The 72,089-nt window shown below is 43.2% G+C and overlaps 1 protein-coding gene across 6 annotated transcripts; it reads left to right on the forward strand.

Annotated features, from left to right (window-relative positions):
• Nucleotides 1-19,682: 19,682 nt before the first annotated feature.
• TFAP2B (transcription factor AP-2 beta) lies at nucleotides 19,683-49,414 on the forward strand. 6 transcript variants are annotated; one of them, XM_084890594.1, is made up of 10 exons: nucleotides 19,683-20,071; nucleotides 23,207-23,233; nucleotides 24,562-25,020; nucleotides 29,768-29,828; nucleotides 37,258-37,477; nucleotides 39,322-39,440; nucleotides 41,765-41,906; nucleotides 44,826-45,085; nucleotides 46,184-46,246; nucleotides 47,387-49,414. In XM_084890594.1, exons 1-9 carry the CDS (start codon nucleotides 19,991-19,993, stop codon nucleotides 46,243-46,245), a joined length of 1,431 nt encoding a protein of 476 aa, XP_084746720.1. In that variant the 5' UTR covers nucleotides 19,683-19,990; the 3' UTR covers nucleotide 46,246; nucleotides 47,387-49,414. The 6 variants fall into 6 exon arrangements, with proteins under 6 accessions (XP_084746720.1, XP_084746723.1, XP_084746721.1 ...); XM_084890597.1 differs by lacking the exon at nucleotides 46,184-46,246; XM_084890595.1 differs by having other exon boundaries at nucleotides 44,826-49,414.
• Nucleotides 49,415-72,089: the final 22,675 nt, after the last annotated feature.

Below are 72,089 nucleotides of genomic sequence, written 5' to 3' on the forward strand. Positions count from 1 at the left end.
CATCGTTAGGCAACACAGCTGTCCTCCCACAGTCTCCGGGTTTCAGGAGAGATGTCTTGTTTTCTTGCCGCATGTCTTCAGCCCCGATTACTCCATTAACCGTTCCATAATGTCTCCTCCTGTATAGAGTGTTTACACTCCCTGGTTTGCCTGGACCATTGATGTGGTTTCTCCAAAAGATTGCAATGTTATTCTTCAGATCTTTCCTCATGTGCCTGCTGCTCTAACCTGTACAAGTAAATAACAAATGGAAAGGTGTCATTACTACACCTTACTTGCGAGCCGCAAAATTATATGGTTTGCTCATAAAAACCCTTTGGTAAAAGAGGCTTTTATGATTCTAAGTTGAAAATTTTGAGGGGATTTCCATGTAACGTCAGGTAAGATTCCATCGTACTAATTAGAACATTTCAGCTGCATGTGATATCTTTATTTTTAAAAACACGTACATTTTTACTCCTGTGAACATTTCCACCTAACCATCCCACCATCTGTCAGTGATGGGGAATGATTAGTGCAGGTGTAATATTTGTAGAAGGTTGATAGGTAATAAAAAAAAAAAAAAAAAAAAAAAATCTGGTCCTCACTCCCCCATTATCAGTTTGCCATACTTCAAGCAAATCTGTCATGTGTATACACAAATTTATATAGCAATAAAGTCCCAATCTATAGAGAATTCTTCACTTCTCAAAATACATTATCAATTTTCTTTTTTACAAATGATCTCTTTAAGTATTTTTAAAATATTGGCTTTATTTCACAAACACAAAAAATAGCAATTTTAATAACCTATTTATTGAAGGCTCATTTTATTAGCTAAATAAGAACATGAAAGAAATAGGTGCCTTGCATGTATCTATTTTATGCATATTTTTATTTGTCATAAATATGCCTTATATTTTTTTTCTTCCTACAGTGAAATAGACTTAACTTCTCAGTTATATTTCTATGCTCCTTTTTGAAAAAGAACCAAATTATTGTCTAGTTTCAAAATTCCCCATTCAGTTAATCAATAAATGTTTATTGAAGATTTACTATGTTCCAAGACACTGGGGATATACCAGCAAAAAAATTTTTAAAGCCTGATGATTCTATCCTCATGGCTTACATTCTAACTTGTGTTATGTAGTGGAAGAAAAGAAAAAGATCTAGGAAATAAAAGATTTGGGTTCTAATCCTTATTTTCCAATTTAAACATTTCACTTTTCCTAGCTTTACAGCTGTTCTTCCTATTATATTATTGTTTATAGGATATCTTTTTAAAGGTTTTTTTTTATTGATTTCAGAAAGAGGAAGGGAGAAAGAGAGAGAGAGAGAGAGAGGGAGAGAGAGAGAGAGAGAATGAATCATCAATGATGAAAGAGAATGAAAGCGAATCATCAATCAGCTGCTTCTCTCTTATATAAAAGAAATCCAGAGGGAGGCAGCCTGGCATTGCTGTAGTGATTCCAGTTGTCAATGGCTCAGGCTCTTTCCATTCTTTAGCTGCTCTTTCCATTCTTTAGCTCCACCATCAAAACCCTGGCTTCCCTCTTTAAGATTCAAATCGTGGTTCATGGTGACTGCCATGATACCCACAATGCAGGCAAGAGGAAGAGGGAAGAGACTTGGGAAAGTCTAAAGGTGCCTTTCCCAGTTGCATATGCTCTCTTTGAGCACCCTTCCTGAAGTCTCCCACTACACTGCCCTGAGGGCTCCCTGGCCATATGACTCTTTGACCATCAGAGGCTGGGAAAGACAGCCTTTTAGCAAGGCCTATAAAACTGAGCCCACTAAGGCCACAAAGTAACTGAGTTTCAAAGTCTGAATATAAAGTCTTTACAGACGAAACTGGTTTGGCTCAGTGGATAGAGCGTTGGCCTGCGGACTGAAAGGTCCCTGGTTCAATTCCGGTCAAGGGTATGTACCTTGGTTGCAGGCACATCCTCAGTAGGGGGTGTGCAAGAGGCAGCTGGTCGATGATTCTCTCTCATCAATGTTTCTAACTCTCTATCCCTCTCTCTTCAACTCTGTAAAAAATCAATAAAAGATATTTAAAAAATAAAATAAAGTCTTTACAAATGAAAACAGAACAAAGTGAAAAATATTGAGAGTGATAGTTGAGGTAGGTAAAGACCAAGATTGTCTATGTTGCTCAGGATTTGACAGGAAATCAAACGAAGGACCAGCTGCCAAAACTGAGCCTAGTATTCTGCCTTAGAGATTGCTGAAATGTGTTAATTCACACTCACTCAGATTCTCCAAATATTAACATTCTACCTCTTGCCTCATATACATCTGAAATGCTTGAATGTGTGTTTCCTAAATGCCAAGACATTCTCTTATATAGCCACACATGATTTTCAAAATCAAGAACTTAGTATTGAGAGAATACTACTTATAATCCATCATTTTATAAAGGTTTTGGAAATCATACCAATGACATCTTTTATAGCAAAAGAAAATACCAGGTCATGCATTGCATTCAGTTGGCATATCTCTTTAATCTCCTTTAACACAGAACAGTTTCTCAGTCTTTCTTTTATGATACGAGCAATTATTTTGTATCTATTACCGAAATTGCATTTCTCAAGTGTTTCTCCTCATGATGGGAAAAGAGTGGCTTTAGAGAGGAGATACCTGGCAGACATTATTTGAGCCAAGCCATCGATCAGTATCACCAACCATGACACCGATTGCCATCATTTGCCTTCCGACATGGTACAATGAGAACATATCATTTCTATACTATTCCTGCCAAGTCTAATTTAATTCTTTTACTTCTTGTAATATGAAAAAACATTCAAAATCAGACTTACATCTATTTGTTTTAATTACATGATGAACCATGTGTGTTTATAATCACAAGTACTGAGGTCAACCACCTTATTTGTTCAAGATCTAAATAGTTTGCAAAAGATGATGTGTGCTCTAGAATACCAAGTACATTTTTTTAAACTCATGATCACATCTGGATTTCCATACCTTCTTTCATCCTTTGTATCAAACAAATTATGTTAGATACATAATATTTCATTATTCCTTTATGTATAAATATGTAGACTCAGAATCTGGAAAGTTAAAAGGAAAATTTAGTTCCCATCCTATGTTGCAGAATGTGAAAGAGAAGAATATTGCTCATTGTATTATTTTTTGAACCAATTCCTAAATTTGGTTTAGGTTTCTTCACTAAGATCAAAATATCATAAAAAATATTTTAAAGTACTTGTTAAGATAAATTTTCTGTCCCTTGTCCCATGAATGTCTAAAATATAATATTGCAATTATTTGCATGGAGAATGAAAGTTATATTTTTCCCCATTGTCTAATAGCAACCAATGCCAACATTAATCATTTGAGAGCCAGAAGATGATTCATTCCTTATGAAACCCAAGCTGCATGGTAATGAAAAAAAAACATGTTTTCTTTATCAGCATTTGTTATTTATCTTCCATTACATATCTCATTCATTTTATTTGTTTCAGTTTGTATCAGGGATTAATCCGGAATGTCTGATTTTAATTACAGATCCCCTTTATGCAAAACTTTTAAAATATGATTTTTAATGTAATTTATTCCTAATGTCAACTCCTGTGGACAAGGAGTATCAACAGTTTCTAATAACCTCCTTTTATAGATTACATGAGTAATGATCCAAGGAACAGGGCAAACAAAAACCACTGGGGGGAAAAATCAAAGAGGTAAAAGCAAACAAATAATCAATGAAAATAGGGCAGGACTTGCTTTCAAAACAGGATAATCTACTCCCTAATGACTCAAGAGATGTCTCTCACTCACTGCACAGACTCAGGATGGCCTCTTAACCTTATCTTTTGACCCTATTTCCCTATATATCAGGGTAATAACCAGGCCTCTCTGTATTGTTCAACTAGGGGTAGCCCCCACCAAAATTATTATGGTGAATTAGCATATGTTCTTAACATATTTTTAATGTACCCCATAATGAAATTTTGTACCTAGGCTTTAGTATTTTGTTACAATTTCTCTAAAATATTGTTTTATAGTAATCAAGAACTGTTAGTAAAACAAAGGTGGTGTTATTGCTGCTTTTTTTAGTTAATCCACTCTATATGATATTTAAATGAATTACACATCTAAACAAAAATATTTGACTACATCAGTGAATGAATTTATCCACCATCCTTTGCACATCTCTGTTACCAGGAAATTGATCTTCTTTTCTTTTTTCCTCCCCTGAGTGAGATTGTTGGCTGAATGAAGAAACAAACTACTCGATGCATTTGGAGATGTGGACTGACTCCTTAGCACCAAGGAAAATTTCATTCATTCCCAGGAGAGATCCTCTGCTCAGAGCCCCACCTAGCTCTGGCTGGCTTCTCTCTGGCTTGCACACAAAATCTTCATGTACCAAGTTCAGGAGGGTCAAGTTGCATTCAATTCCTCTTGAGTCATTTCATTGGCTTTAGAACTCCACCTTCAAATATAACCATGAGCAACTATCTATTATCAGTCAAATGCACCTTCCAATATCATTAACATGATTTTCCAGTTGCAGTTGGGAGGAGGTTTCTTCATATTTTCACAATGCCTGGCACCCATTTCTCCTGCGTGTCTCTCTCTCTCTCTCTCTGTCTCTCTGTCTCTCTCTCTCTCTCTCTCTCTCTCTCTCTCTCTCTCTCTCTCTCTCTCTCTGTTTTTCCTTCTCTGTTTTCCTTAAGTTTTAGCTGTATACCCACCTTCTCCTATTAGAAATGCTCTCTGATTCAATTCATGTTCCAACTAGTATTGCCTTTCCCTTCTATCCATTTCCCTGATAGACTGGGTCAGGATCCTATCCTATTTAATAAAAGGCAAATATGCAAATCCACCAAACTGCAGAACTACCAGTTGCTATGATATGCATTTACCACCAGGGGGCAGATGCTCAATGCAGGAGCTGCCCCCTGGTGGTCAGTGCACTCCCATAGGGGGAACGCCACTCAGCCAGAAGCCCTGAGCTGGCAAGCACAGTGGCGGTGGTGGGAGCTTCTCCTGCCTCCACAGCAGCGCTAGGGCTCTCCAACTGCTGGACATACTCAACGATTCCCAGACTCTGAGAGGGCACAGGTTGGGCTGAGGGACCTCCCCTGAGTGCACAAATTTCATGCAACGGGCCTCTAGTTTCCATATATAAGTGGGTTTTAGCCTTATATACATTGCTTCCCTGATCAAATACATAGCCAAAGGAATCTTATTTCAACTTCTTCTCATCTCCAGATGGTACATTGGGCTAGTACATGAGATAACACACATAACAAATACACTTAGAACTTTTCCTGGCACCTGTTAAGTGTTAGCATCACTATCATCACCTAAGGTGCTAAAGACAAGAAACAGGCATCTAACAAATGTTTTTATATTAGGGCATGGTTTATTTATGTTCTTGGTTTTCATTGTTGTGCTCCATTCTTCCATGGTTAAGTTATGCTGATAAGAAAGTTAGACAAATTTGAAAATTGCATTAAAGGAAGAGAAATGATGAATTAATAGTGTTTTCCTTAGTAATTGTATGCTATAAAAGTTTACTAACTATCATCATAGCAAAACCTATAATCTAGTTCTATCAAATGCAGTGCTTCATTATTCTTTCATTTCTATTCTCAGAAGAAAGAGCAAATATTTTATCACCCATCACAAAACTTTTAAGAGGGTATAAATGTGTATGTTAGGATACGTGCTTATAACCAATAGACCTGAGGAATTACAGAGAAACATGCTTGAGTTGTTTCCACAGTGAGAAGTAGCAGTGAATTGCAGGAGCAAACTTTGTGGAGGGGGGAAAAAACCCTGAAAATTAGAAGGTAGAAGAGCTGGGGTTTTGTACTGACCCAGGCAAATCATTTCACCTTCCTGAGCCTTACCTTCCTCCTCTGTGAAAGGATGGCCTGGCATAATAGCTCCCAGTTCTAACACTGGTCTTCTAAAGTCCTCACGCAGAACAAGTAGAACTGACTGTTCAACCCAGTTCTGTTTTCATAGAGTTGTCTGAATTTATTGAATTGAACTATGTATTAAATAGTGAACTTTTCTATTTATATTAAAAATACAAAATGTATCATTCTAAAACATTATACAGTCTTTTTCTCTCAAATCTTGCAGGGGGGAAAGAGATGCATTTGGAGGCAGCTGATCAATGATTCTCTCTCATCATTGATGTTTCTATCTCCCTCTCCCTTCTTCTTTGAAACCAATAAAAATATTTTTTAAAATTAAGTGAGCTAATAAATTTAATGTGCTTAGCATAGGGCATGGGAATGGTACGTCTCAACAGGTGAAAGTATTATTTAATAATACTAAGTTACTAAAAAATAGGAAGCTATACTATTCACAGTGAAGAGATTTTAAGAAGGCTCATAATAGTGAGAGGGCAGGGCAGGGTGAGGATAAACTCCAGACTCCACTGTGGGGCAGGGCAGAGTTATCCTCCATTTTGTGTAACTGGACCCTAGCCCTCACCCAACTAATCAGGGTCAGCCAAAGCAGTGATATCACCACTGGAGTAAAACCCCGGGGCTTGGAGAAATTCGCTCTCTCTTCCACCATGCTGACGGTGTGAGTGGGACAGAGCCCATGCTAGCATGGAAGAGGCTCTTTTGTTTATTGCATCGGACTCAGTTCCCTGGTGGTCCTTGGGGATCATGAAGTCTGGGCGTAACAATAGAAATGAAAGCATTGTCATTGTTAGTTGTCAAAACACATAGAATCTAATCAGTCTAAAGAAAATAAATGTAACATAAAGGGCAAAGTGAATGATGGTTGTCTATTGAGTCTTTCTGCTATGTTAAATAAAAAATTTGCTAATTCAATCAAAGTGTCTATAATATTACTTTTACTATAGGAATACCTGCATTCATTCTCAAATATAAGTCAGTGGTACTACAATATATTAATACAGGGTAAGGTAAAAGTAGGTTTACAGTTGTTCATATGGAAATAGTACAATAATTAATAACAAGTAATATAAGAATACACTCTGTGTTTTGTGTACTCAACTGTAAACCTACTGTTGCCCCACCTTGTATAATATTCATTTTAAAATAATGGCTCCCTTCTTTTATTGAAGACAAAAAATTGTTAGCTGGAAACAATAGTTGAATTCACCAAATAATGTTTAGAGAAAAAAATTAAAACATCCTGATTTATTAGACTTCTGGTCTCTCTGTGTAGCCAACATCATTTGTTTCTTTGAAGTCACTCAAAAGGTCACATTGCAGCCAGCATCATCACATGGTCTAAAATTGTGTGCCTCATTTTTTAGTATTGTCCCCATAACTAGAAATGAAATGAAAAGTATTTACAAAAATAACATTAATAAAAAAGATTAATTGCTCCACTCTATTAACTAGATACCAGGTTAAGAATAAATCATGGTCAGACTTGCACTATAGATTTGTGAGAATCAGGAAAGTTTCTGCCTCATAAGCTCTGGAACAGATCCTTTTTAGCAACTATAAGTAATTGTCTACTTGTTGCTAACTCCAGTTTTACCCATGTGTTGTCCATTCAACACATGGGCACACTCGGTCATACAATCCTGATCCTGGATTCTGAGACCTAGGGAGGTAAAGGACCAGCTAAGGCCAGAAAGTACATTGGGGTCCAGGCCAAGTCATCAGTTCACAATGGAACGATCTTTGTTTCCCTTGGGCCAAGGGGCAAGAGCCCCTAAACTGATAAGAGATGTAGCCCTGAAGATAGGCTTTCATTGCTAATGGCGTAAATCCAGTCCTGGGAATGCTTAGAGTGAGACTTTATTGCACAAAGTCAACACTGGCAGAATATGGAAGAAATGAAAAGTCTGAAGAAATCACAAATGTTGAAGAGGATGTAGAGAAAAAAAACAACCCTCATTCACTGCTGGTGGGAATGTAAACTAGTATAACCACTATGGAAAGCAGTATGGAGGTTCCTCAAAAAATTCAAAATAGCATTACAATATGACCCAGCAATCCCTTTTCTGGGTATCTACCCCAAATATGTGAAAAAGCTTATTCCTAAATATCTATGTACCCTTAAGTTCTTTGTAGCATTATTTATGGTGGCCAAGACATGAAAAAATTCTTTGAGAATGATTGGATAAAGAAGATGTGGCCCTGGCCAGTGTGGCTCAGCTGTTAGGCATAGTCCCATGCACCAAGAGATCACAGGTTTGATTTCTGGTCAGGGCACTTGCCCAGTCTGTGGGCTCAATCCCCTCTGGGGAGTATGCAAGAGGCAGACAATCAATATTTCTCTCTCTCTCTCTCATCTATAAAAACCATTTTTAAAAAAAGATGTGGTACATATATACAATGGAACACTACTAAACCATAAGAATGAAATACTGTCATTTACTACAACATGGGTAGATTTTGAGAATATCATGCTAAATAAAATCAAACCAGAAAGGACAAGAACAATATGACTTCACTCATGTGTAGGATATAAAACAAAGAGCAAGAAATTAACAACAAAACAAAGTCTTACACAGACAACAGTATCAGGATTATCAAGTGAATATATGGTGACAAAAGGAGATTAGACTTGGGGTGAGAAACACACAACTGTAATATACAGTCAATGTATTATAGAATTGTACACTTGAAACTTATATAATGTTATTAACGAATGTCACCCTAATAAATATAATTTTTTAAAGTCTTGGATCTTACAGCCTGATAGGAAACATATAGACCCTCACACATACCTGTGCATTTCATATACCAATCATTAATCATGTTTTTTATTTAAAATAAAACAAAATTCCTAACCTAAAAAGTAAAATTTGTTAATAGTAGGATATCTAAACCCTAGAACATACTTGTGATGTTACTTAACACTTTAACTTAGAAACTAAAATTCCACTTAATATAGTTTCATACTCAAGATCACAAACTCTTCTCATCCTATATTCCATTTCCATTTCTAAGACAGTAGAATCTTACTAAGAAATCCTCTTCTCTGACTTATCTTTATATTTGCATAATACATTGAAAAAAAATGGGCTCTTACTAAATATTTATTGAAAGAATGAGCCCCACAAAAGTATCATATGGCTTCAGAAACTATAAATATGTCCTAAGTCAACTTCTCGTTTCAATTCCTTAGAAGCTTTCATATAGTCTTATGCTGGAAACTCCACATTTCATATATTAACCAAAATTCTGAAGAAAACTGGCAAAACAAAGATGATTAAAAGCTGACTGTTGTCCTGGCTGGTTTGGCTCAGTAAAAGAGCGTCTGAGGACTGAAGGGTGGGTCTTGGGTTTGATTCGGGTCAAGGGCCCATGCCCAGGTTGCAGGCTCATTCCCCAGTAGGGGGCATACAAGACACAGCAGATCAATGATTCTCTCTTACCATTGGTATTTCTACCTCTCTCACTCTTTCCATTCCTCTCTGAAATCAATAAAATATATTTTTTTAAAAGAAAAGAGCCAAAATCGGTTTGGCTCAGGTTCAATTCCAGTCAAAGGCACGTACCTTGGTTGCAAGCACATCCCTGGTGGGGGTGTGTGCAGGAGGCAGCTGATCAATGTTTCTCTCTCATCAATATTTCTAACTATCTCTCTTCCTTCCTCTCTTTAAAAAAAATCAATAAAATATATTTTTTAAAAAGGAAAAGATTTAGAAATTGCTTTTTTGTTCATTGTGCACTTATTCAATTGCCAAAAAAATTTTTTTGTTGTTGTTTTAAAATTATTTATTTAACATACCTTTCTGTGAGTTGCACTGACACAGTATTACAGTTGTATATGGAACAAAAATATTTGTTTATACAAAAGAACCCAGAAATAAAAGTTATTATTTACTGTAGAGTGACAAATCTCTAGCTAATAGTTTAAAGATTTTTGAAACTTGCTCCAAGGAAATCTGGCTTGGGGTGTGATCATTGGATATATCTTCTGCAAAGGATTTATTTATTTTAGAAATCAAACAAATGCCCCTCAAAAATGATTGCAAATGAAAGCCTAAAAGGCCCTTCACCCATACCCTAAATAAATAAATGTTCTTTTTATTCATTCTATAAAGCCACTCACAGAAATCCTATTAAATATGGGGAAAAGTGATAATGACAGAAGCAAAACAATCAGAAACTGGCAGACCAATAAGGTTATTGAGTATAATTACTGTGTGATGTTATTTCTACTAATAGAAATCAGATAGTATATGCAGTACATGAAGATACGGACTCAGTAATTGCACAATTCCCCAAACAGATAATACCTAACACAGATGCAGAAATAATGGGGTCTCACATCTCAATGCCAGTCCTTTACTATTACAAACCTGCTAACCTCAAAATGGTGCTGCAAAGGACCTCCTGCCCAAGCATTACCCCACTCCAGACAGAGGCCTCCCAGGCTCTGCCAGCATCCTGCAAGACCTCAATCAAAGCTGCCCTGTCCAGTCCTTCACATTTTTAGAAAATTATTTTCTCACACTGAGTTAAATCAGCCTCCTAATCACTTCTCTCTGATGATCTTTATCCTCTATCTTTAAAGCAGGGGCGGGGGACCTTTATTCTGCCAAGCACCATTTGGATATTTACATATAACATCATTTGTGGCTTGTACAAAATTATCAACTTAAACATGAGCTTGCTATTGATATATTTGGTCAAACATTGAATTAACTCAACCCTAATGCCTTTGCAGGACTAGACCAAATAATTTCTTGGGCTTTACATGGCCCTTGGGCCAGAAGTCCCCACCCCTGCTTTCGAGGGAAAGAGAATGTTTTTAGCTAAAATGATTTGATTGAATTTGGGCTCACCGCTTTGCTCTATGCAGGCAATATAGCAGTGAATAAGACATGCTAATTTTTTCCCTCTAGTCTGTCTTCCCCAAGATTAATCCCAGATAGTAGAAGACAGAGTTCACATCCCCAAGTTATCTCTGTTCTAGGATAACTATCCCAGTTTTCTCAACCCTTTCTCCCTTGACGTGGCTTCTAGGACTTGCTTTAATCCTGTCACTGTCTTTTAGAGACCTTTTGGGTTATCAGGGACAGTTTAAGTAGGCCACCCAATTGAACACAATGCCAGAAATCCAATCTGACTGTGGGATTGCAACTTAACTGGACCTGAACATACAATCCTTACTAATGCAACCTAGGATTTCAGTCACAATCTGCATTTATCAATCTCAACAAGTTGCTGTGTATGATGCTGATGTGACTATTGTGTTCCAGAAACAATAAGAACCCTGAGCAGTGGAAAACTGTAGGTATTTTTAGGTCTTTCTCTGCCAGTCTGGAATCCTCCCTTCTACAGTTATGTTTTTGTTGCTTTTATTGTTGTTAAATTAGATTTGGGGATTTATTCCAGAGTATTAGCCTGTCAAAATATTTTTGAATCTTCATTCTGTAATCCACTGTAGTGACTATTCCCCACCAATGTCTAGCACCTGAAAAATAATGAACACATCTTTTAATTCTTCTTTGTAGTCACCATTTTTTTTTAATATTAGAAAGAAAAATAAGACTAAGAACAAGGTTCCATGGTAAACTATGAAAGCAATTGACTCAAATTTGTTTTTATTAACAATCAATTTATTGGGGGGAAGGAGAAATTATTCAAATAGCTGCAAATCTGTGGTGGTAACAGTAGATTCAATATACTGAGTATTTCCTTATGCTGGAGGCAATGGGTTATTATCATATGTATTTTCTCCTCATTATGAACACCCCCATGTAATGACTATTGCTGTGTACATATTTCATATAATAAATATGTCTCATATATGGAAATATGTTTCAAACTAGAGGCCTGGTGCATAAAATTTGTGCACTGGGAGGGGTGTGTTCCTCAGTACTGCCTACACCCACTCCAACCTGGGACCCCTTGGGGGATGTCCAACTGCCCTCTCTTGCAGGCCTGGTGCCTCCCAATTGCCCTCACCCCGTAACTACTCCCATGCCAGCCTGATTGATGCCTAACTGTTCCCCTGCCAGCCATCTTGTGGTGGCCATAGTGACCACATGGGGGTGGCCATCTTGTGCAAGAGCATGATGGTCAATTTGCATATTACCTTTTTATTATATAGGATGCTTCATATAAGGAAATTGAGGTTCAGGGAGGTTCAGTAATTTCCCAAATGTCCAGGAAAGTAAGTGGCAGATCTGGAATTCACACCCATCTGTCCACTCCAAAGCTCTTGTCCTTAGTCACAAGGCAGACTGCCCCCAAATGTTATCACTCAACAAGGAGCCGGAGAGACATTTTTGAAGTGTCTTCATGATCTGCAGGGACTTTGTGTCCCCTGCCTAGTAAATCCATAACAAAAAGAAAGGAGAACACGGGTGGTCTGTTCTTCCTGAGTCCAGACTGGTGTCCAGGCATCTCCTCCTTCCCTCCCAGAGTGCAGGACTAAGTCCTTTGACAACCTACACTGTCATTGGATGGGTGGGTGCGGGTGGGGGGGAAGGAGAGAGAGAACAACAGCATGCTTCCTCATCTGTTGTTTCCAGTTCCCATCTTTCCCCGCTTTCTGAAAATGAAGTGTTTTCCAGCCTCTGCTAGTAGACATTTCTTCCTTTCACATACTTTATCAATAAAGTTACTGGCCATAATGACAAGATCAAAACTGCAAACCCTTTTACTGCAACAGGATGTCATTCTTCTAGACTTAGATGCTTGACTTCTTTAAACTGCCTATGAGGTACTAACTGTTAAAATGATATCCTCTTCTCTCAAGTTGTCTTCTTTTCTTTTCTTTGTTTGCTTTCTTCTAAGATGATATTCCTAAAAACTTTTTGTGTGTGATTAGCATTTACCAAAAGATCAGAGTCAATTCTCTTAAACTGCCCTCCCCACACACACACACACACACCCCGAGGGTCCCAGAGAGCTGAGATTTTGTGAGAACATGTTCAGAAAGGAAAGGAACACTTTGCCCTGGCCCGGGTGGCTCGGTTAGTGGGACCCTCATCCCTTATACCGAAAGGTAGCAGGTTCATTTCCTGGTCAGGGCCCACACCCAGACTGCGGGTTCACGGGGAAGAGGCAGCTGATGCAGCTGATAGATGATGTCTCTCTCTCTTTCTCTCTCTCTCTCTCTCTCTCCCTCTTTCATCAATCAAAAACAAATTAATTAAAAAAGCAACACCTCAGTTTTAAACTTTTCATTATTTTTTATTTGATGCTTTCATAAATCTCATCAAGTCCATTTATAAGGAAACGTCTTGGATATCAGCTAATAAATCAACCTCATTTTATAGATGAAAAGTGAGTCCTAGAAGGGCAAAAGGACTTGCCCAACATGACACAGCTGGTGAGAGAAATTAAAAGGGTCATAAAGTGAGTATCATTCTCTATTTTTACAAAATTCATAGATGTGAGTTTTAGGAAGTAGGTCCCATATAATGCTAATTTCTCCTGAATGCCCCTTGTACTTAAGAGATGCTTCAGCTCTGGTGCTATGCCTTGTATGTGTTTATTCATGCTTTAAAGGTTACATTTCTGCTCTACATCTTTTCCACGTCTTTATTTGCAAATTTTTCCTCACAGATGTGCATTGGTCTATTGGTTGCATTTTGAGACCAGATTGTTTAGTGTCCTCACCCTTTGAGATTGCTTCTTCTTAAAGCAATAACGTGGAAATGTCCACAAGGACGGAAACACCTGGCCTTCTGCATTAGTCACGCCAGGAGAGAAGCGCACCTCTCACGTTTTGTATGCTGAATAGCCACTGGTATTGGAAACAACTGTCCTGTGGCTGTTTGCATCACTTAACCAACACCCCCCACGGCCACCCCCCTCCAATCTTCCATTCCTTAACCTTTTTATCTCCAGGAAACAGATTTGAAAAATGTTCACTTGGCAATTGTATACCCCACGATTAAACAGAAAAACCTAAGGACATCAGAACACCCCAAATATGTGATAAAATTACTCCTGCTCCCCCCAAAAATCCAAGAGAAAGTAGGAGTATCCATAGTCACAATGATCTTCATTCTCACGGGTGATTTCAGCTTTTATAATGTCATTGATTGAATCCTATGGCTAAAGAAAGAAATGTGATTTCCTTTGCAGTGGTGGCCTCCATCTGTATGATCACGAAGAATCAATCTAGAGGTGCCCACCCTGGTTTAATTTTGTAAACTCTGATAAGGCAAACAGTTGCTCAGTTTCACACATTCAACAGTAATGTTTCCAAATGGATGATAAAAATACATAATCAAGATGTCCCCAAAATATGATGGAAAAACCTTGACCTTAGAAAGATGGGAGAAAAATAGAGTCAGGTCGTCACCATAAAAAGTGCAGCTGTCATGTCTTATTAATCAACTCAGGGGACAATCATGTTTCTGATGGGTAAGAGGTGGGGGTAGTGTCTGGGTATGTTGAAGAAGTCAGTGCTCCCTTTTCTCTCTTCCTTTGCCTGTTTATAAATCCAGGGAGGTGGAGGAGGGGGGAATAACTTTGGAAAAACTTAGTAGTCCCTAAATGCTGCCTTCTTTTTTCTAAAATATACTTTTATTGATATAGAAATATCTGGCCTACCTCCTGCATACCTCCTACTGGATGGAGCCCACAACCCAGGTATGTGCCTTAATCAGGAATCGAACTGGTGATCTCAGTGTATGGGACAACCCTCAACCAAATGAGCCACACCAGCAGGGTCAAAGACTGTCCTCTTAATTTCAGAGTGAAGGAAGGCAGACAGCATCCTGATGCTGTAAGGGAATTGCTGAGTGCACAGTGGGAAGACCTCAAATAGGATTCCCACCTCCACTTTCTAACCAGGATAATTTAGCAAGTTCCCTGACTGATGGAAGTCTTCACTTTGCTGACATCCAGCTCCAGTGTCTTGTGTCAAGGCTGAGAAATCAAATGGTTGTGCAAAGTGACAGTATCAAATAGTCCTTCACAAGCACTGTTTTATTGAATTCTCACAATCATGCCCAGCTCATAGCTCAGTACACTGAAGTTCATGCTATTAAGTGGCTTGCCCCATCCCTCCTGAGAATGAGAAGGATCAGGGTCCTATCTTGACACAATAACCCTATTTCTAAGTCTTGTTGATTTTTTTTATTTTTGGTTTTTTTTTATTTTTTTATTTTTATTTTTATATTTTGGCCATTCTATTATTTTTATATTTGGGGAAAATAAAAAAGGGAAATCCTGGTGAAGCATGTGATGTGTAAAGGAAATGGCAGTCCGTCAGGCAGTCTCAAAAGGAGACAGCTTTTGAAGCCTTACCTCATAGGAACAGGGGAAGGAAGTCTGAAAAATTTAGATAATTCATAATTATATTTTTATGTTTTATATTTTTAAAATTTTTATTTATTGTTTGAATCTTTAAAATATATATATATATATATATATATATATATATATATATATATATAGCGGAAACCAGTTTGGCTGAGTGGATAGAGCAACGGCCTGCGGACTGAAAGGTCCCAGGTTCGATTCTGATCAAGGGCATGTACCTTGGTTGCGGGCACATCCCCAGTACGGGGTGTGCAAGAGGCAGCTGATCGATGATTCTCTCTCATCGATGTTTCTAACTCTCTGTCCTTCTCTCTTCCTCTCTGTAAAAAATCAATAAAATATATTAAAAAAATAAAATAAATTTTATTGATTTTTTACAGAGAGGAAGAGAGAGTGATAGAGAGTTAGAAACATCAGTGAGAGAGAATCATTGATTAGCCACTTCCTGCACACCCCCCACTGGGGATGTGCCCGCAACCAAGGTACATGCCCTTGACAGGAATCGAACCTGGAATCTTTCAGTCCGCAGGCTGATGCTCTATCCACTGAGCCAAACCAGTTTCAGCCAATAAAATATATTTTAAATAATATATGTTTTTATTGATTTTAGAGAGAGAAGAAGTAAGAAGGATAGAGAGATAGAAACATTGATGAAAGAGTAACATCAGTCTCCTACCTCCTGCAAGCCCCCTGCTGGGGATTGAGCCTGCAACCCAACCTGGGCATGTGTCTGGATCAGGAATTGAACCCATGGCCTCTTGTGGTTCATAGGTGGAATGCTCAACCACTGAGGCACACTGGCTGGGCTTGAGGTTTTTTTCAAGTCCCCACAATTTAGGTCCTGACCTGGAATCAAACTGGCAACCATTTGGTGAATGGGATGACATTCCAACCAACTGACCTACACTGGCCAGGGATTTTCCAAATCTTTTATATATATATATAATTATTATTATTGATATTTTACAGAGAGGAAGGGACAGAGAGTTAGAAACATTGATCAGCTGCCTCCTGCACACCCCCCACTGAGGATGTGCCCTCAACCAATGTACATGCCCTTGATCGGAATCGAACCTGGGACCCTTGAGTCAGCAGGCCAACACTTTTTCCACTGAGCCAAACCGGTCAGGGCCTTCGAAATCTCTTTGCATTGACAGTTACAGCTCAATCTCAATAGTCAGGTATCAGCGTCAATGTGGCTTCCTCAACGAACTCCATCTAAATTGGCCCTTCCCTTCCAGTTATTCTTTTTCCAGAATTATATAATTTTTTTTTAGAAGAAATAAGAAATAAGACATGGCAGTGCTAATAGTTGACCTTGATTGAATGTAAGATACTTTTTGGTAACTTTTTGTTGTTATTTAAAACCTAGAACCAGGAACCGCCAGCAGAGGGCTCTATGCTAGTGCATTCGCTTTCCGTCGGTGTCTCTGACATTCATCGTAAAATATTCCCTCTATCGGAGGCTGAGAAAATGAAGGTATTATTAACTCTTCCTCCTGCTGTTATAAACGGACATAAATATAAGTGAAATTGAAAATACGAATATAACTGTCTAGGATTCTCCAGCACGCTTGGACCTAGGCGAGCCTGTGCGTGCCCTAAAAAAATAAAAATAAAAATAAAACAAAATACGGGAACAAAACAAGAAGACAAGAAAAAACAAAATGATGAAAATGCATATTAGCCTCTTAATTTCACTTCGAACTCAGAGTTTGTTTAGCCTATGCGTTTGCATTAATTGAGTTCTTGCGGGAATCTTTTCTTACGTTTCTTGATTGGAGGTTAAAGCGAAATATAACAGAAATACAACAGAAAGTTAAGGGCAAGAAAAGTTGGCTCAAATTAGGAAATTTTTCTCGGTAGAGATGGAGCTTCTATTTGTATACTTTTGAAGGCGTTTAAGTTTTTTAGATGCTGAAGCAATAGTTTCTAAAAGTAGTAGATGTAATAAGAATTCAATTTAAACGCTCTTAGCAATAACAGGTTTTCGAGAACCGAAAGAAATTGCTGTAGAAAAAAATCTATTATAGCAACCTGGCGTGGCGTGCTTGTACAAAATCCCGACAGAGGGCGCTGTTGCCCGCTCAATGACAGAGGCAGCTCCCTATGAAAGATTTCCCTTGCAATTTCTAAGATTTTTTGAATAATGTCCACGTTGAAAAATTGACTCGGTTTTAATTATTGTTCTGTATTTCTTTGGCTATCTCTTTATATGCGTGTATATATTTTTAAATTTATGCTTCATTCTTAATAAAACTAGGTTGGTTACTTTTCGTTTTCTTAAAGAATTTATATGCATTTTAACGAAATATTTCAAGACGTTTCTAATTTTAAAAACACCCACATGTTAGCATGTGCAAAATTTGAAATGATACACAAATAAGGCTATAAAGCAGTTATGCCAATGTATTTTAAAAATAGTTTTATATATGAAGTATCTCTCTCAGGTTTGTTTTTTTGGTTTAACCCTTAGAGCCTATTTATTTTAGGCAAATCAATGATATACCAAAAAAGAAATGGAGAGTCTATTGAAAGCATTTGAAAAAAAATTAAGATCTTCCCAAATGCTTTTCATTTTGGATAAGAATGATCTTTAGATTTAAAAAAAAAAGATAATGGAGGTATTGATTTGAAAGTGAGAAGACAATTATTCCCATTAATAAAACTGTGTCTAGAGAATCTGAATTTTCAAATCTATAATCTTTATCTTGCAAAATATTGATCTGGGACTGGTTGTAGGACTGGAAAGGGTGGAAAGGGAGGGTGAAACCTGTCTCCAGTCTCACTGCACATTAGGAAGAATGTCCAAACCAGCCCTGGGGGCCAAGAAAATAAATATTTGCTTATGTTTCTAGTGGACAATCTGAATAGATTTTGTATAACTTAAGGTGTTAGAATTAAAACAGAGGGAGGAAGGAAGGAGGGAAGGAAGGAAGGAAGGAAGGAAGGAAGGAAGGAAGGAAGGAAGGAAGGAAGGAAGGAAGGAAGGAAGGAAGGAAAAGCATAAAAATGAAAACTGGAAATTAAGATAGGGTTTCTTTCTAAAGTTCCTTTTGAAGCACCTTCTTTGTGTCTCTTTCATTTCACCTAGCATTTTAACAATTTCAGTTTAAAATCTGCCCAATTGTTCATTCTGCACTCTCTGAAGCATTCCCTTGGCTCTTACGGAGCCGGAGCCGGAGCCCGTGTCCGGAACCCTCTCCTCCGTGGCTGTCCCCGCTCCAGCGCGAGGCGGGCGGCAGTCCCGAGATTTACAGACAATTGCCCTTTGCAGATTCATTCTTATCAGGTTTAATAACTTCCACCCCAAATTGCCCTGGTCCCTCCTCATTCCCTCCTGCCATTTATTTTCTGCCTCGGGCGGAGATCCTCCACTGGACTTCCCTCCTGGCTGTGAGGATCCTCCTGCACCCTGAAAGGGAAAAGGGGGAAAATAGAGGGGGTGGGAAAGAGGGGGATGCGGTGAATAGTCACCTTGGGATGAGACCCAGAAACCCTGTGCCTTAGAAGGCTCCCGAGCTCCAGGGTTTGGGGAACTTCGTTGTTATCGTTGTTGTTTACGTTGTCCTTATTAAGAAAAAAATAAACACTACCAAACCACCTTACTGGGGGGAAAAAAAATACATCAAAACAAACAAAAACCCACAAACCCCAAAGTGTTTTTCAGATTGCCTTTAAAAAGAACACTCTCATCAATCCTTCCAAAAGCTTAGGCGACTATATTTTGATCCTCCCGTGTGGAAAACCACTTAAAAGTTAGTTATAGACAAACCGCCGTGAATCTAAAATGTTACTATGTCTCCTTTCGGCAAAGGAGGCTCCAGATCCACTCATGGGGTGTAAATGGGTGCATGTGCCTGTGTTGCTCCCCACATCTGAAATAATAATAATAATAATAATAATAATAATAATAATAATAAACTTCATAAAATGGAGACTGCGGCCAAGAAAAAGATGGCACACAGGATCTGTTGAAAATACATACAAACAAGCGGTAAAATAGCAAACAGTGCAGGCTCAGGTGCTCAGATAGTATCTAAGTTACCCACTGTGTCCATCAAAATGACCAAAAAACGTTAGCTATGGTCACTCTGGTGAGCTGCCTTTTTGTTCTATGGTGACAGAGGCACAGTTTTTATTTAAAAAAAAAAAAAAAAGTTATATAGCCATTCACACAGAGAGATCACCCTTAAAATCCCAAAATCCAGCCTTAAAAAATATACCCTCCTGCGGAACACATCCGAATGGGAGCTTTTGTGTTTAAAAATCTCACTCCCTTTTAAAATCTAGATAGAAAAATAGGGTGGAGGAAGGCGGTTGGCCCCCTGGTTTCTCATTAGGAATTTTAAAGTCTTTTCGTTCGTGGCCACCATGATTCATCATTTTCCACAGAGAGAGGCTTTTTAAAATGTGTATATTTCTATTAATCACACGCACCAACCCTCTTTTCCTCCTTTCCATGCATGGGGCAGCGCCTGTAGACCTAGGCGTGACCCAAGGGGTGCTTACATAACGAAATGTGGGGTATCTGGGTGTCAATCCGTGTTTGTGATCTTTTTTTATAATATATATATGTCTGCGGGTTGCATCTAACTCCTGAGTGTGTGTGTGTAATCATGTTTTCTCCCTCTGCTGAGGCTGGCTCCGTCCAGCCTATTGTCTGAGACAACAGATATAAGTTGCGATGGGAGAGGAGCGTCGGGTTTGGTGTGTAGCCCCCATTTCCAATTATAGATGGATCATTACAGACAGCGGAGCCCTGAGAAGCCAGACATCTGCTCCTCACATGAATGCACTCACCTCCTAGAGACCAGGCTGCCATCATGCTCTGGAAGCTCGTGGAGAATGTCAAGTACGAAGATATCTATGAGGTGAGCGGGCACCCCGGATGCATCTGAGGGTTTTGCAGATAGAGAATGTGAGCTTCTGGACACCCCAACTCATATATTTGTGTGGTTTGTTGTGTTTGCCTTTTTTTTTTTTTTTTTTTTTAAGCTGTTTTTCCTAGCAGATTTCCGGCCGGTTTTCTGAGCTTTCTCGAACTTTTAGAAAGGCTGGCTTGGGGAAGAGACTTCACTAATTCTGAGAAAGAAGTGGAAATCTGACTAGCGTAGAAGATTTCTCTCTCTCTCTTTTTTTTTTCTTTTCTTTTGCTTTCTCTCTTCCTCGCCTCCCCATCACCCCCCTTAGCCTGGGATGGGGAAGGTGGGCAGAGAAGACAGGCTGCTGGTTGGGAGTGAGGGCGAGGGTTAGGTTTTCGAGTCTCCTTGGACTCAGGCTTTATTTTTTTTTTTAATTTTTCAATAAATTTTCTGTAATCGACCACAAACGGGTCCAAATAGAGGATGGGAAATAGAAAGAGGGAGATAGATGGGTGCCGGTGGAGCACAAGCCAAGGAGTCATCGGTTATTTTTTTCCTCTTTTCTTGGGTTTTGTTTTTCCGGGGATCAGAGCGCCCCAGCCACCCCATGGTTGGGCATTTTTAGGGAATTTGCTGCCGCTGCCCGGTGCGCGGTCCTCTGGGCACCGAAGGACCGGAGGGGCCGCGCACGGGACGCGCTCTGGGTCTCGGGGCCGAGAACGCGGGGCGGCTCCCGGGCCGGCGGGCGGGCGGGGCGCGGGCCCGCGGCCGGAGCGGAAGGGAAGGCCGGCGGCAGCCCGCTGAGCCGGGTTCCCGAACGGGGTGGCCTCGGAGACCCCGAATTAGTGCTAGAGGAAGGGGGTTGGGGGGGACGAAGACTTCTCCCGCAGACGTCGGGGAGGAGGGAGAGAAAAGCCCGGGGAGAGGCGCCGGGCACAGCGGGCTGGGAACGGAGGTCGGCGCGGCGGGCCGCGGCGGGCGAGCGGAGGGAGGAGGAGGGGACCGGCCGGGCGGCGAGCGCGGGGCGCGGGGCCGGGAGAAGCGGTCGTGGTAGGACACCAGCCCCCGCCCCCTCCGCACCGCCACCACCGCCACCACCACCGCCACCACCACGGCCACCACCACCACCTCCTGTTGGGGGAGCTCAATCCGGTAGCTCCGGGGACTCGGGAACGCCGGCCCAGCCGCCTGCGGTGCCGGCCACCGGCGCTCCGAGCGGCCGAGCTCCGACGGCCGCCGCCGGCCCCGCGGGCCAGATAGGCTCGCCTGCCCGCCCGCAGGCAGAGCTCGCCCATTGCCCCCAGCTCTGCCCAGCCCCAATCCTAATTTTTTTGGGGGGGGTGGGGGAGAGAGAGAGAGAGAGAGAAAGAGAGAGAGAGAGAGAGAGAGAGAGAGAGAGAGAGAGAGAGAGAGAGAGAGAGAGAGAGAGAGAGAGAGAGAGAGAGAGATCTCTTCCTGCAAACGATGCAGGATGCTTGGGGCTTCCCTCTCCTCGTTGTGGTTCTGTGCGGACTGTAACGGGGAGCCCGGCCTCCGCTTCGGGGCGCTTGTTTCGGTTCGGCCTCCTGTTCTTTAGCGCGGGATGGGGGCAAAGTGGAAGGCGGTAGAACCCGCATCCAAAAGAACCGGTGAGCGGCCCCAGTGGGCATGGGCATGGCACGGGCGGCCGTGGGGCCCTGTGGACGGAGCCCTGGGATGGATGGGTATCTAGGAGGGCTTCAGGGGGCACGAAAACGTAAGCAGGGCATTTGATTGGGAAAAGTAAACAGGCTGAATGATAAAGGAGGGGGGGAGAGAAGAAAGAAAGAGGAAAAGGAAGGGTGGCGTGGAAGAGGGGAAGAGAATAAACGGGGAGGGGGAGAGAGAGAGAGAGAGAGAGAGAGAGAGAGAGAGAGAGAGAGAGAGAGAGAGAGAGAGAAAGGGAGGGAGAATATTGCAGGTATTCCCAGCTGCTCAATTCGGTGCTGAAAACATATACAGGAGAACCCACAGCCCGGTGCAAGGAGCCCGCTTAAGTCGGGAGGAAGGTTGAACTTTAACAGAAATGGCAGTCAAGCCAGTCGAACGGGTTCCTGAAATATCCGAAAAGGTTTTCTGTTGCCCCTGGCTTTGCCTGGAAAGGAGAGGTTTAGTGCACCCGAAGATTGATGGTGTGTGTTCTAAATGGAGGTAAAAATCACAGGCTTCACGTGTGAGCCTTAAAGAGGGGGACGGCTGCCCCAGCCCCCCTGACGCCTCTGTCCTCCAAATACACATAAGCATCATCGCCCATGCTCGGCGGACGTCCGCACACATCCCTGCAAACAGCGGGGCCCGAGGCTAGCTTCCTCTTCTCTCCCCCTCCAAACGCTAGCCAACGCCTTCTTCTTATTATTATTAATATTATTATTATTATTTTGTAATCCGCACACAAAGCACCTTGGGCGATCCGTTCTCAAGTCCCTCTCCAGGAACAAGGACGCCTCCATGCCACACAAGCCCCCTGCGATGCCCTCCCCCGCCGCCCCATCCGGGGACGCAGAGGCTGCTGAGCGGGCGGCTGTCCCCAGCCCCGCTCACTGAAGTTCTGCCTCTTTCCTGCTAAACTTTTCCCCCCTCCGACCGGGCCGCCTCTGCCAGCCCCCTCGTCTGATTACATCTAGTAATTCTCCACTGAATGAACGTCATTTACAATAGTAGGGGAGCTCTGCGCTGGCTGCTGCTTCACGCTCCATTTGTCCTCCATTCTCCCTTTAAAGTACTCGTGTAATATTAATAGTCATGAATATCAATTATTATGAGGCGGTGTAGGCAAGCGGAGGGAGGAAGGGGCGCCGGAGCAGTCTGAGCCCAGCTGCGGGTGGAAGAGGACTGCTTCTGGAGCCCGGAAAAAAAAAGAAAAAAGAAAAAAAAAAAAAGGCAGAAGGAAAGAAAAAAAAGGCCCCAAAGATAGCAAGAGACCCATGCACAGCTCTGTGGGTGACAGGCAGCGCCAATCTTGTTTGGGGGGGGGGGGGTGATTTTTTTTTTTTTTTTTTTGGATGGCTTGCCCTGGAAACACTTCAAGCTCAGCTTCTGTGTCCAGCTCGTTTCTTCGCTGGACTCCTTGATTATTTTTTTTAATCATTGTTTGATTTTGAGCAGTAACCAGGCTTTTTTTTCCAGATGTTAGTCCACACCTATTCATCCATGGTGAGTTTGGATTCACGTTGTACCAGAACTGCCTGCATGCTCCCTCTCGCTGTCTCTCTCTCTCTCTCTCTCCCCATCTCTCTCTCGGTCTCTGTGTGCGTGTCTCACTCTCTCTGTCTCTGTCTTCCTCGGAGCGCCTTTGGCTTGGTAATTTAGCACCATAATTGGACGAGGCTGCAGCTGCTTCTCTGCATTGTGTGTTTCTCCGTCTGAGCTCTTGGAGTCAGCTGGGGAGGGAGGGGGGGGGGAGACCAAAGAGAAAACTTTTCACTTGCCATTTGCAGTTTGGAAATTTAGGTGACCGTTTCTCCAAAAAGAAACACGGGGACTTTCCCACGGCATTTCCACAGAGGAGAGGGAGAAACTTAAACCCCCTTCTCTCACACACAGACCTCCTCTTTTTCTTTCTTTCTTTCTTTCTTTCTTTCTTTTTTTCTTACTTAGTGAACCACTCCAGATAGGACCAACAGGGAGTTGTCTGGGCTTTTTTTATTTCCCCTCCTTCCAACCTCAAGTCCTTCATTTTCACACCCTGGAGTCTATAACAGCATTAGATAGAGAAAAGCAACCTTTGAAATAACTCCTTCAAACCACAGCTCCACTTCACAGGGGCTTAGGGTAGGATTCCTAATGAGATCCATTTCAATCAGACACTATTTAAATTCATTCCTCTTGTGGGGGGGGGGGGTAGTTGGGGGGTGTGGTGGTAGGGGGACTGGGAACCCAAACCACACAGATCCCTGCAGCTCCTGGAATTGCCAGGCCGGGCGGGGAGCTCCCGGGCAGCCCCCTGGGTTGCCAGGGAAGGCAGAAGTTGGTTTTGAACTGGAGGGGCAGCGCAGCTGACAGTCTTATCTGCTATGCTCTGGAGCCCTGGCAGAGTTAGAAACCACTGCCCCCAACACCCAGCAGAGCACAGGCCGTGTGTAAGCAGGGTGTTTTTAAGGAAGGCATGTAGAAACTCCCTCCTCCATGCACAGCGATTTCCCCCTCGCCCTTTTTTTGCTGGCTTTGCACTCCCCACCGAGGGCTCCTATGTCGGGTCGGTTGTGTGGGTGATTCTCCCCATTCCCTCCCCCTCCTCCCCCCAAAAATAAAGCCTTGCATTTGGGATTGCTGAAAAATCACTTGCCCTCTGAGCCCACTTGGCAGTGTCAGTTTCAGACTCCTGCTTCCCCTGGTCCTGGGGAGAACGCACCGAAGCCGGTTCTCCATGTGTCGCTTGTATTTTTTTTTTCTTCTCCTTCTTCCCCTTGTCTTTCCTCTCTCTCTCTCTCTCTCTCTCTCTCTCTCTCTCTCTCTCTCTCTCTCTCTCTCTCGGCTCCCAGGACCGGCACGATGGCGTCCCGAGCCACAGCTCCCGGCTCTCCCAGCTGGGCTCGGTGTCCCAAGGACCGTACTCGAGCGCCCCGCCGCTGTCCCACACCCCGTCGTCCGACTTCCAGCCGCCCTACTTCCCGCCCCCCTACCAGCCGCTCCCCTACCACCAGAGCCAGGACCCCTACTCCCACGTCAACGACCCCTACTCCCTGAACCCCCTGCACCAGCCCCAGCAGCACCCCTGGGGCCAGCGGCAGCGCCAGGACGTGGGCTCGGAAGCCGGCTCCCTCCTGCCCCAGCCCCGGGCCGCCCTGCCCCAGCTCTCGGGCCTCGACCCCCGGAGGGACTACCACTCCGTCCGCCGGCCCGACGTGCTGCTGCACTCGGCGCACCACGGCCTGGACGCGGGCATGGGCGACAGCCTCTCGCTGCACGGCCTCGGCCACCCCGGGATGGAAGACGTCCAGGTAAACCACCCACCGAGCGAACGAACGAGAGGGCCTGGAAATAAATCGCGAAGGCTCCTCCGGGAGAGGGGAGCGGCGGGGGTGGGGCGGCTGTCTCCTGGGGGGGGGGTGTAGTTTGCATCTTTAGGACAGGGGACCCGCTGGACACAGCGTATGGGATTTGTTTGTGTCTGTAGGGACGTGTGTGGCTCTCTAGTGGAGGTCTGAGTATGCGAGTGGAACCGCTAGGAATGAAATCGTGAAGGAGGGAAGTAGGTGTGTGTAGCTGGATCGTTGAGCATCCTCAGCACCAAGGCTTAGATGTTCTTGTCTTGCCCCTTCCTGTTCTCTTGGGTGTTGGGGGAGCAGCCTGGGACCCGCCCCACCGCACGTCCTGTAGTGGGCCTGGCCCCGTGGCTTGGCAGGTGAAGACCCAGCTGCAGAGGGGCTGGGGCTCCTGCGTGGGGACACAGCGTCCTGGGTAAGCTCAGAGGTTCTGCTGGATTTGCAAAGACTATTAAGCGGGACAGTGCACGTTGGAAGAAAAACATGGGCTGCATTGATCCAAGCCAGGTATTCCTTCCAATGTCCCATACATAACCTGCAGGTCCCTTTTGCTAAGATGTTTGAATTCCAGAATCATCACCCAAGAAATGGGATCTTTGTGGGGAGAGACCCAGAAAGCCACATTTCTGTCTGAGAGTCCGTGAGGACGGCTACTATGTGAGAGATTCTGCTCACCTTTCTGTTCATTAAATGACTGAGGAGCAATATTCTCCGCTCCCTCTTCAAACCTTCCCCTCCGTGAATACTTTATCCTCCCCAATGTTACCATCTCAATGGAAAGGCATCACGTGTTTATTTCTTAAAACAAAAGGCTCAAAACACTCCCCCTACCCGCACACTATCCCATCTGCGACCTACACAATGGAGCCTGATTTGGTTGAGAATACTTGATTAAACTAAACAAAGAAAGCATCAAAGAAATGTTTTTTTAAAAAACCTGTCTGGGTGATTCTAAGCAGGTCTCCTTTGGCTCTTGAGTTTAAATAGTCTCCAGAAAAGATAAATATGGTTGAGAGGTATTTCATTGACACTCTGGTCTCATTGGCATAGTTGTGTACTTTCTGCGTTATGGTAGGCATACCTCTGAGGCAGTGAAAAACGAAATGGGGAAGGGACAAGGGTGCACAAGTCTTTCCTCTATTTTGATGAAGAAAAAAAAGTATGCTGGACAGTTAAAATGCGGTGGCAGCATCCGATGCGGTCTGTGGGTAGTCTGTGATGGTTTACTGTTTTAAAGGAAATCCAGTTATGTATTGTTTTCCAAAAATGGACGGTCTCACCTGATTTGTGGCTGAGTTTACCCACCGTAATAAGAATGATAGTTTTGTTGATTTAATAGAGCTTGACTGTCCCTGTCTGGAGATCATGCTCATTTCAGAATATCATATGAGATGAGAAATATTTAATAGTTGTGGGGTGTGTGTTTTTTTTTAATGCATTGGGGTGATATGTGTCTGGGAGGGAGTTTTTAAATTAACCTTTTGGAGTAAGGTTCAGAGTGCTAGATAATGAAAGTGGATCAGCTCATCACCATGCTGTTGGCAGTGCTGACACTGGCTGTCACCTCCTACCGCCCCCCAACCCTGCTGGCCCAGTGACTCAGATGACCCAACGGAGGAATTCCCCCCAAAGAGGGACGGGATTTATTTGGTTTCACATTTTAAAGGAAGAGATCATTGTGAGGCGTTTTGAGTGTCTGGCCAAATGCGAAGGACGAGAGAAAAAACGGGGCCCGGTCTGTGCATTTGGGGGAACACCCCTGTCCCAGAGTGGCCGGTGGGCCCAGCTGCTGTGGATGGGAACACAGACCACAGAGGGGAGGTAGGTAGCTCAGAGAGGAGAAGGTGCCGGCCCAGCCTCAAAGGTTCCCCCCTACCCCACCTCTGCCCAGCTCCTTCCCCAGAAGCATCCCAGCCAGGAGTCTGGGGAAGTGGGCAGGCTCTTGGGACTCTGTGTGGATGACCCCGGTGCTAAGGGTGGCGAAGGATACACCGGCACCTTTCCCAGAGGGCCCATCTCGTCGTTGTGAGGTGTGCTTGTCTTGACTCGGGGTAGATGACAAAGATGGGGGAGAGGAGATGTACCCAGGACCAGACCCCCAAATCCAGAGCTTCCATTTCTAGCTTCAGGATCTGGAGCTTGGGGGATCCAAAGTTACAGGAAGGAACCTGTCCGGGTTTCAAACTTCCCTGCAGCCAGAATGGGCTTGCTGCGCAGGGTTCTTCAGGCCTGGGCTGTAATCACTGGTTCAGCCTCAAGGGCTTAGTGGGTGTTCTGGATCCCCTATACCCCACCCCACCCGCCCACCAGACAGACCCTGAGAGGGCTGCCTGCCAGTGGACTTCACAACCAGGGCTTCTCATCTGGCCAAGGGCATTGGGGCTGTTATGTCACACACACACACACACACACACACACACACACACACACTCACACTCACACTCACGGCCACCGCCCCAGCCATGAGAGAAGGAGGAGAGCTAATTAACCAAATGCTTCTAATATTTTTTTAAATGAAACTATAAAACCCTGTCAATTTCTATTTCAATTTACTCACAGGGGCTATTAAACTAGCAAATCGCTGCTTGGGTTCTGGGTATGCTACATTTCACCCACTGTGTGTGTGTGTGTGTGTGTGTGTGTGCTGGTGGTGGTGGTGGGGGCAGTGTTTAAAAAAAACAATTTAGAACCAACAGCATCAGAAAGAAAGAGGGGCTGAGATGACACCTCGTTTGGAGTTTGTTTAGTTTGTTTAGTTCCCAGGAAAACCTCTTTTCTCCTTCCAATCAGTTGCTCTCTCACCTCTCATCACCTCTGCCACCCATGAGTGTAAACATAGGAGGATGTGCAGGCAAACCTCCCAACGTGCGGGCACGCGCAGCCCCCACACACAGGCGCGCACACACACACACACACACACACTCTCCAACACGCACACCCGTGTCTTAAAGCAACCCCTGGTATCACTTTTAACTAAAGAAGTCTAGTAATTACGAGTCTGAGTTGTTTTTCTGCGCTTCCGCATGCAGTCCTAATTAAATCTTTACGATCCTCCCCGTGACGATTAAGCGCCAGCATGCTGCGTGAATATCCTGTACAAAAACCCAGCAGGCGGCCGTAATTAGATAGAAAATCAGACAAGAGCCTTCTCATTAACTACCACAACTACCCCGCGTCGCTGATGAGGCGTATATACATATTGACGCACCGACGGGAGTGAGGTGTGGGGGCTCAGGAGATCGCGCCCACGGACAGAGGAACGCTCGTGTCCCTCGTGGACGCGTCTCCGCTGTAGACACGTGGGCACAGGAAGTCGTGGATCCTGTGTGCATGCATGCGCGCGTGTGCGTGGTGGGGTCTCCTGAGGAGTCTCCAACAAGTTCCATGAAGTCGTTTTTTTAAGAAAAAGGATTTTTGCTATTTCTTCAGATGTGCATGTTGCAACTTGGAAAAACGGTTCTTAACTGAGAATAACAATTTTCCCCCACCTTTCTGAGAGCGGAGGAGTGGCGGACTATTAAACACCCAAAGAAACAAAGTATAATCTGCCCCTTCCGTGCTTAGATCATCTCATCTCTGGCCTCTGACACGCCCCTGGTTTGGGGGAGGCAGTCTCACCCTCCCCCCCACCCCCGTGAGGAACATACACCTTGTCTGGGGATGCAGCACGAGGGGGGGTGGGAGGTGCAGTCAAAACACCACCTCGCTCCCTGGGTCCCTTTGCTTTGGGTGACTGACGAATGGATCCAAACGTGGGTTTCTGTGGATCAGAGGAAAGCAGGTGTCCATCTCAGAGGGACCTAGCGCTTATTTTAATTGCGTGGGCAGGCAAGGGAACCCACTGCTTTTGGAGGCCCAGGGATGCACAGCCAGACAGCAAGAAACCCATTCCAACAGCTCTTTCCCTTCAGAAGTGCTGCCAACACCCAGGGTGGAAACTTGCCTTCTGAGGGATGAAACCATGGCACGGAAGATGAAGGCTCTTGCCAATCCCCAGGTGCTGACTGGGAGCATCCGGGCCCCTGTGTGTGTCTGTGTATCTGTGGTGGCTGCCTTCCTAACAGGTGTGCCTCTTGCTGGGAAGCTGGGTTGCGAGGGGAGCAAACGGTGCAGGATCCTCCTGGGGACTGTTGTACGGCAGGAAGTTCACCGCGGCTGTGCTTGGACCGCAGTGGGTGTGCGGTCCTGGTGGCTCGCAAACATGTTCCTATGTGTTGCTGTTTGCATTCCATTCCAAATGGCTCAGACTTTAATTAAAATCCCATAATGTAAACTGTTATGTATTTGTGAGATGATTCTGGAGTTAAGATGCGCAGGGATAGAACAGAAAACCGAAATTGCTCTTACTAATATGGGTGGAAATCTTTCAGCTGTTGCCAAATCCTCACAATTCATAAGAGCAAATAATATAAAAGTTTATATGTCTGTGTAATATTTGTGTTGAATATAATCACTGAACCAATACCACATCCCAGGTGACGCTCACAGTTTTTTTTTCCCTCTTCTTTCATTGGGAGAATGTATAATTTGGGTGAATTTCATCTCTATGCCGAGTCAGAGATAATAATGATAATAATAAAACCTCCCTTTGTGAATTAATATAAATGGAAATAACAGACACTCCAGTTTGGAATGACATGATTTATGTGTGCGATTCTTTAATATCCAGTCAATTTGAATAGTGATGTTTTTATATCCACAGTCAGTTGAAGATGCCAATAACAGCGGCATGAATCTATTGGACCAGTCTGTCATAAAAAAAGGTATGGCTTATTTCCCCCCAAAAGTAAACAAACTTCTCCTGTGCATTGATGTCTTCGTGATGAGTTTTCACTTTGGGGCAATTCATTATTTTATAAGACACAAATGTTTGTTCACAATTATGGAACAGAGGCTGTCTAGGTGAAAGGGCATGTCGGGAAGAAGGAAATGGGGAGGGAGGAGGGAAAAACAAAACCGCAGGCAGAAACCCGGATGAGAGAGAGAGAGGGACAGAGACTATGGCCATTTTTTCTCCTGGTACATTTGATAGCAAGTCTAGATACTATCTCCAATAATTGAGCTACCATCATGTATGGAACTAGGTGGAAAACCCTGCTTTCAAAAATGAACCAGAATTCTTTCATTGATAACTGGAATTTGCTGGACTCAACCCTCGGTCATTGAGACAGTTCCCTCCCTCCTTGTTTTTGTGTTTGATTTTTCGGTGGCATTTTTGTTCCCGGTACTCTGTGTTTTACGAGTTGTTCCTTCTTTTGTTTAATTGTGCCAAATGTGTCGCTAAACATGCGCATCCTGAGAAGCTGAGCCAGCCTATGCACATTTCTAAGTCTTCCTACATATGCGTTCATGATTTAGTGTGACTGTGGAATCACCCCATACTGTTAAAGGGCATGCGATATTAACAAATGTTTGCAGTCTCTTGTACAGCTGTAAGCAAAATAATTAACTAATTAAACTAATTAAATGTAATTACAATAACTCATTTCGGGCATATTGCAGCTGCTTAATTCTCCCCCCTTCTTCTCTGTCACTGAGAGAATGCTTGGCGATTAGTGTGGCTGTCCCAGGGCCCGAGTGTCACTCACCTGCCACACATTTAGGAGCTTGAATGTGTAAACAGAACGATCTTTAATGATCACAAGAACCGGTGTTTGGAGATACAATTTTTTAACTACAGTAACCCTTTCTTATCGATGCTGGAGAAGACCTGTCCTTGTTTGGTGTCAACAAGCCCCAGCCTCGGTCATGTATGATTCATGGGAGCCACATGACCTGCACAAAAACAATGGAAGATGTTTTGGAAAATAATCCAGAGTCAAGATGATATAGTAGGAGGGTTGTGAAGTGAGGATTCTGAGGAGGGTGAGGCATTCTACATTTTCTTCTTTTACAAAAGGCAGAGAAAGTAGCTCTGAGAGGTGGGAGCTGGGAGGTGGAAGCTGTACTTAAAGTGATGCCATTTGGCTTTGGAATGACCGGTGAATAATAAGGTTTGGGGCAGAAGTACTTAAGTGTTGCTTTAAATATCTCCCCTTCTCTTCTTTAGATAGTATCATTTCTTCAGTTTTTAATGTCAGCTTTTGGGTTTGCTCAAGTGTCTGGTTGCTTAGATTTGCAACTGTGCTGACAGCTCACTTTCACCATTTCCTCTTGGGTCTTCTCTTTTGGTTAATTGCTGGTTAATGGGGGAATGAGGGGAGGGAGGGTAATTCTTCATTGGCTGCTTTTGTTTCCTTTTTGTTTTAGTTCCCGTTCATTTTCATGGAAAGCCAGAACTCCTTAGCTCAGAGCTCCAGATCCTAGAAGCAGCATTTGGGCTGGCAGTGGGGCATGCCAACCGATGACCAATCAGAAATGTTATTAATAGCCAGGCCAATAAACATAATTGGAATAGAGCTTGCCTAACCAAAGGGAGGTGAACTTATTCTCAGATGTGTGAGGCTTTCCTTTCAGGGCTTGTATGTGTTTGCCATCAGAATGTGAATATTTATGTGTGAAGGTATATCTTCAGGAATAAGAAAAGGAGGATATTGACTAAAGTTACTGGTTTTGTTTTAGAAACACAGTACTTGTTATGGCCCTAAAAGGTTTTTCTTTATGTTTTGTTTTGTTTTGTTTTGTTTTTTAAATAATGTGCAGCTTAAAACATCTAAGTGGCACCCTTGTCACTTTATTGATTTAGGGGGTGTGGAATGAATATGAAGTGTTAGGTTAACTCCATTATTTAATATTTTATGTATTTGCTTTATTATTACATGAAGAAAAGATCCCAAGATCATAATTTTAGTTTTAGAGAGTTATGGGTGGAATAGGAGTAAGTGTTTGAGTGGCTTTTGTAAATTACTGTGTACCACTAAAATAAGGTGATGAGTTCATTAGCTCCTTCTGCTCTTGGTCTCCATCTTTGTCCCTCCCCCCACCTTTTGAGGGATGTCTCCAAAAGAGGAGGTAAGAAAGTTTTATGAACAAAATAGTCTAAATTTCAACAACTGGCAGGGGACTTCGTTGCTTAATTTATTTTCTAATGGGCTTTTAAAGAGATTTTTAAAAATTCTACCTTGTTAATAAAATTGCCTTAACTGGCCCAGGTTTGGGGTCTCTGCCTGTGTTTATGAAGCCAGGAAATTTAGGTATAAAAAATTTCTCTCTCCTCCTCCTTCCTTTCCTCCTTCCCCCTCTCATCTCTCTCTCTCTCTCTCTCTCTCTCTCTCTCTCTCTCTCTCTCTCTCTCATTATGAAATGACACCCCACTTCTAAAATTTGACCACTCCAATTTTTCAGCCCTGTTGATATCGCCCCATAGATTACAGGCTAGCTCTCTCGTTATGTTTGCTATCTGGGCTTAGCTGACATTTCTGAAGTAATTTAGTTAAGAGGAAATGAGTTGTTCCCAGTAGAGAGAGCAAACGAGTGGAGTGAAGGTAGCCAGCGTGATAAATGGCTCTTTCATTTGAGGATCTCCAGAGCTCGTTTAAGGCTAATTTTCTGTATTGGCCCCCTTTGAGCTATTAATGCAATCGGCAGGGACCGTGGCCCCTCTCCTCTTAGCTGCCCCATTAGAGCTCCCATTAAGCTGCCAAGTCTGAGTCTCAACTCCATGGCAGGCGTGGGGGGTGGGAGGTGGGAATAATGAAAGGTGCTTTCTAAACTCTCCTAATCTAAACCGGCAGAGGGTGGTTAATACGATTTGAAGGGGGCTGGTCAATGAGCAATCAATAAAGTAATAATGAGAAGGATTCGGTACATTAACAGTCTAAAAATCCAACGAGACATTAAAAAATCGTTCTTAACTCTCAGTTCCATCAGGATTGGGAATATGGGCTGGTTGGGAGTAGGGGTGCCCCAGCTTATACCATGATCACCGCCAACATCCTACAGACTAATTTTTTTTTTAAAGTCTCACCTAGATTAAAAAAAAAAAGTTTGTGGTGCAATCAGAGGCCAATATGCAATTGGTTTCACACCTTAAGCATCAGGGGGAAAAAAATGCTGGGATTTCTTGGAAAGGCTAGTGTGGCTGGAGTCCAAGGTCCAAATGTGACTGTAGGGCATTTTCATCGGTCTTAGGGATATCCTGTTTGGTTAGTTCCAGTGTAACCTCCATTCTCTCCCTTTCCACCCTTAGTTCTGGCCCCTTCCCCACACAAACACTTTGATTGGTGTGGGTTTTCTTTCGGGTGGGGGAGAATAAAGAATTTGCCAATTTCAATTACAGTAGGTTCTGCTGGGATTCTTCCTTCTGACTTAAAAGGTGAAAGTACTGAGAGTCTGAGAAGGTATGAGTTTCCTCTCCAGCGAAGAGGTGTGCCTTCCCAGAGCTGATGTGGGGCCCTACTGATTCAAGCAGGGCCCCACTCTGAGATGCACTCCAGCCACCCAGGGAGTAATCAGAGTGCATAGAATTTCAAAGCTGGGAAGATTAGACACCCTTCTTCCACACCACCTCCAGTGTGGGAACTCAGAGAGTAGGTAAATTACTTTCTCAAGGTCCCATGTGTTAAGTAAGCGATGGGACCCAACTCAGTTTCCAGCCTCTTTAGGTTTGTCCCTAAAGGATGCCAGCACTGAATGTCTGTCGCTTTTCTTATGTTCCATCTCTCTTGGTGGGAATCCTTTTATTTTTCTTTCCAGGATTTCAGTACTCATTTTGTACAGTTGTTACATATGCATTTGGAATAAAATTTAGCCCTCTGGTGGATGAGAAACAATGCAAGTGTAAGGAAAGGAATGCTCTGCTGGTGAGAAGTAATTTTTTCAAACAGTGCTCAACCTCTTGGAGGCTTCCTGGTATAGTTTGCATATTTAAATCCATGTACCTTTCAGAAGGATTTAGCCCTTGAGTCTATTTTTTCCCTCCTCCCGCACCAGCAGGTCAGATTAAGGGGGTCTGTTTCCAGTCAAACGCAAAGATCTCAAAGCTACAATTTCACACTTAAGTTTAAAGAATACAGATTAAGAGCTAGCCTATTAACACTTTGGCTCTATATATTCCACTAATAAATAATATTCCCTCTAATCATTTTTCTTCCTCTTTCTTAAATAAAACTCCAGTCACAGTAATGAGATATTATTCTGTTTTTAAACCTTTTCCTTCCCCCCAAAATAATGCAAAGGAAAAGGGAGGAGGTTGAGAAAATTTTGAGGGTGTTGCATCCAGAAGTTGGCCATGCTATCCAACTGAGAACTGAAGAGAGAAAACACACACACCACAAAAACAGTTTTAATGTATGCACAGAAAACTGTAAACATGTAAAGAACTGAGAGCTTCGTGCTGAGTTTTGCTATGCTCCATTTCCTTACCATTTCCTGCTGTCGCTTGAAACCTATCTTAGTCATCTCTGGGTTCCGTGAGCAGGAACAGTGTACTCATAATTACTAACAAATCAACCGGGCCCTGTTGCTCTCTGGGTTTATTGATAAACTGGAGGAAAGCAGAAGGAAAAAATACCAAGAGTAAAATATGGGGGTAATCAGCTGAGCTGAGCAGATGTGAGGTGGAGGGGAAGGTAGATGATAATACTGCTACGGATTTAAAGGAAAGTTGGACCAGAAATGTGTAGGCTCTAGTCTAGGTCACCAATGCTAAGTTCCGGTTGGAAAAGAGCTTTATAACCTGAGGTTGAGAAAATACAGGATAGGCATATGATAGACACACTTAAAAACGGAAATATCTGATGCATGTCTGTTTAATAGCTGCTTATGGATAAACAAAAAACTCCTCCCCCTTCTCCCTAGACAGTAGTGTGCTGACAGAAGCTGACCAGATTGGTGATATTTAGGTGATAATGTATATGTGGAAAGGAAGGTACAGGGGAGGGAGCAATACACATTCCCCAAAGGAAATAGCTCTTGTCAGGTAAATCAGGCAATTAGCAATAGTGAAATTAGAGGGCAAGTTATAAAGTGTCTCTAAAGGCCTGGCTCTTTAAGAGATCTGACATCTGGGACTGTGAGAAGCAGGTACAATTCCAGTCCTCAGGAGATATTCAGTTATCCAGGAACTAGGAACTGAACTTACTATTTTTAGATTAGTGGGTTTTCTTCTGTTAAAATATTCTAAGTAGTATTTAAATATGAAAATGTTGCTGAGTATCAAGTGTGAGATTTTTATACAGTTTGTGTCTACAGTTCATACCATGTCAAAATACAAGGGGCAATCTACATTTTGGGGGAAAGTTTCCCAAGGTTATCTAATGTCAGTTTTCATGATCATACATTATTTGTTTGTAATGCTTGAATATGAATCTGACATATGGAAATCAGAACTGCTGTGTGGAATAAGATTGATTAAAACAGATGTGGATGCTGTATAAGAGAATCAAATGATAGATGTTCCCATCCCAATCACTGTCTATTAAATGAATTTAACTCAAACTTAATTAATACTCACACTTCAACTTTTTACTGGTTCACTCTTAAGTGGGAAGCAACATCACTGATGAGACTATGATGAGGGGAGTGAGAAAGAAGCAAGCCCCTCAGTAACTTACCACCTCCACCAGGTCAGTGCCCAAGATCCACTCTGCTAGCTGACATCATTGATCTGCCCTGGGAGAAGGTCCTGGACTCTATGAACAGAGCCAGAGATCCAAAAATACATGCTAAGCAGTCGCAGAAGGGAAATGCTTCAGTCCCTACACCCACTGCCCTAGGAAAGCCCCTTCCACAAAGTCTTTATAAAGGGCTGAACACAATGCATAGTAAATAACAGATTTGGGACCTCACTGGCTTTTAGGAGGCTCTAAACAATCATGAAGGTCTGAGTGCTGGAATCTGTGGCACAGAGACCAAGCTGTTACAACAATCTCGTGTTGGTGAGTCTATTCTGTACAAGGGAAATGATACAGCTTGTTTGACATACAGAGTTCTAGGCTCCAGATGGCAGAAAGAGCATATCTTTCTACGACTAGGATTATAGGGAGAGACGGAGTCTTCATTAAAGAGGCGGAATGGAAGCCTCCCTTTTCAAGAAATTCCCTGGACTGGTGATCAACAAATACTGCTTGAGTATTTGGAGCCTCCTTCCCCAATGGAAGAAACTAAGGTGTAGGGCAAGTCTGGAGAAATAGTCGCCTGCACGGTGGCTTCTAGAGTTTGCAGAAAGCAAATGGGTTTTGGCAGTGCAGAAGTCCGAGGGAGCAAGAGTGCCAGGGAACTAGGTGGCTGACCGTTCACTCTGCCTCATTCCCAGCCTTCTGGTTCTAACTGAGCCCCGCCTCTGCCCCGGGTGCAGATGACACTGAGACAATTAAACAGAAATACAGGCTGGAGACACCGAGTGCGCCTGGGTGGCAGTGGCAACCAGCTGTCAGCTCTTATTAACTTCTGCATAAAACATACCTTGAGTGCGGTTTGTTATCAATTACTTGCCGAAATGAAACAACTGGGGCAAGGCAAGACCGCAGCTCACATGAATTAGAGTGATTGGTTGATTGATCAGGGCACCTGTTGTAAATCATAACTGCTCCAAACAATCACAGCCAGTGCTTTGTGTTAATTTGTAAACAAAATCCATGTCACTGCGGGATTGCGTTTGGGTTCATTTCTAAATTTCTAAATGAGTCTGCTGGTACGATGTGGGAAAGAATGGGATTCCTTTTGGAGAAACGAGCAACGCTTGGGGGCCCAGCTCCCCAGCTTAATGTGGCGGGTCTGGACTACAGCTCCTGATCCTCTCCAGGGATGGCCAGGGTTTGGGTCCAGCGGGAGAGGAGGGGGGAGGGGCTCCCATGAAGACCATGGGCATTATTATTTTATGTCATGCATGGTGACAATCACCTTCCGGAGACAGATGAAGAAACCAGGCAAGAGTCAGAGAGGTTCAGTGACATGTCTTATGGTCACAAGGCCAGCATGTGATGGAATAGGATTTGCCCAGTCCCCTAGCACCATCCAAAGGCTGGGTTGCGTCTTTATTTAGGTATGCAACGCAGGGGGCCCTGGCCAGAGACACGCCTATGTCTCCACACACGGGTAAATTTCCAGAGGGTTGACGGCCTTTCCATTTGCCGGGACACAGTGCTCTGAACGCACCGCAGCGCCGCCAACACTTCCTCCTCCAGCTTTTCCACCGAGCGCGCGGCCTGTGGCCGGCCCCGCGCGCACGCACGGACACATTCTACCAGTCGGTCAGCAGGATCGAAACCCGGTCACCTTTATGGCATATATTTTTTTCCCCTCTCTCTCTAGTTCCGGTTCCTCCCAAATCTGTGACTTCTCTGATGATGAATAAAGATGGCTTCCTGGGAGGCATGTCCGTCAACACGGGCGAGGTGTTTTGCTCGGTCCCCGGCCGCTTGTCTCTGCTCAGTTCCACTTCCAAGTACAAAGTCACCGTGGGGGAGGTCCAGAGACGGCTCTCGCCCCCCGAATGCCTCAACGCATCTCTCCTCGGCGGCGTCCTCAGAAGGTAAAACGCGCCCCCACCCCCACCCCCAAGCTGGTTTTTATGGGGCGAGGGGGAGCGGGCTCCGCCAGAACCGCTGTGAAGCGGGACGCGGTTGCCTAGCAACCAGGCGTCCCGCTTGGGGAGCGAGCGAGCGAGCGAGCGGGGAGCTGTAGCCGCATGTGCTGGGCCCGGGGCGCAGTGGCCTCCTTCGGACCCGGACCCTCACGCTGCAGGTCCGCGCTTTGCAGGTCCGAGCTCAGCAGGTCCGCTCTGCAGGCCTCGCCCCAGGGGGAACCTTCCACTTTCCCAGCCCTGGCCCGCATCCCGCTTCCTCCTAGCCCCAGGACACTTCCAGGGCATTCTAACCTGAGGGAGACCTAACAGCTGCACACACGTTTATCTAACACAGACTTTTCACAGAGAGCAAGGTACTCTGATCGATCTCTCTATTTTGATTAAACCCACTAATGCACTGTGCCCCACAGTGTGGAGAAAAACTTTGTTCTAGACCCGAGACCTTCTTTCCTCAGTAACTGTAATATTACCACCAATAATAGCAATGATCCCGCGTTAGAAGAAACAATAGTTATTCCTTGAGGCCGTTATGATACTCCCTAAGATTGGAGGAAGACAATCCATAGGCTTCTTGTGGGAAATGGAGGTGGTTTTTAACTTAAAGTCTAAAGCCTCCCCCGAAGTCCCTGCCAATGCCGGAACCCTTTGGTAATGGCGCTGGCATGAAGGTGACATCCTATGAGGTGAACTGTCCAGGTTAGCCCATTTCAGGGGTTGGTGTCCCTTTCTTTCCTAAAAGTGGCTGTGTGGATAGCAAGAGAGGTCAGAGTAACTGGTTCTCTTGTATTTCTGCGCATACCTTAGCAGGCAGAGGGAGAGCCCTGGGAGGAAGGAAGGGGGTGACCTGCAGGCTTTTCTCACTCTGAGTCCTCTAGCTGTGCTCTACGGTTCAGTTTTCAAATGAGTCCTTTGAGCCCCAGAGTGTGGAAGTTTCTTTCAATCACCCCCAGGCCTTAAGTGTGTGTATAAAACTTGCTATGAGATTAAGTGAGATAATATAAAGTGTTTGTTAAATAACGAAACTCCCTACAGTGTTAGTTTTACTGTTGTTATGATTAGCATCACCATTAGTTTCATGTTTCAATCTTCCTTCCCCTTTTAACCCAACTCCATTTTATAGCAACTCTTTTTAATATTTGTGTGTGTGTGTGTGTGTGTGTGTGTGTGTGATTGATTTCAGAGACAAAGGGAGAGGAAGAGATAGAAACATCACTGATGAGAGAGAATCATTGATTGGCTGCCTCCTGCATCCCCCACACTGGGGATGGAGCCCTGACTGGGAATCGAACCCTTGTCCTCTTGGTTCCTGGGTTGATGCTCAACCACTGAGCCACACCTGGATGGGCTTAGAGCGACTCTGGACCCTTCCTTGCAAAGCCCACCTCAGCTAGTGCCTTATCGCTGAACCACCCAGTTCTTTCTTCTTTTCTGCATGGTTGTGCTCGCCCAGTTTCTGCTCACCTAACTGGTTCAGTGACAAGGAAAGAGCTTGTGTGTGTGCAACATCTACCTTCTCTAGATCCACAACCTACACCCTAATTATTCCCATCTGCTATCATTTTTTAACTCATGAGATAAAAAAAGAAAATGCTCGATTTTTTTATGCCCTGTATTGCAGAAATCAAGCAAACCTCAGCAAACTATCAGCAAATAACCAAAAGGAAGGGGGGAAATGTGCTAACCTCAAGTTAAAACCTCTTCAAGCTCCACTGGGCTTTAGATTGCTAAGTCTAAACTTTGTTTCAGGAACACTCCGAGGTTAATCAGAATGTTAATTCTTGCAATTTCAGAGCCAAATCGAAAAATGGGGGGAGATCTTTGCGGGAAAGGCTAGAAAAAATCGGTTTGAATTTACCCGCGGGCAGGCGCAAAGCAGCAAATGTCACGTTACTCACCTCCCTGGTGGAAGGTAAGCAAGACATGTGGCCATTTCACGAAGTGGCTGAGCTTAACTGTCGGCTGAAGGCTGACATTTTACACATTTCATGATTAACTGGAAATCGTTGCAATTGTTGTGCCCTTATGAGTGGATGTCAAGCGACTGGTGGAGAGAGAAGTTCAAAGGTCTTTTTACTTAGAGGGAGCCAGCAATGGTAGAGAGGCCACTGGAGGTGTGTAAGGGTCCCTGTGCTGTAAAGAGTACTCAAGTTCAGCCTCCAAGCCAGTGCAGAGGTCACCTCTGCTGCCAGATTCAGGACAGAGCATCTGAAATACCCTCTGAACTCTGGCAAGAGTCACTGTAAATAGCAACCCATTCTATACCCCTTCTTCCCAGATTTTTCATCTGAATCAGTAAGCAGTAGCAAATACATTGTCTAGTTATGAAACTGTTATTGCATTCATAATTCTTAATGGTTATTTTAAACTCATGTCACTCCCAGGGCCCTATACTCCTGCTGATTGATTACGTGGGACTTATTGTGATTGAAATACAGCTTAGTAAGGCCTAGGAGAAAATTGGGTGGGGCATGGGGAAACATGGAAGAGAATCATATGTGATCTTCAATATAGATTCCTTAGTTATGAATGAAAGGAACGTAATTATAATGAACACATTATAATTTGCTCATCATTTTGGGGTTGGGGATCATATTTATGGCATATAATAAAAAGGATTTTCTGAAGTCTAGAACAAGACGATCTGCTGTTGAATTTGTGGGATGATGAGGAAAGGACAGGAAATACATCCAGATGGTCCTAATGGGGGAAGTTGTAGAATTTTGTCTAGGGGCTAACATGTCTGTTTTTTTCTTCTGTTTTCATGGGCGTTATATTATGACATTCATGTGGGGAACTGGTTTTTGGAGGACAGGATCTTAGACTATTTAAGCAGGAACCATAAAGTCATCACATTTATAGGCACTGCACTTTGCCAGCTTTAGGTCAAAGTTGCCTGGCCCAAACTTACCCTCCAGTGACAACAGTCACCAAATAGCCAGACCACATTTATTAGTGGTTGACTCCCAGCCTGGGGGTTTTACTTTTTGCCCTTCAGGGCATTGGTAATATCACAACCCTCATTTTGAAAAGCAGTCACGGTAATCTCGACCCAAGATGGGGATTTGGATGGAAAAGAGGAGGAACTGAAATTCCAATATTTGGTTGGCAGTTTTCAGTTTTATGAGTTGTGGCAAGGACCATTTCTGGTCTTTTGCTATTACTGTCATAATGATGATTAAAGTAAGACATGGCCCTTAACAATAATGTGGCTATGGGATAATTCAGCCTATTTCTTTTTCATGTTTGGGATCTTCCCTCGAACCCCTAAGGCTGTGCTTTAAAGGGTGATAATACCTTGTTTGAGAGGGGCTTCCACAGACGCTGGAACGTCTCAGGCATCCAAGTTTTCTATAGCTGCCCTGCCTCCCTTGTGCAGCAGAAAGCCCTTAAGTAGGAGGATGATAACAGGGACCCCTAAAGAGGAGAAACCTGAAACCTAACTAGCTGGAAACAGACACAGACACGGAGAATAAATATTTCATTGCCGGATAGAAATGCTCATGTATAAAATGTTTATGGAATATATCTTTAATGTTCCATATGGGACATCTTTAATATAGGTGGATATCTGCACACATGATTTGTGTTTGTATATATTGGTTATTATTAAGAAACTTTTTCTAATACAAGTATAGGGAGATACAAAAGATAACACCAAAGAGAGGAAGACTTTTATATTTATCTAGAGTGGTATCATCCTACTAAGACTAGTGCTATCCATCTTGAATATCCAACCTAGTGTCTGTGGGCTATTGTAAAGTGGCTTCTGAATCTACCTGCCCTGTTTTTTCTTAAGACAGAGCATGAGGTGTGGGAGGCCTGAAGCTATTCAGGGAATATCTACCCTGTTTCCCCGAAAATAAGACAGTGTCTTATATTAATTTTTTCTCCCAAAGTTGCGCTAGGTCTTATTTTCAAGGGGATGTCTTATCTTTCCATGCGCTAGGTCTTATTTTCGGAGGATGTCTTATTTTCGGGAAAACACGATAGCTAGGATTTGGCTGGAAGGATAATCAGGAAGAGACTGGAAAAAGAGGCAGGAGCAAAGTTTGTTCCATCAAGTCAATTAACAGCCTGAGACTCATTTTTACTTCAGGCATCTGTCACACCTTTGCTTTTGCCTCCCAGCAGCTGGCCTCTTCCATACATAGTCAGAATTGGCCAGGGAGCCCTTCTGCCCTGGCAGGATGAGAGGCCGGGTGCTGATGATTACCTCTGCTGCTGCTTTTCCAGGGGAAGCTGTCCATTTAGCTCGGGACTTTGGCTACATCTGCGAAACAGAGTTTCCCGCCAAAGCTGTTTCTGAGTATTTGAACCGGCAGCACACGGACCCCAGCGACCTGCACTCTCGAAAGAATATGCTGCTGGCCACCAAGTGAGTGTGGCAAACCCCTGGCTTCACCTGGCTTGGGAGGAGGGGAGGGGCGGGCAGTGCAGACCTCCATTTTTTGGGGGCCCACAAAGTGCTCAGCCATGGAAGTGGGATTGGTTGGCAGCCTGTGTATTGCAGGCTTGGAAGCCCTCCCCGCTCTGCCCGCACTCCCCCTTCCCTCCTCCCCTCCTCCCTCCCCTGTTGATTATGGGCTGTGGGTTTGGGGTAGTCGCTGTCTGGTCTATTTCCAAGTTTCAGGAGACGGTGGCTTTAGGCTTCTGAATCCAGGCTTTTCAGAGTTCTCCAACTCTGCCTGGGTTTCACCTCTCTCTCTCTCCCTGTCATACCCACACAGCCACGTGTGCCCACTCCTGGTGTCTGCATGTCCCCCCCGCGTGTGCCCATCTCTACCCGCAGCTCTAATCATGCTCTTTCCAACGTTGCTGTTTGGCATCATCTGCAGACGTTCAATTTACTACAACTCCAGAGGGGAAAATAGTAAATCTCGGGCTAAATTTAGGTCTAGAGCTCATTTGAACTTTTACAGTGGGTTTTCTATTTATTTGATTTACTCCCGTCTTTGGCTTCCGTGTCATATTGTTGGTGTTTTATGGCCGGCTCCGGCCCGCGGTGGGCGGCGCTGCGTCCTCCTCGCAGGGCAGGCGCGGCCCGGCAGCGGCGCTCATTTATTTAGCGCTGGAGGACGCGGCTCGCTCCGTTGACAGCGTAATTTAAAGAAATATATGGAAGGCTGAAAAATCATTTGCTCAAATTTGTCCAGATGTTTTCGAGACGTGATTGGAATTTGATTGCCCCTTTCCGCAGGGTCAAAAAATATTAATGTCCCAGAACTTTAATTGCTTACAGACCCTGGTTAGGGCTTTGAAGATTTCAAATGTTTGCCTTTTAAGCATTTGTTCTCCCCAGTTCAGAATTTCTTTATTGGCACTTCGGTAATGAGTGCAAACTGAAGGAAAGGCTTTAGCCACCTCTTCCAACGATCCGAACCGGGCACCCACCCTGTTTTTAGAAGGGTTTCCTCTGATAGAACAGCAGCAATATAATAGATCTTTGTGGGTAAATTGCCCTCCTACCCCTTGCCTAATGTCTGGTGGCAGGGGAAGGGGACCAGTGGTGCTTTATAAAGGAGTAAAGATACTTTGGGGGGGAGGGGAATAAAACCAAATGTATAATTCGATGACAGGATTCCACAAACACTCTGTTCCCTAAGGAATGCTTGTAACTTCCCCCCTTGTGGCTTCTCTTAGGTCAGCACTTCTTAACCTGGGGTGAGTCTCAGAGCCATCTGGGAGCTTTATCAGGATATTTTCTTCTTTTTTTCCCTTTATTGTACCAAGATATTTTTGTGTGTGAACCTGGCCCAAAGCTAGGTCCAGTTCCCTGACTTGGAATCAATGGGTGCTCATTTGAACCCCACGATGCTTCTGGGGTACCTCTGGTTTAAGAACTGCCCTATTTAGGTCAGAACTGTTCCATGTTTCTTCTTTGGTGTGAGGATGTATGTGTGCATTTTGAATGGAGAAACCAGAAGAAAGGGGGCGAGAGAGGATGTCTGTCAGTGTTTTCTAGCCACCAGCCTTGAAACAAACAAACAAACAAACAAAAAAACCTTTCCTGTGGGGCAGGGAAGGAGGTATGCCCATCCAGGTGAGCCATCACTCCTCCTGGGGCACTCTGGGAAAGGACGCCCCAGGGTCACTCCCACTAGCCTCCAGATACCTGCCTGCATTACCTGTTGGCCAGGCCAGGTGTCACCAGGTGTCAGGTTAACCCAAGGGGGCCTGGGGCTGGAATTCTGTCCCTTTTCATTTCTCACCCCCCTTCGCCTGACCCCCCCCTCCCCCCTAGATATGGTGGAGGCAGGCTGATGGAATGAGCCTGCTAGTGGGTAAAAGGCTGTGGCCTTTGGGTGCCATGCCTCTGACTGCCAGCAGAGCCAAGCCAAAATCCTGCTGCCCACCTCCGATATGAAAATCTTTTCAAATAAGCTTCATCTAGAGTTAGGCCCACAGGGTTTTGAAGGCTGGGAAATTCCTCTAAATTGTAGGTGCCTTGAGGAAATAATAATTTAAAAAAATCTTCAACAAACAAAAATCTTTCTCTCCCCATGTCTTAACCATCTACCTTTAGGTTTTATTTAAACAATGTCGGAATCCTTTTATATCGACGACAATTGTGTTGTACAGAGGTTTTCAGTCACCCACACTTGAAAGAAAAAAGTGTGTGTGTGGGGGGGGGGGGGGAGCTGGAAAAATACCTCCCTTCCTGAACACTGCAGGTAAACAGATTTTTGCTTTGAACGGAATCAGCATTCTCTCCTGCCATAAACAGTTGCTTGCCCCGGGCCATGCAAGGCTCCAGCAATCTGCTTCGGTGCCAGGGACAGGCTTGTGGCCCAGGGGCTTAAATCTTTCAGGGCTTTTTGAGCCTGATAACCAAGAGGTTGGAGAGGCAGGGGAAAGGAGGAGGGGAGGGAGGGTTTTTTAAAAGAACAGCCAGGTGAGAGCTAAAAATTCCTGAATATTCAAAACCGATCTCTAAACCTAGCAGATTTCTCAAAACAGCTATGCAGTCCTGGAACTAAGGGGGAGGAGGGGGGAGACTGGTGGGGGTGGAGTGGGGGGGAGGGAGGATAGGCTGTGGGATGCAAGGGGTGTATAATCTCTTCCCCCCCCACCCCCTTTCCTTCCCAGTCCCAGCTGCTCTGCAAGGGCGGGCGCTGGGAAAGGAAACAGAGCGGAATCGCTCACATTAGCCTCGCTCCCTGGCTGGCTCTGCGGTGACCGGCGCCTCTGGGCTTGTGTGAGCAACTCCTTCCTAATGTCAATGACAATGGCGCTAAGGGTGCTTTTTTTTTTTTTTTTTTCTTTTCCCCCTGCTCCTCTCCCACCCCTTTCCCAGGCAACTTTGTAAAGAATTTACAGATCTGCTGGCGCAGGACCGGACGCCGATCGGGAACAGCCGGCCCAGCCCCATCCTGGAGCCGGGCATCCAGAGCTGCCTCACGCACTTCAGCCTCATCACGCACGGCTTCGGCGCCCCGGCCATTTGCGCGGCGCTCACGGCCCTGCAGAACTATCTCACCGAGGCGCTCAAAGGCATGGACAAGATGTTCTTGAACAACACCGCCACTAACAGGCACACGTCTGGGGAAGGCCCAGGTAGTAAAACTGGCGACAAGGAGGAGAAACACAGGAAATGAAACGTTAAAAAAAAAAAAAAAAGAAAGAAAGAAAGAAAGAAAGAAAGAAAGAAAGAAAGAAAGAAAGGAAAAAAAATGTTTTAAATACGAAAGGAAAACAGGAGGAAAAAAAATAATGTTAGCTTTAAAATACTGGATTGGCTTTGGAAGAAGTATATTAGGTAGAGTACATATGCAATCAAAATTAAGCCAGAAAAGCTAAGTAAACTTAAAAAGCCGAGGCGTCCCACGGAGCAACAGGATCGGTTCTCGGTGTCTATTTCAAGATAACACTTGGGAGACAACCATCCGGATTTTCCACTTCGGTTCTTTCGAGCTTAGTCATACTGATAATAAAAGAAAAACCATGTTTCCCCCCCCACACCCCCTTTGGAAAAAATAAACGTAAGACTAAACACGAGAACACGCTAACTTATTGGAAGAAAGTCGGAGAAACTGTCGGTGTTAGTGCTTTTGACAGCTGGTTGACTGAATCGCACGAACTTTTTCATTTTTAATATTTTTTTAGGAAAAAAACGGTCTCGAAGTCCCCTTCCTCCCCCCCTAACCTCACCTCGCCCCTTTCCCAACTACCCTTTTCTACTCTGCCCTCCCTCCCTCCCTTCCTCCAGCTGGCACAGGAATCTTCCTGGATGAACAAGAGTGTGGTTAGGCCTTTTTGCATTGTGTTTCAGGCCCCTCTGGCCCCCTGTTCCTCCCCCCCTCCAATTTCAAACTCACCGGTGCATGCGGGCTCCTCGGGGCCAGCCGCTTGCCTGCTTAGGGAGGGAGAGGAAGGGCGGGTGGGAGGCCAGCGGAGATGCAGGCGGCAGTGGCTGCAGCTTTTGGTACCCGCCCTGAGCAAAAAGCCAAACCAATAGGTTGATTCAGACTCATCATCAGTTCTTTTCAGAAATGTTACTAGTTCCCAGCCTTGCTGGCATCAGTATACAGAGAACCTTGCATTTGTTAATGGTAAAAACAAACAAAAAGCCCACACCACAATATGAATACGTTGATTAGTATGTCATTCCTTCGGAGGGGTATGTACCATTTCATTCTCTTCTGTTTTCCAAAGCTTTGCCCGCATGGTTTATGAGCTTCTTCAAAGAGGACTGGGGCTTCCTACACAACCTATAAGGTACAGAGAAAAAAAAAATCCGATCCCTCTTTAATCAAAGCCTGTGTGTCAGAATTCTGCAGGTGCACTTCTTTAAAGAAGCTCAAAGGGAATAATTTAGAAAGTGGCCAATAAGAGACTGAAGCAGCTCTGAGTCTAGTGGCTAACAGATACCTCATCGCGGAATTCTGTGGAACGGCTGAACTGCAAAAATGAATGTTAGGGGAGAGGAGTTAAGGGTTCTCGGAGCCCAATAGTTTAACCAGATTGCCCTGCCTTTCCTTGGGCTCTTTGGCGACTGCTATGTTAGCGGGCAGAGAAACAGCTTTGGCAATGTCCTGGGGACGAGCGTGGGGCAAGCTTCCATGTTTTAGCGACAATTGCTCTCTTACAAGATGCTTTATGAATGAGGCATGCTCCCCCTCCCAGACGTGCACTTGTTTTTGGTGTATGATGGTAACATAATGCAAAGTGAAAGGAGATGTATTTCAGCGTTGAATTTCGCCGTCTGGATATACTGGGGCTCTTCCCGGTGGATAAAGTTTCGTGCATTTAAGATCTCTCAGTCCTGGCAGCCCCTCTCCTTTCTTGAGTTCTGTCTGTGCATTATCTTGAAATAAGATCTGGAACCCATGGTCCCCCACCCTCCCAAAGCGGTGGGAAATCCCCCAGGGAGGGGTGGGTGAGGCAGGTCTCCAAATTGAGTATCCATACAGGCACCTCTTTATACAAAGTAGACTTTAGGACCTTGGCAACATTCCTTGGAGATAAAGGGCTTCCCAGTTAGGACCCTCTGGGATGCTCAGTTCTGCTGCCAGGTGGGTCTTGGCTTTGGAAGGATGAAGGGCTGGGTGTAGGAAGCTGCTGAGAGCTTTGCGCAGATGTTTTTATGGGGGAGGTGACGAGTTAGGGAGCTGGTTTCAGGTCACCAGGAGGGCCCAAGCAAGGGTTAATGTGACACTGCCAGCTCCTTTGGGGGGGCTCAGCCCTAGGAGAGTAGAAGGTGTTACCAAGGCCAAGGCCGAACTGTAGGCACCCCATCTCTCCCCAGCTCAGAGGCCTGGGCCTTGGTCCGAGGCCTGGCCGCTAGGAGTAGGTGTGTTCTGATTGCCGGAGGCCGGGAGAAAGCACACTGAACACCATCGTCTCCTTTCCTTGCAGGGCAACGCGCCCCACGCGTGTGACGTGCGAGAGACGCGATGGACGCGCCTTGCTCTTACTGTGCAGGTCCCAGTCGTGTTGAGGACATAGAATCAGCCGCTGGAGGGGCCGCGGGCCGCCTGGGCCCTTCCCGCTCTCGGTCTCATCTTAAGGGCTAAGGCGACCGAGATAGCCCCCTGCTCCAGTAGGTAACGGGGAGGCGCCCCGGGGGCTGCAGGCGGGGAGGGGGTCTCAGCACCACCTAAGCGCTTTGCTCCCAGCGGCCACCGGGGCGCCTGCTCCTGGAGGGCAAAGGGCCTAGACTTGTCCAAGGAACCGGAAATCCTCCCCCCCCCCCCCCACCTTTGCTAGGATGAAAACTCTCTCCATCCTCAGGCTCCAGAAGCCGGTGATGGGATAGGAATGGTCTTACTTGGCTCTCATTCCCAAGTCCCTCCCACGCCCCATCAAGTAGGGTTTCCTACAGCCCTGGCCCCCTCGCCCCTTTTCACTTCTTTCCTGTACGACCCCGCCCCCTTGCTGCCCTTAGCCAGGCCCACTATGTTTATCTGATAATTGAGTTATTAAAAGATTGGGTTTCCTTGGGCCCATCAATCAATAAACAGGATTAACGCAAGAGTTTGCCTTTTTTAAAGCGAGCTTTTTTTTTTTGAGTTTTGTTTTCAAACCAAACAGGTGAGTTGCAGCTCTCTCCCCCCACCCTCCTCTCTCTGGACGATTTTATCAGGCCCCGGGCCCCCTCCCTAAGGTTCAGTCCCAAACCAAAAGCATTAAAGACGGAAAGAACCGGTCAGGACACAGGCGCGCTCAGTCCCTCACACCTTCCACTTTGCAAGTTCCTTTGGAGGTTCTAAAGATGTCCCGACCATTCTCTGTCCACCTGCCTCTTCCTATAGGAATTGTGAGTCTCAGGGGAGCTTCCCAAGTATTGGTTCTGGTTCTGGGTGAGCATCCAATTTCAAAGTGATCTTGAACTTCTCCCCTAAACTCGGAAGGTACCCCACCCCTGCCCTGCCCCAAGTATCTTGAACTTTCCCCCTCTCTGGCTCCACACCCAGAAGGCTTTTCAAAGACTGGGGGGCTGTTTTATTTTCTTTGGCCACGGAAACTACTTTCTCTCAAGCAATTATTTCATATCCTAAGAAAACGTTGGTCGAATGGAAAACCTGAAACCCCAAACTTATCTACACACTGTCTCTCCGATACAAAGCCTTACTTAACATGGCAACGTGTTCCTATTTGGAGTGTTTTTAGAGAATATGTCATCACGTCTGATATCCTGGAAGGGTAATACATTACATGGAAAGGAAATAACCTTATACCATCTGAAGTTGCCTCAAGAGCCCACACAGTGTTTTCCCTCCTGTGCTGAAGTATGTTAAATTATCGAGGGGGAGAGGAGGGGAGAAGGAAGAAAAAAAAAATACCAAAATTAGTTTTGTTTTCTTTCTAAAAGCAGAACAAGAACTATTCTTTAAAGGCCAAAATTGACTCCTCTGCTGAGTTGGTCTCTAATTCACTAACATAGTTTTTGCCACATAACTTCCATCTGCTGACTCTTCAGGAGAAGAGCGCTGGAGGGTATCCATGTTAAGTTTGTATATATTTATTTATGCTTAATTTAATGGGAATGTGTAAATATGGCGAGCAAGTAGTTTGGGATTATTTATCTGTGAATCTATACCTCTGTGAATGGGTGGTTAAAAAAAAAACAAAAACCGCTTGACCCTAGATAGAATCCTATCTGAATCTTTCTGTTCTTTATAGACAAGCTGTTATGGTAATGGGTAGAAATTGGTTTATTGTCCAGTGTTGATCTGATTTACATAAATAAAAAGATCGTTGTGTTTTTTGTTGTGTTTTCATCCTCAGTTTCTTGAACATGGAAATTGTTTAATCCAGATATTAACAGACAGAAAACTCCAACCATAGCCAAGAGGTTTTTTTGTCCTCCACCCCCTCATCGAAACACAGGCAATGTCTTTGTTACATCATAAATACAATAAATTTTGCTTCTCAGAAAAAAAACGGACACCTTTGTTTTCAGTAGAAGTGCTTTAAAATTCCGGATTGATACTCTTCTATTTCCAACCAGGTTGCAATAAAAGCTCATGTGAATGGTATCTCTTGCCTTATTTTGCCCTTTAAGAATGAGGCGTCAAACTCACTCCCCAATATGTAAATTTAGTCGCATGTGTCAGCAACTACAGGGGCCCCATGCAAATCAAAGATGATGCTCCTGTCCTCGCTGCTGCTCGTACAGCGTTCTGGCCCAGTGTTCCTTGAAGGAAAAGGCCCTTGAGAGATGCCCATAAGGCCAAGTCTGGGCTGTTGCACCCCAAACCTTGGGATCTGGGATCTGGAGGAGCCAACTGGCTCATTTCAGGATTGAACACAACCCTGACCTCATAAGCAGTGCAAGGCCCTCCATAAACAAACGAGGAAAAAGACCTTTGACCCAGAGGAGGAAAGGCGGAGCTGTCTTGGGAGGCTGGTTGCCTACCTTAGGCTCAGAGGCTTAGAGGAGCCAGAGCTTTTCTCATTTGGGTTAATGGACTGCAGCCTAATGGGCTGCAGTGACCAAACCTCTCAATCTGTACTTCATCCCAAGGCTCGGGCGTTTTCCCCGAGGCTAGGAAAATAAAGTCGTCCAAGATGTTACACAGTTTGGACGAGTCACTGTTTCTTTTTGTAACTCAAGGTCTTTATCTATAAAACGTGGGCCTCCGAAGGTCCTTTCCAACATCAACATTGCCTAATCATTAAAAGCAGAAAAAGCAATATGTACATACATTTGAGGAAAATAGACAAAGCTGAATCTTGATAAACTCGGGTTATGAGAGTACTTAACATATAGCTGGTGCTCAGTTATTTACTAAAATGCCTCCTATATAAATTTTGTGTTTTTCAGGTAATCATTCCCAGTTCGACTTCCTTATAAGGAAAGACAGAAGGGACAATGTAATCTGGTTTATGAGCGATTTCCCACTCCCAGGTCTTTTTTATTCATTAAAAGGGGGTGCATCATGGCTAAAACTATAAATGATTAAATCAAAGAAAAGATCCCCCTCCAAAGGAAGGGAAATAGAAGGAAGGAAAGAAAACCAAGGGAAGTGTGATTAAGAAGGCACGCAATCCATTCATCTAGAAAGAATACAGGCATAAATCTATGTCTCTGGCTCAACTGTATCATACTGAGCTTCCTTTTCATTTGCTTTTTGAAGAGTGAGTGTTTGGTTAGGACTGGGATTATACAAAGAGGGTGCGGAGTAATTTCCATACCCTATGGCAAATTTTTCTACTTGAAGTTTAGCTCTAGCCCTGGAGAAATATATACCTGCCATCTATTATCCCTCCCTCACCCTTACCCATCACCATTGGAGGAGAGGATCTGAGACAATCACCTTTTCTGGGTGAAACCCAAGATCCTGAGGGCCCTGAATATGAGGGGAAAAAACAAGCAAAAAAAAAAATCTAGAGGAAAGAGCTGGAAGGAAAAATTGGGAAGGGAAGACAGGGTAGGAAAGCCGGAGACAGCATTGGCCTTGGCTCACAGGATGGCCCTGGGCTGCCTGTTTGAGCTCCTCTGCCCCTTGGGTACTGTCTGACCCGGCCGGCAGCGGAGGGGGTGCGGAAAGAGCTGCAGCAGTGGACCCTGATTACAGGCCCAGCGCGGGGACCCTAGGTGACCTTGGAGAAGTGTCGCTGCCCCTGTCTCCCTGGAGGGCAGTAGCTGTTTACAGTTCTCCCAAAGCCTGCCTGCCGGTATTAGCGGCTTAAGAGCCCCCCCCCCCCCCTTAAAAATAATGCTAAGAGGAAGCTCCTATTATTATTATTATTATTATTATTATTATTATTATTAAGGCCACATTCTTTTTCTTCATGTGCAAATAACAGCCCCATGGGATCTCTTCCTAGGGACCCAGGGAAGCCTGAGCTGAGAGCCCCGGAGAAATGCTGGCCCAATGGGATCTGCCCCTTCTTGAGGGCCCTCCGGACTCCCCAACACAAGCTGCCTCCCGCGCCGGGCCTGCGAGGGCGCTTGTCTGTCACGTCGAAGCCTCAGAAATTAAACCGCGCAGCTCCCAAGTCCATTAATTTTAGCTTCCCATTAATCTATTTATAAGTGAGCCCGCGCTTGGCTCTATAAATACAGTCCTATAAAACGGAACTCCTTCCCATAAATCTTCCAAGTTGTTTATTTACTTGTATTTCCCTCTAAGGAGCCTCCTGTAACTTAGGGAAGAAGACCCTGATGGGGACGGGTGCGCTCACCCTTCGCCCGCCTCCCCGCTGGCATCGCCGGCGCCCCGGGAAGGGGGAAGGAGGGGGGGGGGTTGCGGGAGTGGGCAGGGCAGAGGAGGAGGAGAACTCATTTTTCCTTCTTGACTCTGTTTCCTGGTTTCCACCCCAAACGCACTCTCTCCATAGTTCCCATCACAAGCTAGCTCCACGTTGATTTATATCGCCATAAACAGCGTTCTCTGCAACCCTACTTCCCTCCTCGCTCGGGGTGAGCTCCTTTTTCACTGCGCTGGCAGCCGCTATTTTTAAACCTGACCTCATAAATAACCCGCAGGCTGCCCGGGGAGGAGGTCAGCGCCGCGTCTCAGCTCCCGTCCCCCGCTGCCCCTTCCCCAGATCACAGCCGGGCGCGCTCCCCCCGTTTCCAAAAGGGACGGCCCCGCGCACCCCGCCGGGGTCTGCGAGCGGAGCGCACGTCCCACGCGTTCTCCGCCCGCGCCCGGGCCCAGCGCGCGCACACAGCGCCGCCGCCCGCGCGTACGCACGTTCTCCGGGTTGCAGGCAGGGTTCGAGCAGCGCGCAGGCGCGGACACTCACACGCACGCACGCACGCGCCGCGCGCACGCCCCGGGGCTCCCCATCATTCCAGCCCCCGCGTGGCCCTAGGGCTCTGCCCTCGGGGCTCCTGGTGTGCGCGTTCCCGGGTCCAGGCGTTCTTTGCAAAGGAGGGCTGCGTGGGCGCGCTGTTTATACTCAGCATGCGGGAGCGGGTTTGCCGCCCAAGTTCAGCACGTTCCACGCTGGCCAGAGGCGAGCGAGGTCAGGCCGCAACTTTTTTTTTTAAGTTAAATTATTATCTGTGTACATATCTTACCATTGCCCCCCCCCCTTCCATACATACCCTCCCTCCCCAGAGTTTTGTGTCCCTTGGTTGTACTTATATGCATGCATACAAGTCCTTCGGTTGATTTCTTATCTCCCCCAGAACTTTTTGCCTACTTGTTGGAAACCCAGTGGTCCCTGCCCACTCGGCTTTGTCTCTTCTCTTCCGAGGGCTGCAGCCTTCTGGAGCTGTAACTCAGCTGAGAGGCAGACCAAACCCAAATAGGGGCACACCTGCTGCCAGGAGAGGCCTCTGCATAAAAATGTTCTTTAAAACAATTTAGCTTAAGCAATGGAATAGCCAGTGGACTTAGCCAAGCGTGACTTGCCCAGGCGCAGGGAGGGCAGCTCTGGCAGTCGTCTGTGACTCGACCACCAGGTAACAGTCCTGGACGTGCCTGCTCACGGGGATATGAACACACATTTCAAGGGGGTGGCTGCCAGATGTCATTAGCCGATGCACTTAACGGGGAGGAGGGCATGGTCAGGGCATATGGGCGTAGGGTACTTGGGGGAGGTCAGAGTCTGCCCTGTGTTACAGCCAAAGGTTTTGAGTTGCACATTTATCACGTGGCTGGAGTAAAAGATGAGGTTAGTGCAATGTCTCTGCACATGAGCAGTGGGATACAGAGATGTGGGAAGGGGAGCTTGACAGGCACTGGGCACGCAAGTCTTTCCGGGTGGAAAATAGGACCCACATCAAGACTGGGTGTACTATGTAGACTGAGGTGGAGGACCAGGTCACCCCAATGAGTTCTAGCGCTCATCATGTGAGCCACGGAGTCCTAAGCTCGAGAACTCTGAGTCCAGATGTGCAATTAGAGGTGGGCAGCTGGGAAACACCCTATTACAGGAAGGCCTGAACTGTTCAAGTGGGCAAAATGCGTGCCAGTGCAATCATTTTCCAAGGAAATAGGATTTTAGATAGTTTATACACAGCGGTGGGTTTTACTGCTAAACTGTTCTAGGTTTGGAAAGGGGCAGAGCGGGGTTGTACCACATGGTTGGGAAAATCCCAGTCAGTACAAAGAAAACAGCCATAAAACCAAACCAAACCTCAATGCTCCGTTAATCACCCTCTTCCCCCGAAAAGTGCCAGCACTAACCTGGAGACCAAGGTATCAATCTTGGACCAGGATGAATTTTGTGTATATTAGTATACACAAAATTGGGATATGTTATCCTCCCAGACAAATGATTTTACCAGCAAACTAGGTGAGACCTTTTTTGGCTGGGGTTGTTTATACACACCACAACAATAACAACCATACAATATCACAATAGGGGAACTCCCCAATATCTGCACTAATACAACAACCACATCAAAAACACTTACATGAGAATTTACTTTGTTATGAGAGTTCCATGTGTTAAGGGACCAAGAAAAGATTATTTTTTCCCCCATTTCTTAGGGATTAGGGCTTTTGTTTTCAAGATAGAATTATTTTGGCCAGAGATTCCTAAAGACAGGCAATGTTCACGATTTGAGGCAGAAGCACAGTTGGCTCTTTTTATGTGTGGTTTTGCACACTTCCCTTTTTGCTATTTTTAGGAGGGGGTGGTGGTGTAGGAGTCAGGAGCCTTACCAACCAAATGGGCCCCATGAGTGATTCATTCACTTTTATGTTCAATCTAAATATTCTCCTCTTCTTCAAAGATAAGGGCCATTCAAGACAATGGGGCCAAATAATCCAAAGAAGGATCAAGCTGATCTGGGTCCCTGTGACCTTTCCCCCTTCCTCTAATTCTCAATAGTGAACATCTGTGTTCCGTGGCCAGCGTCTGAAAGTAATAAAGACAATTAGAGCTTTTTATTTTTTCTTGGGCTAGAGGGGCCTGGGTGCCAGTGTGGAGAGGTGGAAACTTTGTCTATGGTACTGTTTTTGCACCATGAAACGGAGGAAACAGCCACTAGACCTTGGTACTTTGCAGGCTCTGGGGAATCTAGGGTGGCAGTTATGGGCACTGAGGCTACAGATAAGCCATATTGCTCCTTTCCTTATTCGATGGTGGCCATTTTCCCTCAATCCTGTCATTTGCCACCTCTGTACCAGGAAAAGAAGATAATGTCTATTTCACTCCAGCCTTTGCATTTACTTCCAGCTGTGAGGCTTTTTCAATGAAGTGTCTGAAGAATACATTTTCCGTTTTTTTAAAGGCTTTTCTCTCTCCCACCTAAGAACAAACTAAAATCAAACTAAACCTAAACAATTTGCCAAACCATAAACACCCACTGCGTGTTAATCAATTGAAGCATTCCACTTTCCAGTGTGTAACATTGCAAAACCCTCCACTTTTGATGCCATTTTGAAAGGGTTAACGTTATGAAAGAAGGTATTACAGATACAGCCAATTAGAGACATGTATCTCCAAAACAAATGTTGAGTTGCAATAACACGTTTCTCAGTACAAGTCACCCTTATGGCACTCTGCTGTGGATAATTTATGATCCAAGGCTTGTTTCTTGTAGAAGACATACATCTGATTGTATATGAGCCACATATGGGTGCATGAAACTGCATAACAATGTAGAACGCCTGGGTGACGTTAACGTTGAAAAAATGAAACTATGTCTATGTCTATGTCTATAACTGTATATGTATCTCTTGGAATCTCAGTTGCAATGATGATTTGGAAAACCTATCCTCTGTCTAGTGTTCTCAAGTTTGTAGAAGGGGTATGTCTAAGAGCCAGAGAATGAAACTTTAAAGTGAGGGTAGAGTTTTTCCTGTCAACTGGACACTGGATGTCCTTCCTGCATGTCATCATTTTAAGGTCTATACAGACACATAAGTTTGCAGTTGAATTTTTCTACACCTAATCCCATCTGTGTACAGGCCCACACGGAAGACTTTCATTCATCGTTTCTCCTTGACGCTAAACATGTGTTAGGAATTTTGGAATTCTGACTGCACTAGATCATATTTGTGACTTTGTTCTTACATATGCAGTTTAGAAACCTACAAGGTGATAACTAGGTTATTCTTTCTCTCTTTTCCCCTCCTGTTAATAACCCTGTCCTTCTTCTCTGCTTCTCCCCCACTGATTCCCCCACACCCCAGCATTCTGTCAAGCAATAGGCTGTAAAATAGTTATCCAGACCAGCAGCCAGGCAAGTGCCTTTTGAGAGTAATTTCTGCCCCAAGCGTTTAGCCCAGGGCAAAGCAAGCGTGCTCTCTAACTGATCAACCTGGATATTTCATTATTCATTAATTTACTGTTTAACCAAATCCCACTCATTATCAGAGGCAACGCTTGGCAGAGCCCAGCGAACAGTAGCAGTTGGTGTCAGGCGTGGAGAATTGGCCCATTTGATCCTGGGCTGTTTTATTATTCAACACCACTGACTGAGAAAAAGGTCCATGAATAATAAAGAGCCAAAGCGTGTTTGAACTGAGAAGCATGACACAGCCTTACAAAACAGCAGTTAGAAAATTAAAGGCAAGGTGGCCCAGACTTTGCATTTTTTATCTTGGCTATGGGCACAGACATTTATATCTTATATTGTTTTCAGTGATTTTTTTTTTTTTAAGTCCTAAGACAGAGGCATGTGTTTCAGTCAGCCTCACCCTTTCAAAACGGACCATTGAAGAACTGAGGAGCAAACTTACACAGCAAGAAACAAACATGCCTCCAGATGGGAACTTGAAAATGTAATTTCTAACCTTAAAATCAGGTCCTTTGTGGCCCTTCTCAGCTAGGAGGGTGATTTCGGTGATTTTAATTCTCCTATGGGTCTGCCATCATTTATACCCTGGGTTGGTTTAATGATATAATTCATGATGCTGATCAAATATATGTTAATTTCCTTTTCTGTGCAACTGGTTCTTGGACAAGTTTTGGGTCCCTAAGCACATGTCCACAAAGGGCAGATAGTAAAGGCTTTAGGGGTCCTGTAGGTAATATACACAATCTTGTTAATATGAGAAAAGGGCCTGTGAAAATCATAGGGATAGAGAGAGGAGTGTATGCGCCCTCAGAAGCACCTTTTCTGAGTTTACACAGGCAATGGTGGTCGTGAATTCTTTTAGGCTCTGTTGGGTCTGTAAGTGCACAGATGAATTAGACACACTTGTTGGATCCATTGACGGTTGGCCTGAAGGTAAAACTGTCTTTAGGACAAACCTGTCCTGTCATTCTGTTCACATGTACTTTTTATTCATTGATGTACAGTCCTTGAATAAGTATGATGAGACCTGTAACAGTAATAATAACCACCTTTTGTATGTTGCCTTCTACCTAGCAGCCCTTTTGTTTTATCCACACACAGCCTTATTTACCCAGAGACCTAGAGCATAAGAGCTATGGCTCTTTTATTTAGATGAGTGATAGCTGTGTAGGAAAAGGTTTCTAGGGACCAATAAGGTCCACATGGGCTGCCCATCCCCATTATATACATTACATATGTAGGTATATATTACATATGTAAAAAATCTTTCAGGATTCTTTAGAACTTAGGATAGAACTGCCTTGGTGTGAAGATACCAAGAGAGACACATTAAAGGCCCTATCCAAAGGTGGTGGTGGTGAGATCAAACTTCAAATGGTTTTTAAGGTTTATTTATTTTTATTTTTTTTAAATCAATCTTTATTGTTCATATTATTACAAAGGTTCCTCATTTCTTCCCCCCTCCACCAGGTTCCCACCCCATCCTCCGCCCCCTCCCCATCCCCCATTGTCCTCATCCATAGGTGCACAGTTTATGTTCAGTCTCTTCCTCCCTCCCTAACCCGATAGTAAATCCCTTTTCAGATAGTAAATCAGTTACTTAGCATTTTCTCATATCAATAATACCTCCACATGCCCAATGATACACTTCACACAAAAGACATTTCCAAATAGGTCAACCAGCCTCATCCAGGCCCCACCCAAGGCACTCACAGATCAACACTCCAGCGCTATACTAACTCAACACATCCAGATCTAAGCCTTCATCACTTGATTCAGCAGACCCTCAAATGGTTTTTAATGTTGAAATCTATAAACAAAGGTTGAAAGCATTAGGGGGAGGCTTGGCTTATCTTTACCTCAGGATATTATTCTCTTGCCTGCCTTGAATGCATTTGGAAATAGTCAATATGTTGTTTAAAATGGGACAGAATACTAGTAAGGAAAAAGTTCTTATCACATCATCAAACTGATTACTTCACTTTATAGATGCTTAGAGAATGGCTTGTCCTGCTAGACCTGCAATTAGAACTTTAGTCCAGAGTGCTCTTTTCCTCTACAAAAGAGCTTATGAATTTGGTTATTTTAATACTAGTGTCCCGGTACACGGATTTGTGCACATTGAAAGGAAATTAATTAGAAGAAATATTTTAACATTGCTATTTATGTCTTGATAATGAAAAAAAAAAAAAAGATTCTACCAAGTATCCTATCTACCCACTCCAGGACTTCTCTGAGGATCAAATGAGATGAAGCACAGGAAAATGCTTCACAAACATTTGGTTAAACTGTAAAATGTTTGCATCTGGCTATAAAGCAAGTCAGGTTCCTGGGCTGAAGGAACTCCAAGGAGGCTGGTTGCTAGGGAGAGGAAGCCAGGTGTTGCTCCGTGACATCATTACCCAGCAACCACAGTGACCGTTTCAGGTCTGGGCTGTGGGCCACATTTTGCACCATGGGGTTTTTGCAGTGTTGGCTGCCATTTGGTGGGGTGTCGTTTCGGGGTTGTGGTGGGGCCTGTGTCCCACTTGGGAGAAGCCGAGTGTGTTGGTTTGTCGGTGCTAGGGGTATGATGACATTTCTTTTTAAATGGCCAGTGTGCATCATGGTAGCTCCTGCATCGAGTGTCTGTCCCTTGGTGGTCAGTGAGCATCATAGCTACTGGTTGGATGGATGGACACTTAGCTTTTATATATATACTAGAGGCCCTGGGGGTGAGGAGGGTCCCTCAGCCTGGCATGCACCCTCTCCAGTCTGGGACATACTTCTCGCGATCTAGGACCACTGGCTCCTAACCTCTTACCTGCCTGCCTGCCTGCCTGCCTGCCTGTCTGATGCCCCTAACTGATCTCCTGCTGGCCTGATTGCCCCCAAATCCCCTCCTCTGCCAGCCTGATGGCCCCAAACTGCCTCTGTCTCAGCCCTCGCCACCATGGCTGTGTCCAGAAGGACATCTGGAACATGTCTGGTCTAATTAGCATATTACCCTTTTATTAGTATAGACTAGAAACCTGATGCATGAAAATTCATTCAAAAATAGGCCTTCCTTCCCCTGGCTGTTGGCACCAGCTTCCCTCTGACACTCAGGACCCAGGCTTCTAGCTGCCAGCAGGCACCTGGGACCCAGGCTGCTTCCCTCGGGCTGCCTGCAGGCACTCAGGACCCTAACTGGCTTCCCTCCGGACCCAGCTTTGTCAGGAAGGATGTCTAGAGTGACATCCAGAAGACATCCAGTCTAATTAGCATATTACCCTTTTATTATTATAGATATGTTAGAGTTGAGTCTTTTTTCTACATGTCTTTCAGTAGTTTTAAGAAGAGGCCTTAAAAACCTCTAATCTCATAGGACCAAAGTATAGCATTTTAAAAATGAGATCCATTACAACAAATACTTTTTGGTATCACAGTTTTTTGGCATAAATTATAAGCATAGGGTGAAAATTGTTTCTCCAACTTAGTTGGATTGGAGGGTCAGGATAATAAGATAAAGAACTGCATTGTTTTCTTTCCTAATATGATGCGCCAGGTTGTTTACTTATTATAAATAAGTGTATAAATTAACATAACTGTGACCATGATTGAAATTTTACAATGTTTTCTCAGATCATGCCAGTCCTCATGCAATCGTGAGTATGACTACTTATGAAAAACTCCAAAAGTGAAGAAAATTAGACAACATAAGGCAGTTCATCCACTTGAGAATCAGTAGGTCCTAGTTCTTCCCTTTCTTTCAGCTTTGCTTCACATTGAGATATTTAATCTTATTCTCCAATGAAGTGTGATTTAGGACTCCTAAGATTCTTTGAGGTCCCTTTAAATCCTTGGGACTTACAACTTCAAAGGGCATGGAAGAATAGCGTGTGGGAAGAACTGGTCCTCATAGTCCTGAAAAAGGGACACACTATTGGGAATCAGGAAGGGGAAGAAACCTTAGCATTTTTCTGGGATCGATGGGTCATAGGCATAAACAAGCTTACTATAATTATCATCTCATCTGGGAAAAAATTTCTTTCCTAACTCTTTTTACCTCCTGTTATAATTACTCTTTTTAAAATCTCTTGCCATGATTCTCAAATTAAAATCACCTAGAGGGAGTTTAAAAAATACTGGTGTCCAAGCCACTTCCTCTGGTTTATTTAATCAGAGACACTGGTATTATTCCAGAAGATCCCCAGGCGATTCTAATATACAACTGGTATAACAGACCAATGCCTATGTTCTCAGAGCACTTTCTTCATAATATGTCACTTACCCTTCTATTATAAGTCTCTCTCTGGCCACTCAATTATAAATATTAAGTATAAAGACCATGTCTTCATCAGCTTATGTAAAATGTGGTTTGTAGTAGTTCATTCATTCAATAGATTCTTACTGAGCAGTTACTAAGTTGTAGAATCTGGGGCTACATCAGTAATAAGACAGACCTGTGTTTTTTTTGTTTTTTTTGTTTGTTTGTTTGTTTTTTACCTTGTGAAATTTATAGTCTTTTATCCTTGACGGCAGGTATGTTGATCCTGAATTTGTGAATCTATCTAGGGTAAGCTGATAGCTGGCCAAGAAGCATTTAGTATAACGTAATTGCTTTTGTTTTTAAATATATTTCCATTGATTTCAGAGAGGAAGGGAGAGGGATAGAGAGATAGAAACATCAATGATGAGAGAGAATCATTGATCGGCAGCCTCCTGCACACACCCTACTGGATAGGGCAGCACAATGTAATTGTTGAGTGCCTCTTATGTCCCAGTTGTGCTAGGTCCTGGCTGCATTAGGACAGATGAACCAGGCTGGATTGGGCAGACTGTTTTATTCGCCCTTTGGAGTGTGGCCCATCCCGTGGTTCCTAAATTCTGTACATTTGTGATAATTTTATTTAAAACCCACTTAGGACCCTAGCCAGTTTGGCTCAGTGGATAGAGCATAGGCCTGTGGACTGAAGGGTCCCAGGTTCAATTCCACCCAAGGGCACATGCAGGGTTGTGGGCTTAATCTCCAGTAGGGGGCATGCAGGAGGCAGCTGATCAATGATTCTCATCGCTGATGCTTCTATCTTCCTCTCCCTCTCCCTTCCTCTCTGAAATCAATAAAGAAACAAATTTAATGTAAAATGTCTTAAAAAAATAAAACCCACTTAGGTACACAATGAATTTAAGATTTGCAAAATCTAAAAGGTTTCTACAAATTGCTAAAATACCTTATAATTTTAATCCCTAATGCTGCACTCTCGATGATAAATGGGATGCGTAAGTATTTACAGATTGCTTCAATTTCTTTTACTATCATTTCACCCTGAGTTAGAACACAGTATATTTTTCAGGTAATCAGAAATTAGACATTTATATCTGGATATTTTACTATGGTATGCCTCATCAACATTTCCTTTTAAGTCAAAGACAAGTATTATATAGATTACATAATTATAAACCATTTGCATTTTACTTTATGAAATACTTTCATTTATTTAGGAACATCATTTAATTTGATCCTTGCTTTGAGATGTAAGATGAGTGCGAAAGCCCCTCTCTTGATTTTACAGGTGAGGAAACCTAGGCTCTGGTTGGGACCTAAGCTCACCTTCGAGAAAGTGGCGGAGCAGATTAAGTTCTGTGCTCTTTCTATGTTCGCTACTGCTGTAAGGTAAGTATGTATCTATACACATCATAGAAATTCAGAAATGCTAAGTTTTGTTACAGTACTTGAAATGCAAAAACAACAAGTCTAACATATTAATGAATAAATAACATGATATCTTTTTAACAGCTTACTAATTTATATCGATTGGACAAAGATGTGCATACATATATGAGAAGTTTGAACAGTACACTATTTAAAAGGATTCAACTTTTACTTATTTCAAATATATACAAGAAGTGGACCTGCAGTAATGAAAGCTTCTGTTTAGAAGTCCTTACAATGCTAACTTTGATTAATACCTAAGGTTGCTTTGTAATTATACTCTCAATTATTTGTATGTAAATGGGTGCTCTTAAATGCTTGAGGAGACTAAAAACAGTGTATCCTCTTAAGCAGTTTATGTACTCTCCCTATAATCTTTATTTACACTAGTAATTTGTTCAGCAAGTCTTTTCTCCATTGATATGGTAAAGGCAAACTTCTGCTCAGCCAGACCTTTGTTAGATCAGAAATTCTGATTTAAGTGAGTCTGAATTAATGAGGTTTTACTTTATTTGCAATTTAATAATTTTTTTGCACCATATATATGCTTTTACATGTAGATATAACCTTACTCATATATATGATTTTATACATTTAAAAATATTCTGCAGAGCTACTGACTTGATTTATCAATGAACCTGAGACATTTCAAATTATTTTATAGCTTCTTAGCATAGATTTGCCATAGTCCATCTGTAGCAGTGGAGGGAAAAATTCTGTTTCCTTAAGTCCTTTTATGAGGGTGCCAAAAGGTATAAAAATATGAAGCCATTTAATAGCCAGGCTCTTTGAAAGTACGAAGCATGCACAGTGTGCATGCTAAGTTTAATCACACTGATGGATTTCCATGTAATGTCTCAATTCCAGACTCCCTCATTAGTGCAGTCAATCTTGAAGTTCTCCCCGGTGAGTGAAGGGTGAAGGTGACTTCAACAATGATGAGAGGGTGGCTGGATATTGCCAACACCCAGAAAAAGGCAGTGGGAAAAAAATCTCTACCATATGAGCCCATAATCCTAGCTGTGGTCAATGTGTTGAAAGCTTTATATTTCCTGACCACAGGATCTTTCTATAAAACGAACAGGGAGGAGGGATATTTCCAGGATTAGCCAGCTGGCTATTTCTATATGCTTATTAAAATTTCTGGAAGAAATCGTGGGGCCTTTAAACCCTTTTAAAATACATCCGCTTGAGAAATCATAAGCTTTTCCTTTACCCAAACTATTGAATGCAAGAGGGCCGGGTAAAATATTTCCAAACTTAAATGTTGACCGTTGTAGCCAAGAAATGGGAATATAGAAAATGGTGGTAAAAACAGCAGCAGTAGCAGAAGCAAGGAAAGAATCCAGATGTCACCTTGTAGGAAATCCTTTTCTCCTGTGAGGACCCGCAGGTCAGGCTTTCTAATTTTGGACAAAACAGTTTCGTTTCATCCCAGGCAGGGTGCGGGAGCAGCCTCATCTTCTGGAGGCTGCATTTGGAACCTGCTGCCTCTTTGTATTCAGTATCCACATGCTATTCCCATTGCTGCTGAGGGAATCCCTGAACAATAGTGGCATTAAGGAAAGCAAAGCACAGGCTATGTATTTGGCTCTTTGTTTAGGGAAGAAAAAACAAGCAACTTAACACTTAGGATCATCAGGTATACTATAGAAGCAGCATTAAAGTTGGGTTCATTATATAAGAAATCCTCAGTGTGTTGTCAGAACTGTCCAGACCCAGGGATATTCTGTCTTACAGTGTTGTTGTTGGTCTTGTTGTTCTTTTTATCTGGAACATTTATAAGTGAAGCCAAGAAAAGTTTTCTCTCCCTCTGTCTAGTCTATCTATCTGTCTGTCTATCTATCTATCTATCTATCTATCTGTCTATCATGTATCTATCCATATCATATATCTCTCCATATATACATGTAATCTATTTATATAAAAATATGTAGACAGATATAGATATAAATATATAATATGCTCTTATCCATTTTCATCTTCCTTAACCAAATCTTCATTTTCAAAGGTAGGGCTCCTAAAATATACATAGAGAAAAATCTATGTATATTTCGTTATTTAAAAATTTCACCATTCCATTTGAGACACTATGTCTTCTTTAAAAATTTTTTTTAAATTGATTTCAGAGAAGAATGGAAAGGGTTAGAGAGATAGAAACATCAATGATGAGAGAGAATCATTGATCAGCTGCCTCCTGCACACCCACTACTGAGGATTGAGCCCACAACCTGGGCATGTGCCCTTGACTGGAATCGAACCCAGGAACCTTCAGTCCATAGGCCGATGCTCTATCTATCCACTGAGCAAAAGCAGCTAAGGCCACTATGTCTTATTTTAATTGGTATATTCAAAACCAGTCCATAAGTATGCATATTAGTTTGGGCCTTAAGCAAACTCAAAGGAAAATCTTTTGTTGAAAAGTATAATGAAAAAAATAGTTTATATTTGTTTAGCTTTTTACGGAATAATGTGCGTTACATATTTAGTTTCATTTAATCCTCCACAAGTTCTATGAAATACTGTGAGTCACAGGGAGTTGTTTGAATAAAGGTTGGAGAAAGTTAATAGGTTCTTCCAGTGATAAGAGATGAAGAGATTTTCAGCTGATTCTCAGAAAGTCTTCTAGACTTCACATTGGCTGTAGACATCCTGCCATACTAGAGTCCTCTAAACAGTAATACAAAATGCACAGTTATCAGTTTGGAGCTATTTAGGTAAATAATACAAGAATGAATTAGTAGACAATTTTAAAGTGTGTGTGTGTGTGTGTGTGTGTGTGTGTGTTTCCCATCATCTAGTACCTAAGGAGGGGTTTTATGTCCAGGTCAAGGGTAGTGGTACAGGAGAAAGAAAGGGTACTGATTTTTGAGACATATCATGGTTTTCTGGCCTCTAACCATCAGGACTGTGAAGCATAGAAATACAAAAAATAAGTTAAATGATTGTTCAAAAAAGGAAAGATATAAGGATAGAAAGGAAAGCAAGATAGAAAGTCAGAAGAAATAAAGGAAAGATTGAATTAAGGAATGAGCAAGTGAGTGAAGAGGCTAGATCTTACTAAAAGCTTGATACTTAGGACTCTGAAATATGATGTTTAACTTAGAGTCAGCCAGACATTTAAGTAAGACTCTGAGACATAAGAAGACTGTCTTTCTTCCTCCTAAATCTCTCTTCTACTTGATGTTTAATGCCAGAAATTTTCTTGACATTCGGCAGGTTTCTAATTCTTTATTATAAATTATTTTAAAACACAAATATACAGGTAAAACAGTACATAGTATATATTACTTTTAGTAAAAGTATAAAGCATGATTTCATTTTATTTTCTGTTTGGGTATAGGTTGAGTAAGTAAAATATTTTTTGTGTTTTCTATAATGGGATGGAGTTGCTACTGAATCCCACTCTCTTAACCAGTTCCATGTGCCTGCCTTCCCCATGTGATAGATGTCACTAGTGTTGTCATTATGCACTTTGATATCTTGTGAAAAATACACAATCTGAATATGTTCACAAGGAAACATCATACAAACCTAAATTTAGGGACATTATACAAAACAAGTTGTCTCTCTGAATGCTTCAAAAAATATCAATGTTGTGAAATGCAAAGCATGGCCAAGGAACTGTTTCAGATTAAATAAGACTAAAGAGACATGCGACCAGATGAAATTTATGATCCTTATTAGAACCTGGATCAAAGAAAAATGTGTTATTTTAAGGATTTATTGGGGGAAGTTGGTGAAATTTAAATATGATCAATATATTAGAAAACAGTTTACATCTATGTTCAGTTTTGTGATTTGATAACCATACTGTGATAAAGGGCATGATGTGTGCAACTTATTCTCAAGTAGTTTAGGAGAGAGAGGGAGAGAAGAAGTTAAGTATAATAAAATAGAGAATCTGGGTGAATACAAAAGTTCTTTTATTCATGCAATACTTGTGCAAGTTTGATAATATTTCCACATAAAAAATGTTTCTAAAAGGTGGAGAAAGCATTTTCTTTTTACAAAGGATTTTTTTTCTGCTGAAGAGGGGAAAGTCAAATTATGCATTTGGGCTGTATTTCTTTTCTTTTCTTTTTTTTTTTTTTTTTTAAATATATTTTATTGATTTTACACAGAGAGGAATTGAGAGGGACAGAAAGTTAGAAACGTCGATGAGAGAGAAACATCGACCAGCCGCCTCTTGCACACCCCCCACCGGGGATGTGCCTGCAACTAAGGTACATGCCCTTGACTGGAATCAAACCCGGGACCTTTCAGTCCGCAGGCCGACGCTCTATCCACTAAGCCAAACCGGTCCCGGCTGGGCTGTATTTCTGTAACTGATAACTTAGCAGCTCTCACTGGTGAATAAGAGCAATAGGCTTAGATAATGTCATATTTCTTTACATAAGATGCAAAATGCTAGTCATTTTTGAAGGTCCAGTTTGGTCAGACAGCATAGCTTACACATGTGTCATATATGAGATATTATGTCCTCAACATGAAAGAATAAGTATTATAAGATATATTCACACAGAGCTAGACTTAGGTTAGACTTTATTTTGTTTAACATGTGTTTGAAAGCCTAATTTGGGAACTTTGGTAGACTTTTCTCTCTTTAAAAAATGGTGACATGGAGTTGTTGAAAACATTTAAAAGATAAAAAAACCAACAATTAAGTACTTATTATACAATGAAATTTTGTATTTGCTAAATCATTAATTTAAACACAGCTGTAGAAGAAAAAAAAAACCAGACGCTAAGTAATATTTGGAAATAATGATATTCCAGTTCTGTGGTCTCTCTCTATTTCTTCTCACCATATCCATGGGAAGCAGCAGGCACAGATAGGAAAACATCTGTGCTCTACCCAGGTCCAGCCAGTTGCTCTTTCTATCACCTGGTGCCCCATTGATCCATGTCCCATGTTGATGCTTTACAATTTACAGAGGACCTTACACGCCTGGTCACTTATTTGTGTCAGGACATATATACGAATTATGGAGAATTCTTACTCTATCTATTGCAACGAAGTTTAGGATTTGAAGTGCAAACTCCTATGTACTTTAGGTATTTTCTTTCCATCTCCTGCTACATGGATTCATGGTAATCCTGGAAATGTGACTAGCCTTCCATTTGGTAGCTGTTCAGTTATTCTACAGCTGCTTAGACATAAATATCTCTCCTTTGCAGTAACAATGGAGAGGTTTTGAAGATCCTATTGGATTCTAGCGGTGGGAAATGGAACTAAATCCAGGCTGAGCACTAGTTAAAAAAAAACACACACAAAAAAAACATCTCCCCCACTACTCAGAAGTCATTTACTTTATTGTTACTTCCTGTGTGTTGCTATCAGCAACCCCCCATGACATTAGCCTTGGTTAAAAGCTGTTCACTGGTTGCCTTGACAGGCTTTTGCTTTTGCTCTTTAACTGTTTCATGCCCTCTAAAATATGTCCTATATATGCCTTCCAGTGATTTCAGTGAGTTTTCACATGACATTGATCCCAGATCCAAATTTTCATTTTTAAAAGCATGCCTCTTTTTAAAAACAGCAGTCTTAGAATTGTGCTATAGGAAAAAATGTTGGCCAATGTACAGAATCCATGGGACCCCCTGAAATTATTTACTGTCAGATTTTCTCCATAACATAGACATCTGGAGAGTAGAATGACAGTGGGAATTTGGGGGTTGGGCATGGGAAATATAGGGGTTTTCTGCCTGTGCATAAACTTCCTGATCCTCCCTTGTTCCTGGAGAACCAAAGGCTGTCCAACTGTCCAAACATCCACCAGAGAGTGATTTCTGTCATATCTGAAATAGCTTGGTACCAGATCACTCAGAACCCAGCTGCTAGCAAGAACTCGCAAATATGGGACAGCCACACAGTAAGAAGATCCTTCCTTCCTTCAGCAGCAGCAGTTCCTTAGGGTTTCTCTAAACATAGCCTCCTATCAGATTGGCTTACAGATTGCCATAGTGTTTACAGATTGTCCTGAAAATGAGATGTCATGTGTGTGGGGATCCCAGGGTGCACTTCTTGAAACGAATTCAGTATGAAAAATTAAAGTGATAGGGGATGTTAGTACAAGTCAAAAACCTATGCAGAATTGTAGATGAAAGGAAGTTAGCACTGTAAATTATGTGATCGCGGATGGGGAACGTTTATATCAATCATGAGGGATGGAGGATGAATTTATATAGAGGTAATTGATGAGTCACATTGGAGAAAAGCGGATGGAGATAATAAGTGAGTAGAGAAAAATACACCGGGTGTTTGGGCCTGAAGCTGTTCTCCGGGTCACAGTGGCTAACACCGAGGAAATTATTTTTTAACTGTATATGTAAGAAATCGCTGAGTACCTTTTCCTCTAGACATCCCTGAGCATCCTAAGTCATTACAGGTGCTAAAGCCATGTAAGGGTTTTTATGTACCACTGACAGATTCCAGAAGAGAAGGCCTGTGTGGTCTGTTTTACTGCCAGCTCCATAAAAATTAGTGGGCCCTGTTTATTCATTACTAATCTGGTGGCAGAGATGTATCTTAATTCTTCGTGTGTTTTAAAAGCTGCTGCTGTTATTTGTTGGGAAGTTTTCCCTTTTCTCCCCCTATTAAATCTTTATTCCAGGAGTTGTGTTTATTTGGCACTAAGTTAAAAGGGGAGGATGTTGTTAAAAGAAGGGACCACTTTACTGTTTCTATTAACACAACATCGCAGTACCTGCTGCTACTAAAACCCAATTGACTCAGTCTCTGAAGTCTGTCATCAAAGGGTAATTTGGGAACTACTAGAATTCCCAGATATAATTTTTAATGTAAACATATATGTCAGGGTAAAATACTTAAAATGTTGTACAGCATATTTTCTTTCTCTAGATTTTGGTATGATGATATTAATCCTATCATATTTTAATTTTATTTTTGTATGATATTCATAAATTACTTTAGAGCTTGTATCCTAGAGGTACAAATGCATTGAAAAAAAGAGAAAAACTATTGGCAAAGTGTTCTGTGTGTCTATGCTGACATGTACACATAGGAGCATTTTAAAATTGGAGTAGATGATGGGCAATATCTGAAGTACCAGAAGATTAAAATGGTTAATAAGGATGTATCTGGCCATATTTTATTTATTTATTTAAAAATATGTTTAATTGGTTTTTCACAGAGAAGAAGGGAGAGGGATAGAGAGCTAGAAACATCTATGAGAGAGAAACATCACCCAGCTGCCTCCTGCGCACCCTCTACTGGGGATGTGCCCACAACCAATTTACATGCCCTTGACCGGAATTGAACCTGGGACCCTTTAGTCCACAGACCAACACTCTATCTACTGAGCCAAACTGGTTTTGGCTATTTATTTATTTATTTTTTTAAATATATTTTATTGATTTTTTTTTACAAAAAAAAAAGGAGAGGAATAGAGAGTTAGAAACAATGATGAGAGAGAAACAATTGATCAGCTGCCTGCTGCACACTCACTACTGGGGATGTGCCCCAACCAAGGTACATGCCCTTGACCGGAATCGAACCTGAGAGTCCCTTGAGTCCATACACCGACACTCTATCCACTGAGCCAACCCTGTTAGGGGTCTGGCCATATTTTAAAACTGAAGTACAGAGCACAAAACTTAAATGTAATGGAATCTAAAGAATTATTAAATAGTACATTCTTTTCCTGAAGACTGATAATTTAATTGTTGAAATTTCTCCTGTCTTTGAAAATTCATATTTTAAAACTGTTTTAATTTCTAAAAAAAATAATGAAACAACTTATTAGAGATTATTTCTATCAGTATGAGAAGAAACCTAGATCTTGGGCACAAGTGCTGGCTCTATGACCTTGTATAGCTCTCCTTACCTCCTGGAGCCTTAGTTTCTTCATTTATCAAATAAAAGAGCTAGGGTAGGCCAGTTGAACTTTATGAACCCTTTCAATCCTGGAAACCATGTCTTACAAAGGCACTTTAAGAAATAATCACCTGACCTTTTTTATTTTATTTTAAAAATTCTCCTGTTGGGTGTGTACCCAGATGACAGCTGGGGGTTCTGTTCAGTCAATTTATTAATGAAAATATTACTGAGTTTGTTCAGAAAATTTGCAGAGATGCTAATTGGCAGATTCTGCATTCTTCTCAAGGAGTGATTCCAAGTGAAATATTTGGAATTGGGTTGAAATACTTTCTTCCTTCTTCCTACTGGAGGACTTACGTAGAAGAATAAAAATTACCCTAAGTCAGAAGATCTTCTCGTATGATTCACCTCTTCTAGGACTTTTATGAGCAGGAAGGACGGTTATGGCAGTTTTTAACTTTCTTTGAGAATGTCAGAACTTCTGGAACAATAATGGAGTCTCGAATTGCTCTTCGTAAAAGTGAATGAAATTATCAGCAGAATGGAAGGGAAATGCAGCAGGTGAGATCAGAGATATAAAAATAATTTTCCTATTACAAGTAGTTTTCTTTCTTTAAATGGCATGCAGGGCTAATCCACCCAATATTCATGCTGGGTATTCATCTGGTAATTCATTTCTTTGCAAATCGCTTCATACTATATTATTATTGTGATAGATTTTCCTCTATCTGGAGCTTTTCCAAGTGGTGTAACACTGAAAGCAAAGTTGCTTCTGTTGATGATGCATGTGACTGTGTGCACACAGTTTAGAACTCCAGACCATGCTTGAGGCACTTCATGAAACATAACATCCAAAAGACTCATAACAATCATGAGCTTTAAAAGTCTTGACTAAGTTTGCAAGAGAAATGGGGGTAAGGCCACTCAAGTATCCCAGGATGAGCTAGTCACAATGCCTGTGAGGAACTGGCATTCATGTAACCCTAAGAATGTAAATTGAATAATAATTCTGTAGACTTTAAAGCCACAGAAGATTCCTGGGGTCAATATTAAATGCAGGAAAAAATATACTGTTATAGAAACTTAAAGACTGTCAGATTTCCAAGGCTTTCTCTACACAGAAAAATTCTGTTGAGCACATGCATGATACATTATACATGCAGGCATTCTAGGGGTTTGTGGGTGGTGGTAGAGGGAGTAATTATGGACTGCTGCTCAGAGAATAGGCAAGAGAGAAGACAGAGTTGCATTTTAATGCCACAGCATTTCAAAGACAAACTGAAACACTTTTTTTAGAAAGGGAAGAAGCTGAGCAGGAAAATGCAGAGCTGTCTCCAAAGAGATTTGTTCAGTGCAGAGGGCCTTCCAGATCATTCTCTGGAAAGTGGTCTTAGAGTTAGAAAAAAATCATTGAAAACCTGGAGCTTAAATTTCATTTCCAGAACTTGTCATTTCCAGACTTTACTTTTCTGTGCTTTCTTTCTTTCTTTCTTCCTAAGGAAAGAAATTAGCCCTGGCTATTTATTCCTCTTCAGAACATTAATTTGTAAAATTAAGAAATATATAATTCTTTAGTTCCAAATTACTTGTACCTGGTATTCCAAAGTCATTAAGTCAGGCCCATTTCAGTCAGTATCTATGTAACTCAATTTAATTCAGAAACACGGTCTACAGTTCTCATTGTGTATGTAAATATTGGAATGTGCAAGAATTATTCTTGTTACTAAGCTAGTTAGATACCACATATCACACTCTGGCTTCCTCGTAGAAACAGCACTTCTCCAAACATGAAAACTGGGATATAAATGAACAGTTTGGTAAGAATTTTCCCTGACTTAAACAAAAAGAGAGATGAGCAGCCTTGTGTAGTGGGGGGAAAAATGATACGGGAGTTAATCAGGCCTGTCTGGCTCTATCACTTACTAATTATTTGGTCTTGGGGAAAGTTGCTTAAAACCCAAGCTTCAGCTTTCTTATCTGCAAAAATGGATTTATAATATTCACTTTATATGAATATTCCAAAATAAGTAGGCAGTGTAAATCATTTAGCAAAATGCCTGGAAAATTACAGAATTCAAATTCATACTAGTTTAGCTAATCCCCGCTACTCAAATCCCTTTCTCCCCACTTCCCTTGCTCCATCCCTCTCAATTGCACTCACATTAAAGGGATGTGTACTAGGAGTTTTGTGCCTCAGCAATGGTTGAACCACTTTGTGTATTAGCAATGCAACTATATTGAGCTCCAAAGTGTCCATTCCCATTTTGGTGGGCAGAGCTCCTAATATCTCCAATATTTTTGGGTTTTATTAGTGCCTGCCTCTTCCAGTTTTCTTCATTAGGACCACAGACCCCTGTCTTGAGGAGGGTAAACTAATTCAGTTCTTGTTGATTATGGCTTATAAGTAACTATGGACTACTCTTTTCAACTGGCCTTCAATTAGTGGTTGAGAGGGATAATATAGAATCCGCCACCGGCTAAGCCATATCCTTTTCCCGTACATTTTCTCTACTTAAACTTCAATATTATTGTTCCACTCTGTTGTCTAACTCATTGAATTGAAGATTTTATTAGTCCTTTATATACTTTGATATATATACTTTTATAAGCTATAATATCTATAACATACATTGGTACCATTTTGTTTTTTACTTATATGTCTTGTTTCCCCTATTAAACAAAGGCCCCTGGCATTTGATTTGGTAATGTACTCTTGACTGCACAATGTAGGTGAAAGAAGGCAATGCATGTCGGACCCCGTTGGTCCTGAGTTGAGGGTGGGGTGTGTTGATTGCTTCACACTTCTAGGTGAGCTCATGCTTCGGAGTGGCTGCATGTTTCCACGGCACCCCTCCTGGTGCAGCTGGGAGCAGCTCTTCCTGGCCACTTA

The sequence above is a fragment of the Pipistrellus hanaki genome (genome assembly GCF_964339955.1).
Source record: "Pipistrellus hanaki genome assembly, chromosome: 7".
In the NCBI taxonomy this organism is placed as follows: Eukaryota; Metazoa; Chordata; class Mammalia; order Chiroptera; family Vespertilionidae; genus Pipistrellus; species Pipistrellus hanaki.

Coding starts and splice junctions, on each gene's coding strand:
- TFAP2B (XM_084890594.1), top strand. CDS start 19,991: ATGCACTCACCTCCTAGAGACCAGGCTGCCATCATGCTCTGGAAGCTC. Junction 39,441..41,764: donor ACTCACCTCCCTGGTGGAAG/GTAAGCAAGACA, acceptor CTGCTTTTCCAG/GGGAAGCTGTCCATTTAGCT. Junction 41,907..44,825: donor AATATGCTGCTGGCCACCAA/GTGAGTGTGGCA, acceptor CCCCTTTCCCAG/GCAACTTTGTAAAGAATTTA.